This window comes from Oryza sativa, chromosome 7, assembly GCF_034140825.1.
Source record: "Oryza sativa Japonica Group chromosome 7, ASM3414082v1".
Lineage (NCBI taxonomy): Eukaryota > Viridiplantae > Streptophyta > Magnoliopsida > Poales > Poaceae > Oryza > Oryza sativa.
In genome coordinates, this window is record NC_089041.1 from 2,868,754 (window position 1) to 2,934,566 (window position 65,813).

Below are 65,813 nucleotides of genomic sequence, written 5' to 3' on the forward strand. Positions count from 1 at the left end.
CTTTATAAAGATGGCAGTAGAACTTGGAGTTGTAGCTGTTGCGGATGCTTCACTAGAAGGAAAGTAGAAACCGTTGTCCAACTCGTTGAATCTGAGTTAATTGGTTGATAACTCCAACCTCCCGAATATGTAGATTAAATTTCAAACTTGAGAATTGAGAGATTTGGAGTAGATTGTAGCGGCGTGGAGAAACCAAAATTGCCGGTGAAATAATAAGAGTTACTGAAGTGGAACGTCTGCTCTGAAGCGAAGACGAAACTGATGACTCCCGAAGTAGATTCCATAGAACTCATTGGCTGATTAGTTGATTGCTTCATCTTGACATAAAACTTGTCGAATTTTGAGCCCTGTATTTGTGTAGCCCCTGACTCTTTGATTAGTTAGGAAACAACTGAACATAGAGTCGAAAACTGTGGCTTCTTGTCGTCGTGTAGCCATCACTTGAGTGAAGATACGTGTTGAAGATGTCCGAGTTGAAATATTGAAGATTGGAACACCACTTGTTGTAGTAAAATAACACGGCATCATATTTGGTGACGTATACCGAGATGTCGAAACTCTTGTAGTCGTCGTGGTTGGTGAAGTAACAAAACTTGCGAAGTAGCGGCAATAGAGTTTGCCAATGCAGTAGCAAAGGCCGTAGTCATGAAGATAGAAACACCAGTCGGCGGCGGCATAACCAATCGGCGACGTAAGAAGTAGAATGATGACGAAAACGAAGACGTCCTTTAACAGTGGCAAAATAGGCCAGCCATAAAAGTGAAGACACCATGGGCGGCGGCAAAGGCAAACTAGCGATGACGATGACGCCAGTCAATGTTGACGAAGACACGTAGCCGTGGAGGCGAACAAGCCAGTCGGTGTCAGACAAGGCGACCAGCAATGAAGACGATGACGTCCATCAGTAGTGGTAGTGGCATAAACCAGCCGTAGAGGCGAGGACACCAGTCAACAGCAGACGAGACGACGGGCGGTGAAGACGATAAGGCCAATCAACAGTATCAGAATCATGCAGCCATGGAAGTGAAGAAACCAATCGGCAGCAGACGTAGACAGCTTACGTTGAAGATGACGATGCCTATTAGTGGCGGCGGCGACGTGGCCAGCCGTGAAAACGATAGCACCAGTTGGAGTCATACGAGGCAACCGGTCGATGATGATATAGACGTCCAACAACGATGGCATAATAGACCAGCCGTGTAGGCAGAGACACCAGTCCACGGTGGACGAGGTGGCCGGTCGGTGAAGACGTAGACGTCGAACAACGGCGGCATAATAGGCCAGCCGTGCAGGTGGAGACACCAGTCGGCGGCAGCGGAGGCACGCCGGTCGGTAAAGACGTAGATGCCCAACAATGGTGGCATAATAGGCCAGCCGTGCAGGCGGAGACACCAGTCGGCGACGGAGGAGGCAAACCGGTCGGTGAAGACGTAGACGCCCAACAACAGCGGCATAATAGGCTAGCCGTGCAGGCGGAGACACCAACCGGCGGCGGCGGAGGAAAGCCGGTGGTGAAGACGTAGACGCCCAACAACGGCAGCATAATAGGGCAGCCGTGTAGGCGGAGACACAAGCGGCGGCGGCGGAGGCAAGCCGGTGGTGAAGACATAGACGCCCAACAACGGCGGCATAATAGGGCAGCCGTGCAGGCGGAGACAGCAGCAGCGGCGGCGGAGGCAAGCCGGTGGTGAAGACGTAGACGCCCAACAACGACGGCATAATAGGGCAGCCGTGCAGGCGGAGACACCAGCGGCGGCGGCGGAGGCAAGCCGGTGGTGAAGACCTAGACGCCCAACAACGGCGGCATAATAGGGCAGCCGTGCAGGCGGAGACACCAGTCGGCGGCGGCGGAGGCAAGCCGGTGGTGAAGACGTAGACGCCCAACAACGGCGGCATAATAGGCCATCCGTGCAGGCGGAGACACCAGCGGCGGTGGCAGAGGCAATCCGGTTGGTGAAGACGTAGATGCCCAACAACGGTGGCATAATAGGCCAGCCGTGCAGGCGGAGACACCAGTCGACGGCGGACGAGGTGGCCGGTTGGTGAAGACGTAGACGCCCAAAAATGGCGGCATAATAGGCTAGCCATGCAGGCGGAGACACCAGTCGGCGGCGGCAGAGGCAAGCCTGTCGGTGAAGACGTAGACGCCCAACAACGGCGGCATAATAGGCCAGCCGTGCAGGCGGAGACACCAGTCGGCGGCGGCAGAGGCAAGCCTGTCGGTGAAGACGTAGACGCCCAACAACAGCGGCATAATAGGGCAGCCGTGCAGGCGGAGACACCAGTCGGCGGCGGCGGAGGCAAGCCAGTGGTGAAGACGTAGACGCCCAACAACGGCGGCATAATAGGCCAGCCGTGCAGGCGGAGACACCAGTCGACGGCGGACGAGGTGGCCGGTTGGTGAAGACGTAGACGCCTAACAACGGCGGCATAATAGGCTTGCCGTGCAGGCGGAAACACCAGTCGGCGGCAGCGGAGGCAAGCCGGTCGGTGAAGACGTAGATGCCCAACAACGGTGGCATAATAGGCCAGCCGTGCAGGCGGAGACACCAGTCGGCGGCGGAGGAGGCAAGCCGGTCGGTAAAGACGTAGACGCCCAACAATGGCGGCATAATAGGCCAGCCTTGTAGGCGGAGACACCAGTCGGCGGCGACGAAGGCAAGCCGGTCGGTGATGTTCTGACTGATCCATTCCTGAAGCCTAGGAGATAAGCTTTGAAAGCCATGAATCCCTATTATGCATATCTGGATCTGGATCCTGCAGAACAAACATATAGGATGAGTACTATCTGATGTAAATATAATACTCGAGAAAAAATCAAGTATTTTAAAATATTTATAAATATGTATTTCTCCTTTTTGTCAATTTTGATTTCCCCGAGCAGATGACTCCGTACGTTTAAACACTCAGTCCCCCAAGCATCGGGAGTCGGCCTAGGCACCTCCCAAACATGCATATGAGTGACATGAGTTCGTCATTAAGGGAACAAAGTTTCACGAATCAGAATTTACTACTCGGGTACTTTTGCAATTGTAAAGAGCAGAAAATAAATTTAACTTATCTCTATGCTTTTGATTTATTCCGAATAATACTTAGCACCTTGCATTACTCGGTCCATCCAACGAGCCCCCGAGTGCTAGGAATCTGCCCAAAGGCAACTATCCATCGACAAACCAAACGGAAAGCATAGGAACATAGAACTCCATAACTCGATAGGCACTTTTGTACTCAGATTATGTTGCGAGCAATCAAGACAAATATTACGAAAATTGTTGAAAAAATATGATATAACATCTGTAGCCCCCGACTCACTAGGCAATGGCGAACCAGTTGACGTAGTGAGGCAGAGGAAAAGGAAAATATCATATAAAGAAGAAAATTAATGATGACTTAGCTTTCTGGTCTTTCCCTTGGTGATGGCCGAGGCGGCCAATGTGGGAACAAAGTCGTCCATCAATGGCAATGAATACACCAGCCATAGAAGCAGCTTGAGATGACTGACAATGAAAGTGAAGACACCCATCAACGGCGGCATAATAGGCCAACCTTATAGGCAGAAAAACCAGTCGGCGGCAACGAAGGCTAGCCAGCGGTGAAGATATGGACGCCCCTCAACGGTGGCATAATAGGCCAGCTGTGTAGGCGGAAACACCAGCCGGCGGCGACGGAGGCAGGCCGGCGGTGAAGTCATAGACGCCCAACAGCGGCGGTGTAATAGGCCAGCCATGCAGGTAGAGACACCAGTCGGCGGCGGCGATGGCCAGCTGGTCGGTGAAGACGTGGACGCCCATGAACGGTGGCGTGACCAACCAACCGTATAGGCGAGGACACCAGTCGGCGGCGACGGAGGCAGGCCGGCGGTGAAGTCGTAGACGCCCAACAACGGCTTCATAATAGGCCAGTCGTGTAGGCGAAAACACCAGTCGGCGGCGGCGAAGGCTAGCCGGTCGGTGAAGATGTGGACGCCCATGAACGGTGGCGTGACCAACCAACCGTATAGGCGAGGACACCAGTCGGCAGCGACCTGCCTCCCATGAACGGTGGCATGACCAACCAACCGTATAGGCGAGGACACTAGTCGACGGCGACGGAGGCAGGCCGGTGGTGAAGTCATAGACGCCCAACAACAGCGGCATAATAGGCCAGCCGTGCAAGCGGAAACACCAGTCGACGGCGGCGAAGGCCAGCTGGTCGGTGAAGACGTGGATGCCCATGAACGGTGATGTGACCATCAAACCGTATAGGCGAGGACACTAGTCGGCGGCGACGGAGACAGGCCGGCGGTGAAGTCGTAGACGTCCAACAACGGCGGCATAATAGGCCAACCGTGCAGGCAGAAACACCAGTCGGCGGCGGCGAAGGCCAACCGGTCGGTGAAGACGTGGATGCCCATGAACGGTGATGTGACCATCAAACCGAATAGGCAAAAGCACCAGTCGGCGGCGGTGAGGCAGCCAGTCAGTGATGGAGTACAGGCGATGGTACATGCAAAGACAAGAAATTGTACATCAATATGGGGTTAGATATTTGTAAAAAGAAAATAATTGATATATAATTAACAGATCCAAACACATGTCTTGATTTGCAACTTGATGGAGAGGCTCGTATGACCGTAATAAGCACTAGCACATGCACGATTGCATGGAGCCTATTGGCTCCTCCTGATTGGCTGGCCAGTCGGACAGATTGCCATGCAAAACAAGAGTGATTAGGACAAATATGTGTATCTGGCCCTGTAGCCGATGGCTAGCTTGATGGTCCTTCAGCACGACGTCGTCATCGGAGGTAGCCGGCAGATCTCATTAATAGAAGATCACGCGGACACCGACATGAAGGTGAGCCGGCGACGACGGTTGATCTCAAAAGATACCCAGAGTTTAATCTGCGATTAATCAATCTAATAACAACAAATCAGATTAGAACAGACAAACCGGGATTGAAGAATCAAGCCATCGAACTCGATGAGATTGATCTCAGCATTTGTTCTGAAGTTGATTCCATTGCACTTATCGATGGGAAACTCGACGCTCCCCTACCTGGCACGCCAACTGTCGAAACATAAATTCGGCAATAATAAAAGGGGTAGCGCTTGAGACCTAAAAGTGGATGGATGCAGAGACAGGGATTTAGACAGGTTCAGGCCCTCTCAATGAGAGGTAATACCCTACTCCTGTTTAGGGATTTGAAGCCGCCGGGTGTAGTATAGATCTAACGATCAAGTTGTCTCATGCCCCCTAGAGGGCCTCCTGCCCACCTTATATAGGATGGGGGGCAGGATTACAAGATAGAAACCTTAACCAATATGGTATCGGCTTCCTAAATCTACTTTACAATCTTATCAAATCAGGACTTTAGGCCGTTCCATAATATACACGGAAACGTAATACCCAAGTCATGATCTATTACATATTTCATAGATAAAAGTTACCCCCTGCACTAGTCGGATAACCATGCCGTGTGGGTATGGGGTACCCATAATATACGGGTAAGAGAAAACGGGTGAAAATATTGGATTCATTAAACCCGTTAATGGTCATTACCATTACCAGGGCAAACGATTGAATCGAGGGTGGATAGGGAGGGGGGTAGCTGCTCCCGGTAGTAGCTTATAATTTTCATATATATATATATATATATATATATATATATATATATATATATATATATATATATATATATATATATATATATATATATATATATATATATATATATATATATATATATATATATATATATATACGTATATATGTACGTATATATATATATACGTATATATGTACGTATATATATATGTACGTATATATGTACGTATATATATATGTACGTATATATACGTATATATATATGTACGTATATATACGTATATATATATATACGTATATATATATATACGTATATATATATATATATGCTATCTCGAGGGTGAAGCCGCCTATATACTGGTTCTGTCCTTGGAAAAAGTTCTCTCTTTCTCCTCCTCTACTCTTAGCTTAGTTTGTCGAAACATGAATTCGGCAATAATAAAAGGGGTAGCGTACGAGACCTAAAAGTGGATGGATGCGGAGACAGGGATTTAGACAGGTTCAGGCCCTCTCAATGAGAGGTAATACCCTACTCCTGTTTGGGGATTTGAAGTCACCGGGTGTAGTATAGATCTGACGATCTAGTTGTCTCATGCCCCCTAGAGGGCCTCCTTCCCACCTTATATAGGATGGGGGGCAGGATTACAAGATAGAAACCTTAACCAATATGGTATCGGCTTCCTAAATCTACTTTACAATCTTATCAAACCAGGACTTTAGGCCGTTCCATAATATACACTGAAACGCAATACCTAAGTCATGATCTGTTACATATTTCATAGATAAAAGTTACCCCCTATACCAGTCAGATAACCGTGCCGTGTGAGTATGGGGTACCCCATAATCTCCACAGCAAGCTACCATCTACTATATGTCTGCGCGCGCGCGCGCGCACACACATATATATATATATAGAGAGAGGGTGAAGCCGCCTATATACTGGTTCTGTCCTTGGAAAAAGTTCTCTCTTTCTCCTCCTCTACTCTTAGGTTAGTTTGTCGGGCTCAACTCTAAAATTGACTAAAATATGTTTCTCTCAAATTGAACTTGCAATCGGAGCTCATCCCTCATTGGTTTGTGTGTGTGTGTGTGGAGATGTCCCTCATCGCATTTGATACGGTTGTTTTGACCTACATAGTGAAACACATGGGTGGGTGCGAGTTAGTGGTAGAGCTCACTTTCGATGAAGGGAGAGAGAATTAATAAGACATTGATGATAGCTTGTTTGATAAGTGGGTCCTAATTCACTTATGTCTATTACTATATGTAGATTATGTAGAGTATTTCAAAAGTTGAGAGTAAGGGTGATAATTTTTTCGATGGGTGCGAAGCTTGTTCCTATATATGGGCCAGGCAAATTATATATGCACCTACAGGTTGGGGAGGGTGGGGGCTGACATTAACGAATCTCACCAGTGGGCCCTGCAAGCATAAGGATAGCTCATCAAAACTCATGAACAAGCACATCAATATCTAATCCAGAATATCGCAACAAACGACCTGTGGAAGAGAGCGAGGATGACATATATATGGGCCTATTGATTTTTTTTTTCCAATTAAATTGAAATGGCACGTAAGTGCCATGTCACCTAAAAAGACCAGAACCAAGTGTCATGTGGGATGAAACCAACACCAGAACCGGTCAGGGAGGCAAATATAATCTGGTTTCAACAGTTGAGGTAGTCTCTGTACTGGTTTTGTGAGTGAAGTATGCAAATTAAAATCGGCCGATGGGTGAGGGACCAAAATTGAACATTTCCATGCTAGGCCGATTCGAGGTAGACTTACAATAAATGGGCCTTGAGTTCGGCTAATGTTAATCATGGGCTTAATTCGTGTGCTGTAACGATCAAGTTGGGCTTGGAGCCCTTTTTGAGTAAAAATAAGCTTTCTCCTCTTCTCATAAGGTTTATCATCTCCTAACGACTAATTTGGTCATATACTCGTATCTCCCTACTTGTTACATACACGTATTCGGTATTCTGCATGCTAGCTGCTACCCGGTATACGCTGTTACGCACATTGCACGACGCGTACGTATGCGTACTACCATCCACATACTATATCTGCAAATATTAATTATATGTTACTCCCATCTCCATAAATATAAGCATTTCTATGAGTTGCAATAAAAATTAAGATTGATAACTTTGAGGTGAATGATACATAAAGGTTACTCCCTCTAGTTTCATTTTAATTGGCGTTTTGAACAATGACAAGGTCTACAAAATATATTTTTGATCTTATTTTTTATTATAATATATATAATAAATAAATGTATTTTTAATTTTATTATAGTGCTTTAAAAGACAAATCTATATATGTTGTTCTAGTTCCTTTAAAATAAATATTTTTAAAATTATTGGTGGTTAAAGTTATAAAAGTTTGACCTAAATCTTGTCTAAAACTTCGATTAATATGAAACCGGAGGGAGTACTAGATAGTTTGGAAAATATTAGATAATGGAATATAATCTCGGTCTTTGCTCCTAGAGTTACAGCCAATTATTATAAAATATGATTCAGACACGCTATAAAGGTGCAGAGGGCGGAGCCGGCGGGCGGTGGTGCCCTCCCCTCTTGTTCTTTCTTTTTTTTTAAGAATTCGTGATACATTAGATCTGAGATTTTTTTTTTCAATTTGTGATTCATTGGATCTGTGATGTATTTATTTTAGAATTTGAGATGTATTTTTTTTGAGAATTTGTGATTCATTTGTGATGTATAATATGTGATGTATGTAATTTGTGATTTGGGAAGGAGCAACTTGATTTGGAAAATAAAAAAGAAACAATGGAAAAAAAAGAAAAAATTGGTGACCAACCGGGACTAGCGCTGGCAACACCAACCGAAACTAAAGAGGGGGCTATAAAGTAGGAGCAAAAACACTTTTTCTAGTAATGTTAGAGAAGAACATGATCGCTTAGGGTGTGTTTGGAATCCCCCTTTCCCAACTCCCTACTCTCATTTTTCGCGCGCACGCTTTTCAAACTATTAAACGGTGTTTTTTTTTCAAAAAATTTATATACGAAAGTTTCTTAAAAAAATTATATTGATCCATATTTGAAATAGAAAAGCAAATACTTAATTAATCACGTGCTAATGAACCGCTCGGTCCGCTCCGTTTTCCGTAAACAATGTGCGTGTTTGGATCCAGTAGTGGCGAACACAGCCTTAGTTGGCAATCTTAATCCGTTCATTCCATCCATCCGTCCATCCTTGTATCCTCTTATGACATGCGATGCTGACGTGGAGCCGTCTGACGGTACGTGTCACATCAAAACACATGGTTTCAATTATGCTAGTAAATCGAGCTAGTATCAACTTCAATTCAATCCCTATAATTGTGAGTATATGTAAAACTTGAGAGAGACTTTGTTCATTGTACATGTCACATCCTAAAAGGCATCTTAAAAGATATATTACTCAAAATAAATCAACTCCTGACTACGAATTTGGACATAATTTTATCTAGATTATTTTAAAAAATAAACAGAGAATATAGAATGTCACACCAACATGCCTAAAATGCAGAGAATGTAAGTTTATATTGTTCCATAGATATCTATAATGCGGTGGCAATATATCATACACCCATTGGATATGGTTATAGCTATCCTCCACGCAAAGGATTCATCACAAAAATTCTAAGATTAGTCACTCCATGACATGTGTGTGATCCATGTGCCAAACTAAGTAGTACACTCTAACTAGATATCTCTTGCTATAGGTCCATTTATGGATGATATATATATATATATATATATATATATATATATATATATATATATATATATATATATATATATATATATATATATATATATATATATATATATGCATGCATTAAGAGTGTATATCCAACTTGGTGCATGATAATGTGGGACCCAAAATTGCATTCATGAGACAATCATTGGTCCACATGGCACTTGGCACCAACACTGCTCTGCCACGTGTCACTAATCAGGTGTTGCACGGTTGGATCCTAGCGGTTACAGGGAACAGACAACTCCTGGATGTGTAGCTATCACCTACATTAATTCCTCTTGGTCCTATATATGTGTCCATTTGTCCTAGCTAGCTATGTTTAATTTAAACACGTGCATCAAGAAAACATCACACGCTACCGCTTGCCAGAATCGCTGGATATATATATAGCTTAGTCAGCCACTTTCAATTCGTCAACGAATGCTTTGATGAAAATTTGTCTATCCTAGATTCTTGGCGCTTTGATCAATAATCGTCCAAATGCATGCTCTTCATATGCATCTAATGATTTTCCTGTTTTGTCCTTGATTTGATATTGGTTACCGTTAAAATTGGGCTTGTGTTCTTGTGGGCAATTCTGTCAAAAACTTTTCCAGAGTTCAGGTATTATTAGTGATTAATCTATAATGCACAAACATTGCATACCAACCAGGATATGTATTACATCATGTCATATTGTCATCCTTATCTGAAAATTGCATACCAACAAATACGGTGTTTTTGTTTTCGAATTTGAAGGTAAGGCACACTTGCATTCAATCAAATAAAGATTGAAAAAGAAGTATATATGATGGTTATGCATTTTTTTTTTAATAAATGAGTAGGTATATGCGTCATATGATGCGTATATATAGTTATCAATAAAATGATAACTCCTGGCCTCTCCACCAATTATAAATACACATAGATATATTGCTTGTTAATTGTGAACATCATAATTAATTTAAACACTATTTGTTGCGTGGAGTCATATATCTTAATGATACAATCAGTACACGAACGATGCTTCCCGGACTATTATGCACTAATATAGAACACCTAATATGTACTGCCTAGAACTAGCACATATAAAGCATTTCCCATCCATCCAAACCCCTTGGTGCGGTTCAAAGTAAGAACCAGCATATGACCCCACGTATGTTCTACTTCTTAATGAGAACCGAAACAAAAAAAAAATCCCGCTAAATCTTACGTGATAGGACATATATAAGGAACTCCTCAACAACATTGGGAGTTATATGTGTGCTGGTGTTAGCTATGAGCTAGGCTGCCTACCCATGGCGAGCCTCATATCTGGCGGCTCTAAATTAGAACCGACACATATATTTACTTATATATATCGGTTCTTAAACAGCACTAATAAATTAGTGCCATTTTAGTGGTGTCGACACCATAACCAGCAGGTTTGGACCTAACAACAATGTATGTGTCCGTTCTGTACCACTGATATGACGAGTAGCTAAGAGAAATTAACCATGCTGACAATTATACGGACTAAAGAACATACATGACCACACGGTACAATCTTTTTCTCTGCCAGTAGGCTAGATGAATCCCTCACACATCTCTATCAAGATCCTAACGATGACCAGATTTCCATGACGACTAATACAATGCAAGGTCAATCAATTAATCGATTTATTATTCGATCGACCGACCGTCCACACTACTAACTCTGCCTAACAAATTAAGCGAGCTGTTCGGGACAGAATGTCGTGTGGCTAGATCTTGTCTTTGACGATGAATGTACTATATAAACATCATGCAATAGTATTCTTCAATGCAAATCCGTCAGTGCTGGATATCTAACTTGACCATGTCTTCATCTCCGTTTCAATACATTCCTAGCTAGCTACGGATCCCTCCGTCCCAAAATATAAACATTTTTAGAATGGTGCCAAGTTAAACATTTTTAACTTTGGTTATTAATCGCAAAAAAATGAAAAGGATCAATCATATAAAATTGATGTTACTAGATTTATCATTAAACAAACTATCATAATATACAACTCCTTTTATTTAAAACATTTTACTTTTATAGGTTTTGTTGGTTAAAGTAGCATTTGGAAGATTATGTCGAAGTGGAAAAATGGTTATATTTGGGATGAGGCAGTTAAAAAGATATCCATCAGTTACTTGCCTCTGGGTGAAGCTACCTAGAGTAGATAGCAAACTAAATGAAGTGAACTACTTTATAACTTCCAACATATAGTCATATAGATACTTTACTACGACTATGGCTGAGCCAACCTGCAGGTTGAGATTAAGGGAGGAAAACTCTAGCTAGTTTTTCAAGCGTGTGTGTCATGCATGCATGCTCATATTCTCATGACCACACATACAACATACTCCCTCTGTCACATAATATAAAGAATTTTGATATTTTATTTGCACTGTTTGACCATTCGTCTTATTTAAAAAATTTGTGTAAATATAAAAAAAAGTTATGCTTAAAGTACTTTGGATAATAATAAAGTAAGTAAAAATAATAATTCTAAAATTTCTTGAATAAGACGAATGGTCAAACAATGTAAGCAAAATATCAAAATCCCATATACTAAAATCCCATATACTAAAGAACGGAGGGAGTACTTTATATATACATACATAAAAGGAGGAAAGAGATAGAGCTTCAAGGCAAACCTTTAGAAACCCCTTTGATTCGCAGATAGAAAAAACACAGGCAGGGATGGATCCAGGCCTCGGGCACCTTGGTCTATGGCTCAGGGCCTAGCGTCCAAAGCCCATCAGCCACAATGAATTTTTACCATATAGGAATTTAAATTCTATATAAATCTTTTACCAATCCTGTGAAAGAGGTCTAAAAGTACAAAGAATGATGCATAAGTATCTACATACATAAAATTATTTACACGATTATATGAAAGATACATGCATCCGCACGGCCGCACCTATCACCCACATAATCATAAGTTTGCCCTTAGTTGTTGCGGACATAAGTCCAAGTCAAAAGTATAACAATTGCAATATGTAAAGAGTATGGAGTTATATATTTTTGAGATAGATTTGAATTTTCTAATTTTAGATATTTGACATGTTAATTTTAGTCTTATTATTCTCATGTTGGCTTATCCGCCATGTACGGAATTTAAATTTCAATGATTTTGGAACATTTTTTAAATGTAACATATTTCCCAGCACGTTGACTTCTAAACCGCGAATAATATAAATTTAAAGCTTTTAACATGATTTATTTTTAGTTGTTTCGTTTATATTTCTAAGTCTTCCCAACTGTAGCATAATCGATCGGAGCCATACGCACTACTAAACTAAAAAAAAAAAGAAGAAGAAGAAGCAGAAAAACTAACTCGGCCTTACCATGCATGTGTTGAGTAAACTAATTGTTTGATCTGTAATTAATCATCTAAGGAAAAAATAAAAGGAGAAAATGCAATTAAAAGGGGTAGCTAGCTACCATCATCCATGCAGCTTCACAGAGAAGCCGGCCGGTGACCTAAAAAATGGAAGTGTCAAGTAAAGGGAAAAAAGAAATGAAAATGTGCCGCTATCTAAGCTTCCTTCTGGGAAGCTGCTGCTGTCCTCTACTACTACTGCTGCTTGTGTCACCGCCGTCGCCACCACCAGCAGCAGCAGCAGCTGGATCCCTGGATGCTGCAGCTAAGCACTGATAGCTCCACTTCATCACAATATATACCTAGATCGATCGATGTCCAGCTCAATTAATTAACTGGGGTTAATTAATTAATCAGAGTAGTTAATCTACGCGTGCATGGTTATATAAGCTGTGTTTAGATCCAAAGTTTAGTACTTTTCCATCACATCAACCTGTCATACACATAATTTTTCAGTCACATCATCTCCAATTTCAACTAAAATCCAAACTTTACGCTGAACTAAACACAGCCGTAGCTAGTCAGCGCCTAATTAATTAAACCGGCAGGCATGCATGCACGTACGTTTGTCGTCAAGATATATAGATTCTCTGTGATCCAGGCACACGTACGCTCAATTAACTGTTGTCTGGGGAATAATTGATTAATTAGCTGGTTGTGACCTAACTTTTTTCTTTTCTAAGAAACACAAATTGTTTAATTGATAAATTAACTTTTTTTACGCTTATGTTTGTAGGCGTTGTGTTACACAATACAACATAAACGTCCACACAACGCATAAACACCAACCTTTAGTTATGTTATATATGCATACATACATATCACATATATATGCATGTATAAATGTATTTTACCGGGTATTTTTTTTCGAGCGCCTGCAAAATAGCTGATTTTTATAGATCAAACAAAATTTACTACGTAGATTAGAGATTAAGGAGTGAGTTTTGTAGAGAAACAAATAAATTAAGAGTAAATTTCATAAAACTACATATACTTTGCACGATCTATCATAAAACTATAGATTTAAAAACTTGTTTCACAAAACTACAGATTCAGTGTCTTCGTTTATCACAAAACTACAGATTTAAGAATTTGTTTCACAAAACTATATATTCAGTGTCTTCGTTTATCACAAAATTACATGTATTTTGTATAATATATCACAAAACTATATATTTAAGAACTTGTTTTACAAAACTGCATATTTAATATCTCTTCATTTATCACAAAACTACAGGTTTAGTGTCTCCATTATCACAAAACTACAGGTTTTAGCATTAACCTGTAGTTTTGTGATAATGGAGACACTAAACCTGTAGTTTTATGATAAATGAAGGTACTAAATGTGTAGTTCTGTGATGAACTAATACACTAAATCTATAGTTTTGTGAAACAAGTTCTTAAATCTGTAGTTTTGTGATAGATTGTACAAAGTATCTATAGTTTTGTGATAAACGGAGACACTAAAACTATAGTTTTGTGAAACAAGCTCATAAATACGTAGTTTTATGATAAATTATATAAAATACCTCTAGTTTTGTGAAATTTACTCCTAAATTAATTAGTACTAGTACGTACGCACGCACTTGCGTATATGTGGTGCTCCGACATAATACAAGCTAGCGGAGTACCCTTTTGGGCAGACAGCTAGCAAAAAGAGGATTCACCAATTAATCAACTGAATAAACAATAGTATTACTCCTAATATCAAAATTAAGTAATACAGTACTAACCTAGTGCAACATCAGTATGAGGAAATAGGTGATTAATTATATACTAAGCTAGTGCAACTTAACATCAGTATGGGAGAGGTGTCGATTAGATAGCTCATGAGATCACTGAAAACGCCCTAATTCCGCGTTGAAGCGTTCAAAGGTAGCGTCCATCGAAATTAAACAAAAACAAAAATCAAAATACTACTAATAAAGCATATATAGCTTAATTAATCAAAACCTTTTTGTCTTCGATTTGGTTTCGTCATTAGTGTGAGTGTGTGTGGTCGGTGCAGTAGTAGTGCATGGAGGACGGAGGGCGTGACACGTGTCCCGGTTACGTGGAGTGGCTCCATTCGCTGGAGCAACCATGGCCACCCAATATGGCTTTCGATGGTAACGTACGTCATCGTGTGGTTTAGAATATCCAGCTAGTTCCAGCTAAGCAACACACACCCCCCAACCCTACACATACACAAACACAAGAGTGAGAGAGAGATTAAAATCTAAGCACTTTTTGATGCAGTCAACACGGCTTAAGTGTGGGGTAACTTGTAAGCAGGGCCTTTCGAGGGAGAGGGACACGTGTACAGGCAGCTGATACCACTACACATGTACTACTTCATTTGCTCTAAAATAAATTTATTTTCCACTCATCCCTGCACATGTTTATATATGTTTATATAGAACTAAAAATACTATATATAATACCCGTACTTCATAAACTCCGAGAAAAATATAAGGAACTGAAAGTAAATTTATTCTAGAATGGTGAATTATCTTTCTGGAACAAAATAGTGTACAAAACGCATCTTGAGAATGCATCGTAAGCTATTTGATAAGGATAGATGTGACGTTAGTGTCACGTTGGGATAGTGGTAAAAACCAAACCTCGAATACCCAGATTTCCATACATTTTCGTCTATGATGAAAAAAATTTATGAGTGGTGTACTTTATATTTCTGACGGTTTCTTGTTTCCATAAAAACAAGCAACCAAGTCTCCCCAATTGGTTGGTTAAAACAATAAATGAACCTCACAAAATTTTGTAGTGGCCGGAATTTGATTTGAAGCATAACTAACTAAAAAGCTACTAGGAGTATTGGTTTAATTTTTTATGCTAAGCTACTGGTTTAATTTGATAGGACGGTGTGCCGAGTAAAAATTAATTAGGCAGAAAGGTCTATACATTGCTCTGCGCTCTCTCTCTCCTCATGGCAGACACTAACTCCACTGGAGAAAAATGTTAACTGGAATTATTTGGTATTCCCTCCCTTCGTTTCACAATATATTTTCCTTTTTATTTATCCTAAAACAAATTTACTTTTAAGTAATCACTACATCAAATTAAAGTTAATGAAAATAGAGGATAAATCTCTACTATTATATATAAAAATTAAAGATGTTTTTGCCGGTATTTTGGTACGTTATCCGTGTATGAGTATGTTTTTAAGTTCATTTGGTTTTGGAAATACATATCCATATTTGAATCGGTTCTTAAGTTCGTTTGCTTTTGGTAATACAGAAGGAATTGTATAAAAAATCTGTCTAAAAAAACTCGCATATTAACTTGAGACTATTGGATTCCTAACTGCAGCTCATGACTTTCTAAAAGTATATATATCCAAACGAATTCCACAGTCATCTTAACTAAACCATATATAATAATAATTAGATTAAAATAGATTTTACCCGTTGCAATGCACGGGTATTTTCTTATAGTACATTAAAAATTTTTAAAAAAACAAGGAATAATTGTATTAAGATTTAATAAATTATGATATTTTAAACTTTTTAAAAAAAACGAGATTTGAAGGGAGATATCCCTCCAAACATTTTTTATAAGAAATTATGAGCGTGTTACGGATTAAACACAGGACCATATAAGTGAAATCATATAACCCTTTACTATCAAATGCATCTCTAATTTAGTTTTTTTTATTCGGGAGTACTGATTATATCCCCTAATAAAAGAAACATGAAGCAATTTAGTCATGCGTTAATCACACAACAAGGACAACTTATTAAAAAGTGTGATCCATCCACGTGGTGTTTTGAGCCACTGCAGCAGTGGTATTGTGACAGACAAAGGAGGATTCCATGCGTCTACAACCAAAAACCATCAGCCTCTCCTCCCGCCACGTGTCCCCCCCACCCGCTCCCGCCACTTTCAAACCCCACTTCCCCTTTGACCGCCTCTCCCGCCACCTCCTATAAATCTCCCCATGATTCCTCCCTCCCATTCCCCACCTCACCTCACCTCCTCCTCCACCTCCTCGAAATTATTCGAATCCATCTCCTTCTCCCTCCTCCCAACCCGCGCCAAATCGATCGATCGCGAGCGATCTTGGCCGCGTCTCACCAATGGCGTCCTCCGCGCCTTCCGCCCCCGGCCTCGCGCCGGTCGCCAAGCCGCCGCCGCCGCCGTCCAAGGTGAAGGTGGCGACAGCAACCGTGCCAACCAATGGCAAGATCAAGCAGGGTGCGAGGCCAATGCGTGTCTCGGCGCCGCCGGTGGAGCCGCGGCGGCGGATGAACCCGCTCCAGCGGCTGGCGGCGGCGGCGATTGACGCCGTGGAGGAAGGCCTCGTCGCCGGGTTGCTCGAGCGGGGGCACGCGCTGCCGCGCACCGCTGATCCGGCCGTGCAGATCGCCGGGAACTACGCGCCCGTCGGGGAGCGCCCGCCGGTGAGGGGGCTGCCGGTGTCCGGCCGCCTCCCGGCGTGCCTCGACGGGGTGTACGTCCGCAACGGCGCCAACCCGCTCCACGCGCCGCGCGCCGGGCACCACCTGTTCGACGGCGACGGGATGCTGCACGCCGTGCGGCTCGCCGGGGGGCGCGCCGAGTCGTACGCGTGCCGGTTCACGGAGACGGCGCGGCTGCGGCAGGAGCGGGAGATGGGACGCCCCGTGTTCCCCAAGGCCATCGGCGAGCTCCACGGCCACTCCGGCGTCGCGCGGCTTCTGCTGTTCGGCTCGCGCGCGCTCTGCGGCGTGCTCGACGCGTCCCGGGGCATCGGCGTCGCCAACGCCGGCCTCGTCTACCACGACGGCCGCCTCCTCGCCATGTCCGAGGACGACCTCCCCTACCACGTCCGTGTCACCCACGACGGCGACCTCGAGACCGTCGGGAGGTACGACTTCCATGGGCAGCTCGACGCCGACGGCACCATGATCGCGCACCCCAAGCTCGACCCGGTCACCGGCGAGCTCTTCGCGCTCAGCTACAATGTCGTGTCCAAGCCGTACCTCAAGTACTTCTACTTCACCGCCGACGGCCGCAAGTCCCGAGACGTCGACATCCCCGTCGGCGCGCCGACGATGATCCACGACTTCGCCGTCACCGAGAACTATGCCGTCGTCCCCGACCAGCAGATCGTGTTCAAGCTCCAGGAGATGGTGCGCGGCGGCTCGCCGGTGGTATACGACAGGGAGAAGGCGTCGCGGTTCGGCGTGCTCCCGAAGCGCGCCGCCGACGCGTCGGAGCTCCGGTGGGTGGAGGTCCCCGGCTGCTTCTGCTTCCACCTCTGGAACGCGTGGGAGGACGACGCCACCGGCGAGATCGTGGTCATCGGCTCCTGCATGACGCCGCCGGACGCCGTGTTCAACGAGCCGTCGCAGTCGCCGGAGGAGGAGAGCTTCCGCAGCGTGCTCTCCGAGATCCGCCTCGACCCGCGCACCGGCGTGTCGCGGCGGCGCGACGTGCTGCGCGACGCCGCCGAGCAGGTGAACCTCGAGGCCGGCATGGTGAACCGGCAGCTGCTCGGCCGGAAGACGCGGTACGCCTACCTCGCCATCGCCGAGCCATGGCCGAGGGTGTCGGGCTTCGCCAAGGTGGACCTCGAGAGCGGCACGGCGGAGAAGTTCATCTACGGCGAGGGGAGGTACGGCGGCGAGCCATGCTTCGTTCCGCGCGCCGGCGCCGCGGCGGAGGACGACGGCCACGTGCTGTGCTTCGTCCACGACGAGGAGCGCGGCACGTCGGAGCTGGTGGTGGTGGACGCCGGCAGCGAGGCGATGGAGGAGGTCGCGGCCGTGAAGCTGCCGGGGCGCGTGCCGTACGGATTGCACGGCACCTTCATTGGCGCCAACGAGCTGCAGCGACAAGCTTAGCTCAAATTAATTAGCCAGTGAAAAATCAAATTACAGAGTTGCTTAATTTTTTTACTAGTAGAACGCAACAGTAAAAAGAATTAACAGCAGTGAATTATTAGTTAATTAGCTAGGGAGTTGAAATAGTTTAGCGGTCATGCACTACTGATTTTTAATTAGTGCAGACAACGACCGCGTGTGTGTATATGCATGTATACCTTTTACTGTATCTTCAGATTGTGTATATATATCATATATGTACAGGAAAAGATTTATATATCATACATATTTTGTTGTATATATATACGTATATTTCTGTACAAGTATATGTAGACAGTATTTTGTCATCTTAATAATTTTTTTATCATATTTTAGGCTGACTTTGCTGGTTGTCGGATTGTTGCAAACATGTACAATTAATGTTAAGAAAATTAAGGTAGCTAATGTGTCAACATGTTGTGTGTGTTTGTGCTGACAGAGTGACAGTGTGGTCTGTCCTACTCCAAGTACTATCAAAGTGGTGGTCGTGACTCGTGAGAGCGACTTCAAGCCTAGAGGTTCATGTTTTTCTTTTAAGATAATGAGGAGGTTGATTGTTATTTCCTCCTACCTCCACATATATAAGTACTTCTAAGGGTTTGAGGCTCCGTTCTTTTTTAATTAAGATGTAAATTTTATCACAATTTTTATTAGCATGTTTTTTCAAACTACGAAATGGTGTGTTTCGTACGGAAACTATGTATGTAGATGTTGCTTTAAAATATCAGATAAATTTATTTTTTAAGTTTATAATAATTAGTACTTGACTTATCATACATTAATGGTTTATCTCGTTTTATGTGTGTTGAAAAATATTGTCATCTTCATCTTTGGTGAACCTGGCCTTATAAGGTTAATGTGAAATTACTTTAACATCCTTAAAAGTTTGCTTTGAAAGAGATTAACGTTAAATAATAGTAAAACGATAAATATGAATGACGATAAAATGGTTGGATTGTGGCAGTAGTGCTCTAGAAGCTTTTTTCAATAAATTTTAAATGCTAGAAAATCTTTTATTTGTAGGAGGGAGTATTCATCAACATCATCGTCATTATTATTATCCTCACAAAACAAATATCATTATAATTAAGAAGTACTCTTCCTGTTTAGTACTTATTTAGATAATACTCAATTAGACAATGCAATTACTTATTAATTACTAGTTAGTACATTGTCTAGGCTACACATATTTAAACTACAAACATTTGCTTAATTTCATATAATATCTGACCAAAATGTCCTTCACAAGTCAAAACTGACCAAAATCAAATTGGTTAGGAGGTCTGTTAAAATCGTCTAGTACATTAATTGTAAGAATTGGAACCGGATATGTAGTACTGTGGTCAATTGAATTCGCTTTTCGTAATCAAGTAAACAACCATATGTTAATTAGCGACATGCATGATGCACGCGTAAAAATTGATGTTTCTTTCTTCTTCTTTTTTATAACACACCCACGCGACTCATATGGATGATAATCGGTCTTAACGATTTATACACGCTTTATTATATATATCTAATAGAAAGCCAATGTAGTAGATTAATTAGCAATAGTACTAGTGCTGACTTTTTAAGTAGTATCTGACATTTATTTTCTGGTCCTTTTCTTTTTGGGAAAATTAATGGTGGTTAATTGTTATCACAAATAAGAAAGTGTAATATGTATATGACACTAGATTAATTATTAACTACTAGTATACAGCTCATGCAAAATTTATGAAAAAAGTATAATATAGTTTCAAACTATTTTCTAAGACAAACTTGTGTTATGCGTTTTCGAAGGCTCAATCAAAATATTTAAAGAAATAATTTCTAATCAAAGTTAATTTTAAGTGCATTTGACATACCTCTTCCGTTTCAAAATATATGTATTTCTATAGATTTTTAGCAAAAATTAAATTGAGTAGAAAAGACTATATGTATGATGCCGTATACCTCTCATTAAATAAGAAACTATTAGAGATAATGTGAAAAGAAAATTGAACGAATGGTGTTTAACGAGCCAGACAAGCAGGTATAGTGCTCTAAAATTGCTTATATTCGATACACATTTTAAATTTTATATGGTCGAAGTGCTTATATTTTTATATTTTGAGAACAAAAAGAGTAGTAAGTCGCATACTTATTTATGTGACCAAATTTTGAAATAAGTATTTTATTAAGCAATATAAAACATATGTCGATGGTTATCGATAACACGCATATATAGTCGGTGGATAGAATGAGATATATATGATCTAGTCGACCAAAATTTAGCTACGCCAACCAATTCAACAACGGGATCGTGTATGCTTTAGCTAATTAAATGTCTTTACCGACAAATGCGACTTGATGTGGGTGTGCAGCTGAGCTAGCCCACACTAAACCTAGCTCGACATTGATATATCGACTTAACTAATTGAGCAAATTAAGAAAAGAGATAGAGTACATGCTTTTAATTAATTAGCTAATGTTATTGTACTTTTGCCGGTTGTTAGTTCCATGCATTAGTTATGAGTTTACTACCTAAGATAAATTTATTTTTTATCAACACCCACGTATATTAAATATAGAAAAACAAAAATACTTTCATGTTATTAAATTTTAAATTAATTGTCTCTCATTTAATCTAGTCTTAGGTATCTTCCATGCTTCACAAACTTTGATGCAACGGTACAAGAATAAATTTATTTTGAGATAAATAAAAGAAGACAAAGATAAATTTATTTTGAGACAGAGTGAGTAGTTACCTAGCTATTTACTCCCATTACGAAACATAGTTACTTATTTACCTATTTATCGATAAATGGTGGTAAATTATGGCTGATAACCTGACAATCAAACAGAGTTGATAACTGTGTCGTAATGTTCGGTATATAACTGGTAACTAAAATAACATGGTATAATATGTTCGGTGTTATAATTCACGAACCGGTAGGGATTTCCGGTTGTTTTATTATTGTTCGTGAGCACACCCAAATGTCAAAGCAAATCAGTTGGGTACTTCGGTGTGTGTTTTTTGGATTGATCTGCCGACTGCACATAATATATATATATATATATATATATATATATATATATATATATATATATATATATATATATATATATATATATATATATATATATATATATATATATATATATATATATATATATATATATATATATATGGTGTACCATGCACCTGCGCTACATGCCGGAGCCACATGAGAAACATATGTTGACATCTTTTTCTTGACTAAATCTGACAGAACATGCACTATTAGAATAGTAAAAATAAGGAGCATATTTATTCTTCAAGAAAAAGAGAAACATATATATTCTTTTCTACAATACATGCCATTTGTGACCGTCGAAAAATGACACCGCTACTCTTCCGTCCCAAAAAAAATGACTTCTTCCTACGAATCTATACATAGACTATGTTCATATTTATAGTCCGAAGTTGACTTTAATAGGACAAAGAAAATATATATGTGAGGGAACAAACAATGTGAGTTGGTCCGTAGTTAGTAACTAGGAGTTATCTCAAACGTTGTTCAACACCTTTCACTGACATTGGCATCAGTAACGGCTTAGTAGTTTTTAACCATCAATGATGAAAAGGAAACATTGGACGTCATGCTTAAAGCCTCAAACTCGGGGTTACATCCTCCAATGGCCCCTAAGCTTGAGGACAACACAATAGAGGGAGATGTTGCTAGCGAGCCGATTGAATGGCACAACGAGATAGCGGAAGAAAATGAGAGTTCGAAAGGGTTGAGTTCTACAACAACAACAACAACAACAACAACAACAACAACAACAACAACAACAACAACAACAACAACAACAACAACAACAACAACAACAACAACATAGGAGGTGGAGTTAATTTGCACGAATCTTAAAGCGATTCAATGGTCTAAAGTTTGTAAGAAAATAGAGGGATTTAATATGTAGTTACATAGAAATTATAATATACCTTCAATGTAACTACATTGTAGTTGTTATACTATATTTTCTCCGTTTCACAATGTAAGTCATTTTAGCATTTTCTATATTCATATTGATGTTAATAAATCTAGATAGATATATATGTCTAGATTCATTAATATCATATATGTCTATATTTGAGAAAAATATAAAGAAAACTGTCGACAAATCCCATAGATAATTAGCCACCGCCCGGGTTTGGACTAAACGGGTCTTCATTGTCACCTTTAACTAGAACAGTCGAACAATCGGGTGCCAAAGGTGTGATACATGCATAGGTCTTGTGATAGTCACACGTGTAAACACTTACTCCATATAATTAATATATGTATTTTGTCTTGCTGTGACTGTGAGTGCATGCATGCATACAAGCAGTTTAATTAATTTTGGCTAGCTACTGATCTATTCCATGATTCCATCATGCTTGCATGCACCGGGGACTTTGGAGAGTATTGGTCTGTTAACTTTCATGACATTTTTAACCATATCAATTTTTAAGTAAAGTTGTTAAAATTTTAGCTACATTTAGTTTGTTGCCAATTTTAGTAAGTACATATGAAATCTTGCTAAAATTTGGTAACCTTGCCAAAATTTTGGTTGTCAAAATTTGACAACCTTATCAAAATTTGACAATGCTAAAACTTGATAAGGTTAAAAATGGTAGCAAAATGAATAAGTCCTATAAATTTGCATATATTGCTATTAGTATACTGTATATATGTTGTGTTGTCATTGCTGACGACGATGGGATAGCATGGAAAACCAGGTGCTGCACCTCTTCTGAACCCATGGTTTAATTTAGACTTTTAGACCTACCTGCATATGTGATCTTCATGCCTGCATGTTCTGCTACTCTCTAGAAACTAGAAAGATGCATGCATGCATTGCTAGCTACATATATGTTTGTGGTTACACATATTTTAGCTAGAGCTAGATCCTTTTTTAAAAAAAAATATTTTTAGAACTAGATCATCAAAACATGCATGCAGACAAACTCACATGATTGATCAGAGGCTCGGAGCCACATGAACTGTCGACCTAGTTAGGCTACTTAGGTGTATATTCATGTGCGAATTGTATGGAGATAATATACTTTCATGCCAGAAAGGTTGATCACATATCTAATTAAGGAGCTACTATATATCCATGAATGTTTTAAGTTGTGTTCGGGAGGAGTTGGGAACTTTTTCTTCTCGCACGAAAACAAGATAACTCAGCGTATGTTAATTAAGTGTTACATAAAAACTAAAAATAAATTAATTTGATTCTTTTCAAGTAACTTTCTTTTCTAAAAATTATAAAAAGACACACCATTTAACAATTTAAAAAACGTGCGCATGAAATACGAGAGAAGCCTGGATCCCTTAGTTTTGAACACAACCTAAGAGCATCTCCAAGAGCCTAGCCAAATGGCTCTCCAAGTTAAAATTTGGCTAACTTGCACAAAAAATCTACTCCAACAGACTAGCCAAATGCCTCTCCAAATCATCCGGCTGGCTAAATTCCCCACCAGACTAGCCAAAGTTGGCCAACCAAAGCCGGCTAGCCATATGTGGGACCCACGCCTGTTTCCCCCTCTCTCTCTCCACGTGGCAGTGCGGCACGCACCTGTGACAAGGGCGTCGTCGCCCCGTCGTCGTCGCAGCCGGCCACCGCCACCGCCACCGCCGAGTTCCGCCCCGAGCTCCGCTGCCGCCCCCCTCTAGATCCGCCGTCGAGGTCGTCGCGAGTCGCCGCCGCCGAGCTCCACCCCGAGCGGCGTCGAGGTCGTCGTTGCCTCGGGTCGTCGTCGCGAGCCGCCGGCGTCTCGCCTCCCGCCTCCCCACGTCGCCGCACCACCGCGTGCGGCCGCCCGCCTCCTCGCGTCGCCGCACCACCGCCGGCGAAGAGAGCGGCACCGGCGGGCGGAGCCAGAGCGGCGGCAGCAGCTGCGGTGGATGGGGATGCAGCCAGAGCGGCGGTGGGGGTGGGGATGGAGCGGCGGCGGCGGATGGGAGAGGGAAGGGGGTTTGGAGAGAAGGTGAGAAAGATGAGGGAGAAGAAGAAGGTGTAGAGGCTGATATGTGGGTCCAATTGTCATACACTCAGAATAGAGAGGACGAATGGACAGGCTGTTGGAGTAAAAAACAGTTTGACTTGCTAAATTAAATGGAGAGTTGACCAAATAGACATTTGGAAAGTCAAATTTGGAGAGACTGTTGGAGATGCTCTAAGTCACCTAGCTATAGTTGTACTACGTACTTTGGATTTTTCTTTTATATATACTAGCAAAAGACTAGTGGTTGCAATAGATATTATAAGAGATAAAAGCAAAAGAAAAAAGTATAGATTTATAGCATAGTTGATTAGACATATGTCATATCAAAGTAAAAAAAATTTATATGTGAGCACCTTAATTATGATTCCACATGTCAGCTTGTGACGTTGGAGGCAGACTCGAACACCACCACTAGCATCATTCAAAGTAATATTGATTATCTCAAAATGTTTAATGATCAAATAATTAATTAGGCCCTGAAGATTAATGATCTGTACAGTAATATATAATTATCTTTCTTATCCATGGCATGCATTACAAGCAATGCATGCAGGACCTGACGTCCTGATGGAGTTGGAAGGGTAGTTCAGAGATCTAATTCAGTACGAACTTGCGTACGCTGATCCTATCTGAGTACTATCTATCTATAAATTAAGCAGAGACAGTTTTGATCGGATTATACGATGAGATAAAACTAATCAATAATTAATTAAGCTGGACATATACTTTCTTGATATACTATTTCTTTTTGTTTGGGGAAAGAGAGAATTGATCAATGTAACATTTCAAAGAGGGATATTTTGAGTGTGGTTCATTGTGCGTAATGTTAGGTACTGCTACTCCGTCCCATAATATTAGGGATTTTGAGTTTTTGTTCGTATTGTTTGACCACCCATCTTATTCAAAAAAAATTTGTGCAAATATTATAAAAAACAAAAAGTTGTGTTTAAAGTACTTTGGATAATAAAGTAAGTCAAAAAAATAAATAATAATTCTAAATTTTTTTTAATAAGACGAGTGATCAAACAGTGCAAACAAAAACTCAAAATCCCTTATATTATGGGACGAGGGATTACTGTACTAACTCTTCTGTGCACATATATATATATATATATATATATATATATATATATATATATATATATATATATATATATATATATATATATATATATATATATATATATATATGCATCGTCAGCGTATCGATCACTTTTGCAGATAAGATCAATGCATATATATGCAGAGCGTGTATAGGTGTGCAACACATTTATCATCAGCTGGACCAATGTGATGGAGTGATGGTGGCAGTTTTATGTCGTACTAATCAAATCTAGTACCATTAATTATTGCCCTAATTAATTAATTAGTTAGCATGTGTATGTACATGTTCACGTGTGGCACGCACGAATAAATGATGCAAAATGGAATATATATACTATAATATATCGGAGAAGAAATTAAGCAAAGAAAGAAATATCTTCTTCCTTTTGCATCCATATGCTTATCGATTGATCGATCCATTCAGCAAATTAAAAGGCAATGCAAGCGTGAGCAAATTAATCAAATGTCCATGGAGTACTCGATCGATGCATGCGTCGCGTCAGCTGAGCTGACCACGGGTCGAAGTTAATTAATTAGCCACGTCATTGCTGGCATCACGGCGCATGCAGACAGAGATATTCGGAGAGTCAGAGATCAAACATGCAGCAGATCAACTGGTTTAAGTTTGAAGTTCGGATGGACACTATTTATGACGTACGGATAAATACTTCCTCTGCCCTTAAATATTACGGAGGTAAATGAACGAGCTCATTATCTATATAAAAACTTGTTTATCCCGCTTATCTGCCCTGCTAGCTTATATCCCTATTGAATATAAGGGATTATACCATCTTGAGAATAACTTAAAAAAGTAGAAGAGGGCCAAATCATAGTACAAAAGATGATGGTTGAGGAAATAAACAAGTATAGAAAGTAAAGGTTAGAGAAATAAACTAGTACCAAACTTGTTAGGTAGGGATCAAACTATTGCATGAGTTGATGGATAAAAGATAAAATATTATCTCGAGATTATAAAATCTTTTATATATTTGGATAAAGGATTAAGCCAATATTTGTTATATATATATATATATATATATATATATATATATATATATATATATATATATATATATATATATATATATATATATATATATATATATATATATATATATATATATATATATATATATATATATATATATATATATATATATATATATATATATATATATATATATATATATGTGTGGACAGAGAGAGTACCTCGTCACGAATGATCTTATCTCTAAAGGGCTAAATTAAAACTATGTAGATGAGACTCAGCAGGTAGCCTCGAGAGCTACTACAATGGTTACGTAGTACTCCCTCCATCTACTTTTGATAGTTATATTTTCAAATCTGAAATTTTTATTTTAATAGGCATAACCTATCATCTTAATGACTTTCTCGGATTTATTGCATGACTCTCTATTTTTCCAAACAAGATTGGCTACATGAGCATCGAGAAACAAAAATATTAATGAATCGCTTATTTACGAGAAATAACTAGTATCATGTTTAAATGGATGATAAGTAGAATTACTTATCCTTGGTCTGTGTGACAAGATGAAATATGACTATCAAAAGTAGATGGAGGGAGTAGATAACAGTGCTATTAGCTAATTCATTCAATCAAGCCGGAGATGAGTATAAATCAACATTCCTATAAGAGCAAATACAATAGCAGACTAGCTATAAGCCAGCTATAAACACATTTCGAGAAGATAAGAGAGCTATAAACATATTTCGAGGAGATAAAGAGAGAAGATAGAAGAGCAACGGGCTACAGATCTGTAGCCAGCTGCTGCACGGATTATAAGATACATGTGTGTATGATATGTGGGATTATGTCTTAATTGTGTAGTTTGTATTTATAGATAACTATAGTATGAATTAACTATTAAATTAATTATAGATAATTTAGAGCTAGTGGTTGACTATACTAGTATTAAACTTGCTCTAATGCAGCAGAGCTATCTGCTTTGCAATTTGGATATATAGCGCATGAAAAAAAAACTTGCTACCGATGAATAATACACGCGCGCGTGGTGGAGAGCTTTTAACTGAAGGTTAATAAGGTTAACGATTTCCTGCTGTCCTTCGTCGTTTCGTTTAGCATATGTTGTCACGGTACATGTATGTACGTGCATATGCATCCTCTCCATCTAGTTTTTTTTTTTTAAAAAAAAGAGGTAAAAAAATTCAATGCAGACATATAAATATAGTGGTATATGTGCGTATGATTGTTTCGTGTTTAAGAAAAAAAATACCTATAAGATCCACAATTGCACGGTTAGGATAATACATGGCATAACATTTTAGCCTATAAAATTTAAGGTCTAGATTTAAAATAGAGTGAATTTGACTTTTATTTATTTTTAGCCTAAAAATATTTAAAGACTATGCAGAAAAATCCATGGACATGATCTATTACCACCCTAGATCACGGTCAGTTCATCTCATCTGATACTAACGAAAACAAAAGGACTAGATATGGACACCAGATTTGATGAAGATGGTGGCCACTGCTTCCTCAATGCAAACCGATGAAGTATTGCTAGAGAATCATGAATATGGATCACATTAGAGGGGAATTAATTCAGCTGGGATCAGCTAAGGAGGTCAAAAAAAAAAGAAGAAAAAACAAAAGGACTTATTTTTCATGCGCTGAGAACTGAAATTGGTAATGGGCCATAAGTCTGGCTTAGGCCCATCCCATCCCAGCCCAACTAGCTCCCTACATTCTTCTGAAGTTTTGCTACCCTGACTGATAGTGGGCCACCCACTGCCAGGTCGGCCCCACACCAACGTCCCCCGACACCTGGAGCACTCGACTCGAGCAACCCAACCAACGAAAAATTGCCGCGACCATCAGCTTGTCCATTACTTGGGCCGGCAACCACCTCCAGATCCGCCCACGCTTTCCCCTCGCCGGAGACGGAGAAGAAGCCAGCTGTCGCCGGCGGCGAGGAGATCGGATGGGGGCGGTGGTGACGGCGGTGATAGCCATCGCGGCGGTGGTGCTGGGCTGGATCACCATCGAGATGGCCTGCAAGCCCTGCCTCGACTCCGGCCGCCGCGCCATGGACCGCGCCCTCGACCCCAACTACGACCCCGACGAGCCCACCGCCGCCGGCGCCGCCGCCAACGAGCCTCTCCTCGCGGACCTCTCCGCCGCCTCCGCCGCCGCGCTGGCCAAGACCATCTGATCCCCCCGCCGCCGCTGCCTTCAGTCGTCTTCCGTGTGTGTGCCTTCTTGTCTGTTCATGTGGTTCTTGGCTAAGAAATATGACAGATTCCTTGCTTTCTATGTGAGCTAATTTCTGTGAGATGAGATGTTATCTTGGCAATCTATAATACAGTTATGATTCAGAGTTTCAGACACATGTTGATGTTTCTCTGCAACGAGTGAGACTGTGACCTTCATTTCCACAATCTGAGATATTTCTGTTCTGTAATCTGTACAATTTGAGACTGATCCATCTCAATTTCCTATGGGAGGGGAGGCTACGCATTTCATTGCATTGGCACATGCTAAACAGAGTGATTTTGGGGCAAAATTGTGTCAGGTTAGGAGAAGAGAGATATTCACAGATTTTGATTGATTGGTTGGTTATGTATGTATGCTGATGCTGCTATGCTATTCTATTCCTCCAATGGTGCCTCGTTGCTGTCTTCTGCCGCATCTTCGTCCATGGCGTTGGCGTTTTCGTCAGCTGGGGTTTCAGGATCAGTCTCCATCTGTTCTTGCTCATCGTTCGGGCTGTCATCGACGCTGCCGTAGACCTGGGAGCTCACCAATTGACCCTGTAAGTCCTTATGCCTCAGATTGCCTGTCATACAACGGTTTAGCAAATTAGAGCAACAATGGCGACCATCTATGTATATCTCTCGACGTTGCCAGGAACAGAAATTGGGGGTGCAGAGTATGTATGTACCCATCCAGAAAGTCTCCTCGGTAGAGCAGTTGTGTAGGAGCGCCTTCACTTGGAATACGAAACGCTCCAGGGATCTCTTCGCAACAGGTATCTTGCTTGTGATCATTGTTCGCTTGTGGCCCTATACAAGATTGACATGCCATTCTTAAGCATGGAAGACAAAGAAAATAAGTCTCTGTGATGAACATCGTTTACGAGAGAGGTGGTTCCACCTTAGCCTCTGCACATATGGTTTGGATTGTTTTTGTAGCTTTCTGAAGTGATTTTATCTGTATCAATGAAAGTAATCAGGATTCAGGGAACATAAAAAAGCCATTCCAGTTTGGTGGGATAAGCAGCAGCCACAGAAGAACGAAATAAGGAAAATAATCGACAGAAATTACCATCTGAAGTATAATATCATTATGTTGACCGAAATGTGTCTCCAAGAAGTTGAAGGCTGCAACGAATGAAACAGTGATCAAATCAAAAATTTAATAATCAAAAGGCAGCACCACAGGTAAGCTAAGCATTAATGGCTTGTTATATATTGGCCCACATAGCAAAGTTATCAATCCACAGCTCCTCACCTTTCAGAAATGTATCGACAAATCTTCCCCCATGTTTAACTGCCATTGCATGCATAACAACCTACAGTTTGTGATCGATGTAAGGTTCAACCAGCTACATCATGCATGAACAATATGTACATGTGTAAATGCATCAGGTGATTATATTATAATTCAGGTGTTCAGCATTAGTGATTTCAACAAAACTAACCTTTTCGTGAGTCTTGCACATGTTTATTAGAGAAACAAACACAAGTACTGATTTCTGAATTTCTTCCAGTGAAGTTTCCACTGCTCTTTCTGATTGTGCTTTAGTCTTCAAGGCTTGCTTGATCTAGAAAAGAGGAAAATAATTAGAACAACCATTAAGAGCCTAAGGTTCAGGACCTCATAAAGATCATGGCACAGTGCTATCTTTTGATTTAAAAAAACAGCATTAGTATTCAGTGCATATGCTAAACTCAAAAACCCACCATCTTGTTTAAATTTCCAGTATTCTCTTCGTGCTGCATTGGTAAACCAAAATGTTAAGAAAAAACAGAAGAGTGGGACTGTTCATAAATTCACTGAATGCCAGATACTTACTACCACACGATACCAGGAGAGGATAGTGGAAGCGCACAATGTTGGAAAACCATGTGACATATCTTGGGTGCTTCCAGTCTTGAATGAAGGAACCTTCAAATATGAAAAGGCATGCTCATAAGGAGCCTCATAATATGAATAGAAGAATCTTTTAATTGCATTTTTTTTTCTGTGAACTCATATTTCTGTGATTGTTTCACTCAAGAAGTCAAGATGAGACACCTTAGGCAACACTGAGCAAGCCAGCTCATCAAGCAGATCTGAAGTGGAGTCACTATTCTTGAGGTATATTTGTAATATCTTCTGTATGAGATCACCCTGGCAGACAATATCCAGCAGAAATTTTAGGAACAAATCAACATCTACATGCGTATAAGCACCAATGAGGTACTATGTGTTTTAGCTTACTTTACTCTGCCATCCATTTTCAGCATCTTCACTAGGGAGATCAGAGGTTAGCAGCTTACGAGCTGATAGCCCCAGGTGTTTTCGTAAAAAAGGAATTATCTCTTTTGAGCATCCCATGTGCAAGTTCTTCCCATTTTGTTCCCCAGATTTTTCAAACAGCATGATAACGGAATTTAAAACTGATTGCATGGTAATCAACACATCGTAAGCCAAAAGGTATGAGAATGAGCACACTGCAGTAAGGTTAGAACAGTGGAAATGAGGTGAAAAGTAACACAATCTTCTAAAACATAGGGAACACATTGTAACTGCTAATTACCAATATCCAAAATAGCCGCAAACATTGTGTATGCCCCACAGTAAAGGTAATCAAGATTGCTAGGGACAAGAGATGGACGAAACTCAGCAAGGACTTCATCGAAATTTTCACTTGGCTGGAAGGTCTGCAGTAGTTCCTTCAGAACTGATATATTTGCTTGATTCAATAGATCTGGAATGCCAAGTAACTGCAGGAGATATCACACATGTTAACATTAGCAATTTCATGGTTCAAGAAATCTGAAGCAATCTGTTTTTGATTGGTTACAAACTTTATAGATTCCAGGGTTCTTGTTGTAATTAAACTCTTGTAAATATTTCTCTTTTAATGAAATCACACTGCTGGGCAAAGCCCTGGCAGTATTCAAGGTCAAAAAAAAAATTTCATGGTTTAAGGTGTTAGATGCTAGAGGGTCAGCACTCAGCAAGACTGGTGCCTAGCACCTAGGGGGCAGCGGCGCCTAGGCCAAACCAACTAGCTAAACCCAAGAAATTAGTAAGCATATTACTTAAAAGTGGGACAATATAACACTAAAAACAGCAACAAAACACCACCCAAGGTAGGTTAGCCACTTAATGCACCATCTAATGCCTAATAGGAACCTAGGCGGTGTCTAGCGCCGACTTTTTAGAACACTGAGCAGAAAGCAATTTGAGTCTCTAGCTTTTAACCTTTGGAAGTAAGAGACATAATATTCATATTACTACCTTCCTATAGCAGCCGAGAACCTCCTTAAATACTGAGGTTGCTACTGAAGACTTCAAGACCACCACATAAGGTATGTCTGGGTTTCCTGCTGAAGCTGAATGTGAATTCCAATTGTCTGGGCAGCTGTCAGATCCTTCAAGGTAGTAATTGCAGCCCATTATGCTCATGATCAAAAGAGTAGAAAGGAGATGCTGCGGTATACTAATACGCTCCACATTGTAGAAGAACTAGGAGCAGAAAATTGTTTATAAAACCTTACCATCTTTGATCATGGAAACTGCTCCATCTAGATGCTTTCTTACACTTGAGAATAGTGGCTGGATTTTGTTGAGAAATTCTTCCATGCTCTTTTGGCAATAAGCTTGGGTAGATTTCCCTTGAGAAGAACTGAAAAATGGCTTGCTTGAAGGATATAGATTGTCTAGTTTGTTCTGAAGTTCACGGAGCAAATAAACATATAGAGGCATCTGGGTGACAAAAAGAGTCAGTCTTAACAATTTCACCATATTCAAATAGCTGATTTATGTAGTTGAAATCAAGTCGTACCTCAGATTCATTGTATGAAACTGTTGTATCCTGAGGCTGCCAAATGAAACAAAAATCACCATTTGATGCAATGAAACAGCTTATAAGTTTTTATTCTTTGTAAGCAACTTGTAATGATATAATAATAAACTATGAAAGAACAGATTTCTGATCTACAAAATCAAAGTCAATCTGAACAATGGCATACCTCTGAGTAGTTTAGCAAGGATAGACAAGTTGCATGTAGAGTTCTGAATTTGAATCTTTGCATATCCAGCTGAGCTGGTGCAGCCATTAGATCTACAATCCCAAATTTGCAAGGATTATTTGTCTCATGTTCCGTAACCCTTGACATCATTCCACTTGGCGATGGTTGAGAATCTCTGTTTGTTTCTTGACTAATAGTTACGCCTGCTCTTTTGAAAGCATCCAGTATCGTAGGTTGCTTAAATTTCTCGTCAGAATTTGATTTCTCTGATGATGCTTTGTCCTTATGGCCTTTTTGTCTTTTGTTGGAAACATTACCCTCCATGTTTTGGTCTCCCATGTTTTTTGGGAGGTTGAACTTGCTGGTGCTAGTTGACCCATGATCTCCAACATAGCGCAGATCAGGCAGAGATAAAGGATGAATTTTGAGATAAGCATTCAACAAGCCCTCAAGTAATCTGCATTTGGCAAATTTATATAGTCAGGTAAACTCTACAATTACAAAAGCAAAGTACAACCTTTTCCTTTTGCTGTAATACCAGCAACATCCACATTTCCCATGCAAACAGGTGGTAACCAAATCAATAAAAGGGAAGTTAAAATCAATTGTGGGTTCTCGGGGTTAGCAGTATTTACTAACTGAACAAAGAACCGTGATGGAAATTCACTGTCATGTATTCGTTGAGTCGTAAATCACAAGTCTATAAGGAATAGGGCAAAATTTTCTGCGCATGGATGGTGGTTGGTCACAAGTAACATGCAAAGAATTAGGACTTGGTCATTCTATCCCAGGTATAGATGTGTTCTGTATTCATCAATCAACCATAATAATACTGATTATACACTCACATTAGATTTCTCAGACGCATCAGAAGTTTGACAGCTGTCTCATTCCTTGCCCTTTGTGAAACATTATCAACCCTAGTTGCAACTTGTGTGCTGAAAGCATTGAGCTGTCATGGGTGCCACCAATTTTAGACATAGATATATTGTGCAATCTGAAAATTGCTATGAATAAAATAAAAATATAAGACATACCAGCTCCCTGATCCAATTTATTGCATAGTACAGTGAATGGCACACTGTTTTTTTCTGCATTGCTGACAAGCTTCCCCATCTAGCTCCATCGAGGTACTGTTGGTTGCCCAAACCAGGATTAATTCCTTTACACAATCATTGATGGACATCTTTGGAATAGCGTCACAAATAAATTTGAAGTTTCATAATGTTAAATAAATGGCATTAACAAAGTGGTAAAAGCACTGCTACTTTTGTAAGAAACTAATGAGAAATGTGTATGATAGTATATTTGATAAGAGAAACAATGCGTAGAGATCTGCTGCCAATCATTTGGTAAACATTAAATACCTACAACAGAAATCCTATAAATGAAAGATTGCCAGTAGAAACTGAAATCATGTGACTTCATAATTTTCACACTGATATTTCTTAAATTTGAGACTGATTATATCACCCTTTAAATTGTAAATTACAATAGAAACACTTGCATAATATATTAAGAGTAGATTTATAAAACCCAGGTATTTACTGGCATCACCTTGCTTGTTTATGGCATGCGAAAGGCAGATCACAAAATAATATTCAATACGTCTATCATGATGTTTGAGTGAAAGACAGGTAAGATTAAAAAGTAGTTTAACTAGATGGTGATATCACTTTAAGTTTCTAGAACTATTTTTATAACCTTTGTAGAGGGAAGATGCAAAGGACAGCCAAGTACAGCATTTATTCCACCAAGTGAGCCTTGATTTCCAAGACGTTCAATCTATGATGCAAAACAAGACAACCATTAGTTTGTCCATTAAGAAGAAATGCCAGATTGACAAGGCTATGGCACTCACAATAGTTAGAAGTGAAAATTGGGAAGGGAGAATCTGCAAACAGGTCTGAAACCTGCAATGAACGCACATAGCATTTGTAAAGCAAACAAGTACAGATGACATTCAGACTATAAGCAACCAAATAATGATTATTAACAGAAAAACTATACATTTGTGGCGAGGTGGAGACTAGAGGAATAATGTTTACACACACTGGGGAGATATTTCCATCCAGGTTCATCCATAATTCCCCTGAGAACAAGATGTCATCAATTACACTCAAGCGTCTACTCTTAGAATTTAAATTCTGTGTCTAAAAGATATCATATCCATGATGCAATAACAACTACTAAAGTGCTAACTTACCTTCTATGCCATCACATACATATTTTTTTGACAGCTCGCCATCGTCAAGATCAGCAAGAAAAACGGTGTCAAATTCTGCGACATGTTCCCCGACCCTGAAATTATCAGTTCATTTTTTAAGAATAAAAACTATTTATGTTCAATGAACAACCAAGACATGAACAAATATTTTTTTTGACTTGACATATGAACAAATATTGAAGACATGTTTATCTTTATTGACATATACCAGCAATCATTTTGTACCTACCATTCAACAATTGCGGAGTGAAGACTACTGTTCTCCAATAAAACAGCTAATTCGTCATAAAGAAGAATCAATGGCAACATCACAAACTTGCAGGAGTTAACAGCCATTTTCAGAAGTTCCAGGGCTTCATCATAATTTGGTTGCTGCCAAACAAAACAACATTAGAGGTAGCATGGTAAAACTAGGAATTACAGTTCAACATCAAAAGCAAAACCTGTAAATAATCGAGATATATGCAAGTGTGCTATTTTTATGCTTTAGATTCAGCATGTGTAAAATATATGGTATTACTTGCATAACAGAATTGTTTTGTTTACTGTTCCTGGTGATTGTTACACACATTAACCTAGATTAATAAGGCAATAACCAATATATTGGTGTTTTAAGGAAATCTTTATTGTCCAACAAGATGCGTCATGATGTACAATGTATCGCTTTTTAATCTTCGGAAAAAAATCACTTTTCAGTCTTCAGATGTATCAGCAAAAGACAGTCAGGTTATTGGAAGTAACTTTGAAAACAATCTGTTCTGTTAGTGCTGCTGTCATAAATGCTGGTGTTCACATATATAGGTATTGCAAGATGCTCAGAAAGTCAGATCACAGTAAAAGCACTTGGCTGTTATATTTCCCCTAACTTTCATCATACTCAAACAAACCTGAGATGATGAGCAGTTCATAGAAGCATTCACATCTGCAATAGTCGAAACTATCCTTAAAGCCCCAATTATTCCCATTCTCCTATACTTCATATCTGGATTACTAACCTACAAGGTGACATGCAGATGTAATCATGTCAAAAATAACAAAAGATAAGAAATTTGAATCAAGGCCTTCTTGCCAACAAATCAAAATGAAAATGACAGAGTTGTTATCAAACCTGCTTTCTCACAACCATTAGAAGTTCATTAGCAACAGAAGAGCCCCCTGAACCAGTATTGAAACCCGCAGCCAGTGCCAAATGACAGAAGATCTCGTAAACCTGGTTCATTTCATGAATTATAGGCTATCTCATTGTGATGAGACAATTTGGAAGAATGAAATCAACAATCTATCACAAACCTTTCGGAGATTATCTTCATGAAAACTCTCCAGGTAATCCAATATGCCTATGTTGAACAGTTAATACAATTTACATAAATCAGCAAAAAGAAGCACCTAACAAAATAGAACTGTGTACACTACCAGTAATATGTGAAGATAGAGGGATCAATTCCTCAGGCTTATCTGAGGTCAGAGAAATCATAATATCCAGAGCAGACGAAACTTCGAGGCTAACCCCAGAACCTATATGAGCGATCAACGAACCTATGAGCTGCAAAAGGTGGTAAGAATGTTAGAAAATAAGGGGCTCTGCCCTTTTGGTTATCTGATCTAAAGAATAATACTAGCAACTGATTAACAGTTCAACTGCTAAAGGTACTGCAAAAATATCAAAGTAAAATTCACAAAAAAAAATATGCTACCGGTGGTAAATTTTTCACAAAACCGCAACTTTGAAAGCAATTTCGGAGTACAACACTTTCGTTTGCATACATTCACAAAAGCACATATAGTTTGGACAAAGAGTGATTCCTGGTATTTACTCCAATTGTCATCCTTGTGCAAGATAATTGCACACTTGGACAGTGCAAGTTGCATTCACTCAAGCTCCTATTAGTATCTACACAACCATTGGCCACTGAATGCCATAGCATTAACCAAATAAATATTTGTTTGTTCTCTTTTCTTCCACTTCTTTCTTTTGCCAAATGAATGGCAGACAATGCTCTATAGACTTTATAGAACAGACAGTTTTAGATACAACACGAGCTAGTGATAGTGGACCCATCTACCACCTATAATTCAACTAGATCAACTAGCATGGAATCACAAGGTAAACATGATTTCTTGCCTACATTAGAAGCATTAAGTGTAGGCAACCAAAGGATACCTCTTGCCTGGAAAATGTATCACTGAATTCTTCAAACAATGCTGTGAACAAATAGGCTGCAAATTCTCTTGCTTTCTCTTCCTTGCAAGCCAATAGGAAATCACTCACTGAGAGGTATGACACGAAATGGTCCTGGGTCAAGTTCAATCATGTCATATTCAGCATGGATAATCAAACTCGGAAAAAATATATAACTACTCTGCAATCATCACAAGATACTGAAGAACTGACCTTTACCAATTCAGTATTCCCACGAATGCATTGATCAAACAGTGTCTCTCGTATACACAATTGTAAGATTTTGGATTTCAATATTTTCTCAGCACTTTTCTGTAGAGCACCACCATTACCATAGATGAGCATGATGAGCCACACATCAATCACCTTGTGATCCCTCGGGTTATCTACTGATTTTAGCTCTTTCAAGAAAGCTTCACAAAGCATCTGCATCCACAACAAACCCAGCATTGAAGGAACTTGCATAAACAGTGTGCACTACTGTGCTGAAAGATAAATTGAAGAGTCAAATCACCTACATTCTTAAAACGGAGGCCCGATCTCAAGGCATCAAGGATTGCCCCATCAGTACCGTTGGCCGATGCCTTCCCTTTCAGCTTCTTACCCCGAGCAGCCCGTGGATCCACCGTACTGACAAACTTCAGCTGCTTGCGGATCTGCGATATAATTCTCCCCGCATTGAACGGCGTGGCCGACAACAATAAGAACCTGAGCAGGTGCGGCATTTGGTCCGCATGAACTGTCCGGATGCAAGAGATTGCAACCGTCACAGCCTTCAAGCATATTCACATGAGAAATTAGCATTATTCACTCCATATCAACAACACAAATCAGAATGAAATGAAATCCATGTGATTATCACCTGCTCCTGTAACTGCTCGCTCAAATTAAGGTCAGACAAAGCGTCAAGCGCAGAAACCACGACCTCCGAATCCTCCTGCAGCAGCTTCTCCAGCGCCGCAACCACGGTGGCATGGCACTGGTCGCCTATGATCTCCGGTAGCGACCCAATGATCTCCTTCTTCAGCCGCGGTGGCGCCACCGACAAAACCTCCATAAGCTTGGCAACAAAGGCGTCAGCGTCGACGAGGAAATCGAGCCACCGGAACTGCGCGACGATGAGCCTCCCAACGTCATCGTGCAGGGGCATTCCGTCGAGCACGTTGTCGAAGTGCTCGGGCAGCTTGTCGAGGAGGAGACCGAGGAGACCCGGCTGCAGCGCGGGGACGGAGAGGAGCGCCCGCGCGAGGCTGGGGGAGTGCGCCGCGGAGGTCGGGAGGAGCAGCTGGCGGAGCCGCGCGGGGGACTCGGCGAAGGCCGCGAGCCCAGCAAGCAAACGGTCCCGGAGCGCGGCGTCCGCGGCAGCGAGCGCCCGCGCGAGGCGCGGCGCGAAGGAGAGCGGGGACGGGAGCGCCGGGGGCTGGTGCAGCGGGACGAGGAGCGTGCACCCGGCCTCCGCGAGCAGCGCCGCCGCGTCGTCGACGGCGGAGGAGGAGGAGGCGTCGTCGGGGGTGGCGGTGCGCGTGGCCCGCGGAGCACGCGGCGGCGGGTTCGGAGGGGAGGGTGGCGGCGGAGGCTGAGGCGGGCGCTTGCGCTGCAGGAACACCATCGCCGTCGCCGGCGGAGGCGATCGCCGATCGCCGGCGGCGAGGAGGGAGGTGGCTTCCTCGCGAAGATTGGAGAAGGGTTTTTGGAGATTTTGGGGGGGATTTTTTGGAAAGTGAAATGGAAATTTTTCGCGCCATTGAATTGAAGAGGGAGAAGCGCATCGCTTTCGCCTAACACGCAATGACAGGTGGGTCCCACGGTCGGTCCTACGCGTGGGGAGTTCTTTTTCCCTACTGAAATTTTTGGAAGCATCTACAAATCAGGCGCTATATTTTTTAAAGAGTAAAATATATGGAGGGTCATTAAACTTGTTTAAATGTATCATATGGGTCACTCTACTTTTAAAATACACATTTGGGTCACTAATGTGAGGTAAGTGAGTCACTTACCCATCTAACAATCCACGCGAGCATACTTTGCACACATGGCATGCCATATAGGATTGAAAAAATTGCATTTGGGATTTGTTTATTGCGTATGGTATGAGTCAGTTTTTTTTAGGTATTAGTATATATGAATCAGATTTAATCACAATGCATAGGGGGATTTCCTACATATATCCAAATGCATTTTTTTTAATCCTACATGGCATGCCATGTGCACAAAGTATGCTCGCGTGGATAGCTCACTTACCTCACATTAGTGACTCTAAATATGTATTTTAAAAGTAGAGTGACCTATATAACACACTTAAACAAGTTTAATGACCCTTCATGAATTTTACTCTTTTTGAAAAAAATCAGATGTTGTTTCACCGCTACCAAAAAAATGTTTCACCCTATTAAAATGCTAAAACACATTCAAATTACGACTAAAACATTTTATTTACACTAATGAAACATTGAATTTCAATTGGTGAAACATCAATAGATCCGTTTCATCAAGGAGCAAGTTATGAAACACCTCTAATAAGGGCATGTTTAGTTCGTGAAAAGAAAATTTTTGGGTGTCACATCGGATGTTTCATTGGATGTGGGGAGGGTTTTTCGGACACGAATGAAAAAACTAATTTCATAACTTGCCTGCAAACCGCAAGATAAATCTTTTGAGCCTAATAAATCTGTCATTAGCACATGTGGGTTACTGTAGCACTTACGGCTAATCATAGACTAATTAGTCTCAAAAGATTGTGAAAGTGCATCTAGGCCCCTAATGATTTTGGTGATTAATTACAATGCGATTAGAGAGGACTAACATTTTTCTTTAAGCAAATGTGAAGGTTGTTAGGTCCTAAATGAGTTAGCGTAATGCATTTCCTGCCTAATACGTTGATGAGATGTGATGCGGCAAATGAGCAAATGGTATATTGTACCTTTTCTTTTTGTTTGAGTCAATAGGAATGCCGCACTATTAAGAGGGATGATGCATTGACATATGAGGAGTGATCACAGTGCTCAAAATCAATTTTTAAAAGTGTTTCTCCTCAGTTTGATGTGTTCTGGAAATTTTTGGAGTTTTCCGAAAGTCATTTTCGGACTTTCCGAAAGTGCACAGAAACAATTTTCGCTTCTTGAAATTTTTGGATATGTCCAAAAGACATTTTCGGACTTTCCAAAACTAACTGTGAAGGCAAATATGGTTCTGTTTATTTTTGGACTTTTCCGAAATTGATTTTCGGAGTTTCCGAAAATCTTCAGCAAAGTCAAAATCGTTTCTGTGTATTTTCGGACTTGTCCGAAAACATCCAGAATGATGTTTTTGTTTCTGGAAATTTTCAGACTTATCCGAAAAGTTTTCGGAATGTCCGAAAAATCTTTAGTTGACTTTGCTGTTGGAGCTGAGCTGGAATTTTCGGACATGTCCGAAAATCTTTCGGAATATCCGAAAACCTCAATTATTGTGCATAACGGGCAAAAATTGGGCTGTGGCTATAAATAGCCCCCTCCCCTCACTTGTGAGGGTTGCTGGTTCCATTCCAATCTTTTGTGCCCTTGGCTTGCTCTCTCTCTAGCACTTTTGAGCCTTACTTTCTTGTTTCTCCTCTCACCCGTGTTCGATTTGGATTTGGTCTGTGTGTGAGAGTTGTGGATTCGAGTTTGTGTGAGTGCTTGTTGTTGACTTCGTGAAGATTTGTGAGCACTTGCATCATCTCCGGGAGTTCTTTACTTCATTTGTTACTCTTGGAGGTTGAGGACTCCTAGGCGGCTAGGTGTCACTCCCGAGCTACCGATCTACTTGTGGTTGGCCGGAAGAAGTTTGTGAAGGTCGGATCTCACCTCCAAAAGGGAAAAGATACCCTGTAACACCCTGAAAATTCGACCGACAAAATCAAAACTCTAAAAATACGGATTTTCAAAAACTTTTTAAACTAATTGCATCATGCCGATCTTATTCGTCTATTTTATCTGGATTTGATCTCGAAGATTATTAATCGTGAGTAAAGAATAGTTAATTAGAAATAAACCTTAAAAACAAATTGGTAAAATAAATATAAATTAAAAATAAAGATTAGGTGTGGATAGTAATAAATAAAATATTATCGCGACCATATTTGGATCAATTAAATTTCATAGCGATGGAATAAGAATTAACCCTAATTAAAACTCAAATACATTATATAAAAATAAAATATGAGTAATATTAATCTAGGGTGAATTCATTAGTTAAGATAACACGAATATTGAGTAAAATGCATATATGTAAAATTAGGAATTGTGGAATCAAATTTATATGGAAAATACACTAAAATCAGGATAAATAGGAAAAGTCACTGTTCATTGCGCCTAAGGTGTTCGATGTGGTCCCTAGCCTTCCCCCTCCTCTCCCACCTCTGCCCTAGCCGCCCCGAGCCCGTCCCGCGCGCCGCCATCACGTCGCCACCGTCACCGCGCGTAGCCGCCTCGCGCCGCTCGCCCGCCGCGCCGCCGTCGCCATCGTCGCCGTCGGCCTCGCGCCCCGTGCCGCCGCCTCGCGCCCCGTGCCGCCGCCTCGAGCCCCGTGCCTGCCGCCACGCGCCCGTCCCATCGCCGCGCCGCGCGCCCGTCCAGTCGCCGCGCCACCATCCTGTCACCGTCGCATCGCCGTCCCGCGCCGCGCCGCCCGCCCATCGCCATCGCCGCCTCGCGCCCCGCGCTCGCACGTCGCGTCGCCGCGTCGAGCCCCGCGCCACCTGTCACACCGCCGCTCCGAGCCCCACGCCGCTATCGCGTCGCCGCCCGCGCGTCGCCGTCATTCCGCCCCGTGCGCCGCTGTCGCATCGCCATTACGCCGCCGCCCCTCCCCTTCTCCTCCTCCCTTCTCTACAAATACCCCCCCTCTCTCCATTCTCCCCCATCCCATCTCACCTTTCCTCCCCTCTCCCCTCTCCACTGCGCCGCCGTTCCCGTGCCGCTGCGCCGCCGTTCCCGTGCCGCCGCGCCGCCGTTCCCGCGCCGCCGTGCCGCCGCTTCTGTGCCGCCGTACGCCACCATCGCCACCGCCATCGTCGCCGCTGCTGCCGTCGGTGAGCCGCCCTCCTTCCCCCTCGCGTCCACCGCCGCCATCGCTCGGGTAGGAGGGAGAGCCGAGAGAGAGAGAGCCGAGAGAAAGAGAGGAAGAAGAAAAGAAACCGAGGGAGGGAGAAGCCGAGGAAGAGAGAAAGGAGCCGGGAGGGAGAGAAGAAAGGGAAAAATAAAGAGAGGAGAGAAAGAAAAGAAAAGGAAAAGAGAGAAGAAAGGGAAAAAGAAAGAGAGGAGAGAAAGAAAAGAAAAGGAAAAGAGAGAAAAAGAGAAAAAGAAAAGGGAAAAGAGAAAGGAAAAGAAAAAGGAAACGGAGAAAAAGGAAAAGGAAATAAATAGGAAATTAGAGGGAGTTTGGGGAAGTTAGAAAATTTAAAATAATTAGAATTTAACTATAGATTAATTATAGTCGTAGAATTGCAAAATTTAATATAAATTATGGATTATTCTTGGTAATTTCTATAAGAAATCAATTCGCGGTAGTAATTTAGATGTAATTAATAACTAGACAAATAGATGAATTTTTATAGATTATTATAGATTATTTTTGGGTAATCCCTATAAGTAATCGATTCACGGTAGAAATTCGGATTTAATCGCTAGGAATTTTAGGCGTATATTATATTTAATCGTTTAGTCATAGACTAAATTAAATTGTATAATATTTCTAGGATTTCGTCCAATATTTGGCTCGTAATAGAAATTTCTAACCTATTATATACAATGCTCAGGGAGAGTAAATTATTGACAACGAAATAATTATACCCGCAAAATAGTTTAAATCGAAATTGGGTTTGCCGTAGTTCGTAGATAGTAAAGTTAATAAAAAGGAATCGACTTTCGCATTCGACTTTCATTTGGATTTATTTGGATTTTTATTTGAATTCTAACCGAATTCAAATCAATTTTTGCACGTAACTATAGAGCCCGAGGGAGTTGCGGATCCAAGCGAAGGCCAAGACCCGCAAGACTTTGAGCAAGGCAAGTCATCACTATTCCTTGAACATGTTGATCCCAATTGCGAAATTGTTTTGTTTACAAATAAAATTGCATACAATGATGAACATCCTACTTGTAATTATGCCATGCCTTGATTATTGTTTGCCCCTTAATCCTTCGTAACCATGTTTACGTATAAGTCCCTAGTCAATTATGACAATTGCTTAGAAATGCTATTCTAGAATCATGCATACTCATATTTATCAAATGATGCTTGGGCAATTACTTTTGGGAAGGTAATTGAGATGCGGCATGTGGAGACATGAGCGCCACATTGCCATGATGTTGATGACATGATTTGTGAAAGGAGAAATAAAATTAAACAACTGTTTTCGACTGGGGCGGACGGAGGATTTGGGTGGTATCTGGAAAAGGCTAGTACCGTCCCCAGTCAATTAAGGACCGAGCCATGAAGTTAAGCATGAAACGACCCCCGTACAACCGTACTTCTCGAATGGGTATAGACCTAGCGGATTAGATAGCCGAGTGGAGGCAGTATCCCTGCATAGATGGTTCACCCCTGAGTGAGGCATGTGCGCTACGATGGGACAGCCGTTGAGGTAGGGCCGAGAGGCGTGCCCTACATCGGTGTCGCCATTGGTAGGACTGCCATGAGTGTGTGAGAGAGAGAACTTAACTTGAACCATAATTTAATATGCGTGTGAGACTTCTCTTTCCCGGGAGCGCCAGAACTCCTCTCACTGCTAGAAACATGGACGCCTAGAGTGCATGAGGATTTAAGTTCATGGAGCGGGTACTGCCAATGCGAGGTTATCGAAAAGCTTTGCCGTGACGCGTCTCATGTGTTGGGACGAGGCTCATGTGTTGGGCAGTCGCGGAGTGCGGGTAAAGTGTACATCCACTGCAGTGTGAGTAAACCAAATCTATTCGAATAGCCGTGCTCGCGGTTATTGAGCACCGAGACATGTATTACACTTGGCTAGACTCTAAATTCTTTAACTTGTGTGGGATGGGATATTGCATGACAATTTTTATGCTGATGGAGCCACTTCCTGAGAGGCGGGAATGTGGACGTCCTCAGAAAACCATAACGACTCAATGGCGGGAAGCTATCCTTGGGATCACAATGGATGGTGGACAGAACTGTCATTGTTTAATATGAACACTGGTATTAAAACTTGAACAGTCTATGCTAGGTCTTAGGCTTGTGAAAAGAATTACAAAACTTGCTTTGCGCAAAAGAACCATAGCCATCCTTTGAATTTCTCAGTTATGTGCATCATTGCTGTGGTGGCTTGCTGAGTACGGTTGGTACTCACCCTTGCAAATATAAAATTAATCAGAAACGGGAGATGAAGCCTCGGAGGATCCCTATGCCTACAACCAGGAGGGAGATGAAGACGATGGCGCTTAGTAGGTCTTAGTACGGTCGTTGCCTGTGGCAATGGCATGCCGCTGCCTGAATTCCGCTGCCTTATCTATTTCTGCTTTTGGATGTATTTCGGACCGCTCGGTCCGATGATTTAAGACTACGCCTGCGGGCTTATGATGTAATAATTCATATTAGACACTCGTGTATGTGCACTTGGTATTTCAGCTATGAATTCGTGTGTACCAGACTACTTGATCCAGGGAAATGGTACTGTTTACACGATTGATTCCTGTTATAAAAATGGGGGTCGACAGAGCTGGTATCAGAGCCATACGACTGTAGGAAAAGACCAAAAGGCGCCCCACCCCTTTTCTAAGTTGGCCAAGGGAGAAATTCCCATTTAGTAATACTTTCAAAAATAAAAACGCTATGTTTACAAAACTCGGTACAATTTTCATCTTACTCTTAACTATTTTCTTTACAAAAACAAGTTTACCCTCAACTGACTTTGTGTTTTTCTTAAAATTAGATGGCAGATTCGGATTCACCCGCTACCTGGGAGTTGAGCTTACCTCAATCAGAGGGGTATGTCATTGAGCTGCATCGGATGTTGAGGCGTCTGCAATACTCTGGGTTCCCGTCATACTGAGTGAGACAGTGTGGCTCAGTTTGGGAGGCTCGGGTCGAGGTTCACCCCCGAGTCCCTTCCGAGTTGGACTACAGCTTTCAGACACGTCACCACCGAGACCTGCCAGAGACCGCGATGCAGGATGCCGCCTGGGAGGCCTTCCTCCGACTCAGCTCTATCCACCGAGCTGAGTTAGTGAGTACCGAGTTTGCTCATCACCCGTTCCGGGAGGAGGGCAACTCAGTTTGCACAGTTCAGGACACACCCTGCTGCTACAACCCGATGGTGACTCGGTTGTCACGATGGGCTGAGGCAGTAGATGACTACTACGAGGAGGCTCTGTTGGAGATTGACGACCACCAGAGACGTGTGGGGGAGTTAGAGACTGAGGTGACCGACCTCACAGCGCAGCAGCTTCAGTTGGAGGAGGAGCACCAGGCTTGGGGCAGTGAGATAGACTCACTGAAGGCACAGCTCCAGGTCCACGGCGATCAGTTCCAGCAGTTATCTGACCAGTACAACGATCGTCGCGGGATGATGGATACTCTTGAGGAGCAGCTGAGAGAGAGTCAGGAGCACGTCAGCCAGCTGGAGGAGCAGCTTCGAGCAGCCAAGATCAGCACCACAGGGGCTTCTACTTCCACAGCAGTAGGCCGTGACCGCTACTTCTTCCTCACCCCGCCGTACCCACCGGCGTTCCACGCTCTTCTGGGGGAGGCTAGTATGCTAGCTACCGAGTCAGCACCCTACCTAGTGGACCCGACAGCGGCACAGCCACCTGTCCCGGAGTTGGTGCACACTCCACTGGGTTCCAGTTTGGAGACTCCGATCCAGGTCGACTCCGAGACAGAGGGGACCGACACCGAGCCAGAGATCGAGCCAGACATCACTGATCCTTTAGAGGATGAGACCCCTGTTCCCCGCATCACCTTCCTTGGAGGCCCTCCCACCCTCAGCACTGCTCGCAAGAGCACACGACCTCCGGGCAAGAGGCCCAAGCCAGATCCAGAGGCCACTACCTCTGAGCCGTGGGGACTCAGGTTTGCGCGTGCCAGCGACCACCCTCTACCTGCCCCAGGATCCTACGGATGGCTGGAGGACTAGACTGACGGACTCCTTGCAGCTTCGATCTCGTATCAGATGGTTTTTGGATAGTATGCGAGACACCCCCCCTTTACCTAGATTGACGAGTAGTTTGATGATTAGTTTGATGTATCTTTTGGATGAACCTTATTTGGACTGCGTATGTATGCAGTCGATTGCATCATGATTTATGTACCATTTGTGAAACTCTGTGATGTTATTTATGATATCTATTGTTGTTGTGTTATAAATGAGTTTATTCCACCATGCTTGCAAAACAAAGTTCATATCAACACAACTCCCTTAATGGGATAAAGCCATAGGAGCTAGTTAGAAAATTAGGATACTTACTCCATCAACCTACACAGATGGCAAGCCAACGTCGGGCAACAACCAGCAATGACGAAACTCAGACACCCGACTTGACCACTCTGGCCGGAGTTATGGCCACCCAAACTCAACTTCTGCAAGCTATCGCGAACAACCAAGGCAACCGTGGAGGGTCAAGCTTTGGAGAGTTTATGAGGACCAAGCCACCCACATTCGCCATAGCTGAAGAACCTATGGATGCTGAAGATTGGTTAAGGATCATTGAGAAGAAGCTAACTCTTGTTCGAGTACGTGAGGCCGATAAAGTGATCTTTGCGGCAAACCAATTGGAAGGACCAGCTGGAGACTGGTGGGACACGTACAAAGAAGCCCGAGAAGAAGATGCTGGAGAACCAAACTGGGAGGAATTTACCACAGCCTTCCGTGACAACTTCATGCCTGCCGCGGTGATGCGGATGAAGAAGAATGAGTTCAGGAGACTACGGCAAGGGAATACCACAGTACAAGAGTACCTGAACCGTTTCACTCAGCTGGCGCGCTACGCGACTAGAGATCTTGCCAACGAGGAGGAAAAGATCGACAAATTCATTGAAGGCTTGAATGACGAGTTACGCGGGCCCATGATTGGACAAGACCACGATAGTTTCCAGAGTTTAATCAATAAGGTCGTTAGGCTGGAGAACGACCGGAAGGTCGTGGAGCACAATCGTAAAAGGAGGCTTGCCATGAACCGCCCGCCTTAGACCGTACCCCAGCGTCCTAAAGGGACAACCCCCTCGGCATGGAGACCAACAGTGGTGACAACCAGTCGACCTGCCGCCTCCAGCAATTTCCACAGGCCGGTTACCATTCAGAACCGCTCTCCTGCGCCGAATCAGGCCGCCACTGGATCAGTAAGGCCAGGAAGCAGTTTCAACTGTGGAGAGTATGGGCATTTCGCCAATAAACGTCCTCATCCAAACAAGACACCCATTCGCACCGGAGCTAATGCAACGGCTATTCACGGGACTGCCACCCCTGCTGCTGGACGAGGTCTATTCAGGACTCCGCAGACTAACAGGACCGCTACGGATTTGGACGCGGGCAAGTGAACCACGTTCGAGCTGAAGAGGCCCAGGAAGATCAAGGCGTACTGATGGGTATGTTTTCACTCAACTCCACTCCAGTTAAAGTTCTCTTCGATTCAGGAGCATCGCATTCATTTATATCTTTGAAAGCAAGTCAACAACACAATTTAACCAGAGTTAAACTAAGACAACCAATGTTAGTACATTCACCTGGGGGTGAGATAGCAGTGGATACAGCTTGCATTAACGTACCCATCCGCCTTAGGGATGTGGTATTTCCCTCCAATCTTATGGTGCTAATACCCCAAACTCTTGATGTCATTTTGGGTATGGATTGGTTAGCAAAGCATAGAGGAGTAATTGACTGTAGACGTAGAGAAGTTACCCTGACCACACCCTGGGGATCGGATATGAGAGCAACCATGGATCAAGATCCTAGGCTAACCGAACGTGCCGGAGGTATATTTACCATGCTACCCCTAAAGGGAATGCCCGTAGTGCAGCGATTTCCTGATGTGTTCCCAGAAGATTTACCTGGAATGCCACCAGATCGTAACATAGAGTTCATTATTGACCTGATACCCGGAACTGCCCCCATATCCAAGAGACCATATCGGATGCCGGTCAATGAGTTAGAAGAACTTAAAAAGCAAATCAGGGAGTTGCAAGAGAAGGGATTTGTAGGCCCAGTTCGTCACCTTGGAGAGCCCCAGTGTTATTTGTTAAGAAAAAAGACGGTAGCATGAGAATGTGTGTAGACAACCGATCACTGAACGAAGTAACTATCAAAAACAAGTATCCACTACCACGGATTGATGACCTCTTCGACCAACTTAAGGGAGCTAAGGTGTTTTCAAAGATAGACCTTCGATCAGGATACCACCAACTGAAGATTAGGACCGAGGATATCCCCAAAACCGCGTTTTCAACACGCTATGGGTTGTATGAATTCACAGTAATGTCGTTTGGTCTAACCAATGCCCCAGCATACTTCATGAATCTTATGAACAAAGTATTCATGGATTACTTGGATAAGTTTGTGGTGGTATTCATCGATGACATTCTGATCTACTCCAAAGATGAGGAAGAACATGCGGAACACTTACGATTGGTTCTCCAGAAACTCCGAAAGCACAAGTTATACGCAAAATTCAGCAAGTGCGAATTTTGGTTGAAGGAAGTCGCTTTTCTGGGTCATGTAATCTCAGCCGGTGGAGTAGCAGTGGACCCTGCTAAAGTGGAGGCTGTCACGGAATGGAAAGCAACCAAATCTGTGACTGAAATTCAGAGTTTTCTAGGCTTGGCTGGATACTACTGAAGGTTCATCGAAGGGTTCTCTAAGATAGCCCGACCAATGACACAACTACTCAAGAAGGAAAAGAAGTTTGTATGGTCAGAACAGTGTCAGGAAAGCTTTGAGCAGCTCAAAGAAAAGCTGACCTCGGCACCTATTTTAGTTCTTCCCGACATCAGGAAAGACTTTGTTATATATTGTGATGCGTCAAGGCAAGGACTAGGAGGAGTACTGATGCAGGACGGGAAAGTTGTGGCCTATGCATCGCGACAATTGCGACCACATGAGGAAAACTACCCTACCCATGACTTAGAACTCGCAGCTGTGGTTCATGCGCTAAAGATTTGAAGACATTATCTGATTGGAAACCATTGCGATATCTACACTGACCACAAGAGTCTAAAGTATATCTTCACCCAGTCAGATCTCAACTTGAGGCAAAGGCGATGGTTAGAATTAATCAAGGACTATGATTTAGAGGTTCACTATCACCCAGGCAAAGCAAACGTCGTGGCCGACGCTCTGAGTCGTAAGAGCCATTGCAATCATCTGAGAATGGAAGGGATGGTCCCTGAGCATAGGGAAGAAATAGCTCAGCTGAACTTACATATAGTACCCCGTGGACAGATAAACACCCTGGACATTCAACCTCTTTTGAGAACCCAAATAGAAGAAGCCCAGAAGGACAACGAGGAAATCCGAGAGGTGAAGGAACGCTTAGCTGCAGGACGTGCAAAGGAATTTTCAACCGACGAAAAAGATGTTCTATGGTATAAAAAGAGAATTTACGTACCCGAACAGGGTGGACTGAGGGGATTAATTTTAAAGGAAGCTCACGAATCGGCATATTCATTACACCCCGGAAGTACCAAAATGTACCAGGATTTGAAGGAGGGCTACTGGTGGCCCAACATGAAGAGAGATGTGGCCGAATACGTAGCACTCTGCGACGTATGCCAGAAGGTAAAGGCTGAACACCAAAGGCCGGCAGGTTTGTTGCAACCTCTCAGGATTCCCGAATGGAAATGGGATGAGATAGGTATGGATTTTATTGTTGGATTGCCCAAGACCGCAACAGGATATGATTCCATTTGGGTGATCGTGGATCGACTCACCAAGACGGCAAGATTCATCCCCGTCAAGACAAACTATAGCAGTGCAAAACTCGCCGAGTTGTACATGACCAGGATAGTGTGTCTTCATGGTATATCTAAGAGGATTATATCTGATCGAGACACACAGTTTACCTCACATTTCTGGGAGAAAGTCCATGAAGCCCTAGGAAGTTACCTCGCATTTAGCACCGCTTATCATCCATAGACAGATGGCCAGACGGAGAGAACCAACCAGGTCCTGGAGGACATGCTGAGGGCTTGTGCTCTGGATTTTAGCAAGGACTGGGAGAGATGTTTGCCCTACGACGAATTCTCCTACAACAACAGCTTTCAAGCAAGCCTAAAGATGTCACCCAATGAGGCATTGTTTGGTCGATGATGTTGTACCCCGCTAATGTGGTCCGAGACTGGAGAACGGGCGGTATTTGGACTTGACATTATTCAAGAAGCCGAAGAAAAGGTTCGCTTAATCCGTGACCGTCTAAAAGTAGCACAATCACGACAAAAGAGTTACGCCGACACCCGAAGAAGAAACCTGGAATTTAAGGAGGGAGATTACGTTTATCTAAAGGTTTCTCCGATGAGGGGAACAAAAAGGTTTAAGGTCAAAGGAAAACTGGCACCAAGATATGTGGGACCATTCCAGATCATCGCCAGGCGAGGAGAAGTTGCATATCAGTTACAGTTACCAGAGAATATCGCGGATGTACACCCAGTCTTCCATGTGTCTCAGCTAAAGAAATGTTTACGAGTGCCGGAAGAGCAAGCTCCGCTGGAAGAGATTCACATTAGCAATGATCTCACATATCCAGAACACCCGATCCGGATATTGGATGAAGCCGAAAAGAGGACTAGGAGCAAAGTGTGGCGTATGTACAAGGTACAATGGAGCAATCACACTGAGGATGAAGCCACCTGGGAAAGTGAAGAATTTTTGAGGACGGAATACCCGCACCTATTCGAAGACTGGTAAGAAATCTCGGGACGAGATTTATTTAAGGGGGGTAGGTTTGTAACACCCTGAAAATTCGACCGACAAAATCAAAACTCTAAAAATACGGATTTTCAAAAACTTTTTAAACTAATTGCATCATGCCGATCTTATTCGTCTATTTTATCTGGATTTGATCTCGAAGATTATTAATCGTGAGTAAAGAATAGTTAATTAGAAATAAACCTTAAAAACAAATTGGTAAAATAAATATAAATTAAAAATAAAGATTAGGTGTGGATAGTAATAAATAAAATATTATCGCGACCATATTTGGATCAATTAAATTTCATAGCGATGGAATAAGAATTAACCCTAATTAAAACTCAAATACATTATATAAAAATAAAATATGAGTAATATTAATCTAGGGTGAATTCATTAGTTAAGATAACACGAATATTGAGTAAAATGCATATATGTAAAATTAGGAATTGTGGAATCAAATTTATATGGAAAATACACTAAAATCGGGATAAATAGGAAAATACACTAAAACCTTTCCTCCCCTCTCCCGTCTCCACTGCGCCGCCGTTCCCGTGCCGCTGCGCCGCCGTTCCCGTGCCGCCGCGCCGCCGTTCCCGCGCCGCCGTGCCATCGCTCCTGTGCCACCGTGCCGACGCTTCTGTGCCACCGTACGCCACCATCGCCACCGCCGTCGTCGCCGCTGCTGCCGTCGGTGAGCCGCCCTCCTACCCCCTCGCGTCCACCGCCGCCACCGCTCGGATAGGAGGGAGAGCCGAGAGAGAGAGAGCCGAGAGAAAGAGAGGAAGAAGAAAAGAAACCGAGGGAGGGAGAAGCCGAGGAAGAAAGAAAGGAGCCGGGAGGGAGAGAAGAAAGGGAAAAAGAAAGAGAGGAGAGAAAGAAAAGAAAAGGAAAAGAGAGAAAGAAGAAAAAGAAAAGGGAAAAGAGAAAAGAAAAGAAAAAGGAAAGGGAGAAAAAGGAAAAGGAAATAAATAGGAAATTAGAGGGAGTTTGGGGAAGTTTAGAAAATTTAAAATAATTAGAATTTAATTATAGATTAATTATAGTCGTAGAATTGCAAAATTTAATATAATTTATGGATTATTCTTGGTAATTTCTATAAGAAATCAATTCGCGGTAGTACTTTAGATGTAATTAATAACTAGACAAATAAATGAATTCTTATAGATTATTATAGATTATTTTTGGGTAATCCCTATAAGTAATCGATTCACGGTAGAAATTCGGATTTAATCGCTAGGAATTTTAGACGTATATTATATTTAATCGTTTAGTCATAGACTAAATTAAATTGTATAATATTTCTAGGATTTCGTCCAATATTTAGCTCGTGGTAGAAATTTCTAACCTATTATATACAATGCTCGGGGAGAGTAAATTATTGACAACGAAATAATTATACCCGCAAAATAGTTTAAATCGAAATTGGGTTTGCCGTAGTTCGCAGATAGTAAAGTTAATAAAAAGGAATCGACTTTCGCATTCGACTTTCATTTGGATTTATTTGGATTTTTATTTGAATTCTAACCGAATTCAAATCAATTTTTGCACGTAACTATAGAGCCCGAGGGAGTTGCGGATCCAAGCGAAGGCCAAGACCCACAAGACTTTGAGCAAGGCAAGTCATCACTATTCCTTGAACATGTTGATCCCAATTGCGAAATCGTTTTGTTTACAAATAAAATTGCATGCAATGATGAACATCCTACTTGTGATTATGCCATGCCTTGATTATTGTTTACCCTTAAATCTTTGTAACCATGTTTACGTATGAGTCCCTAGTCAACTATGACAATTGCTTAGAAATGCTATTATAGAATCATGCATACTCATATTTATCAAATGCTATATGTTTGGGCAATTACCTTTGGGAAGGTAATTGAGATGCGGCATGTGGAGACATGAGCGCCACATTGTCATGATGTTGATGACATGATTTGTGAAAGTAGAAATAAAATTAAACAACTGTTTTTGACTGGGGCGGACGGAGGATTTGGGTGGTATCTGGGAAAGGCTAGTACCGTCCCCGGTCAATTAAGGACCGAGCCATGAAGTTAAGCATGAAACGACCCCCGTACAACCGTACTTCTCGAATGGGTATAGACCTAGCGGATTAGATAGCCGAGCGGAGGCAGTATCCCTGCATAGATAGTTCACCCCTGAGTGAGGCAGGTGCGCTACGGTGGGACAGCCGTTGAGGTAGGGCCGAGAGGCGTGCCCTACATCGGTGTCGCCATTGATAGGACTGCCATGAGTGTGTGAGAGAGAGAGAACTTAACTTGAACCATAATTTAATATGTGTGTGAGACTTCTCTTTCCCGGGAGCGCCAGAACTCCTCTCAATGCTAGAAACATGGACGCCTAGAGTGCATGAGGATTTAAGTTCATGGAGCGGGTACTGCCAATGCGAGGTTATCGAAAAGCTTTGCCGTGACGCGTCTCATGTGTTGGGACGAGGCTCATGTGTTGGGCAGTCGCGGAGTGCGGGTAAAGTGTACATCCACTGCAGTGTGAGTAAACCAAATCTATTCGAATAGCCGTGCTCGCGGTTATTGAGCAGCGGGACATGTATTACACTTGGCTAGACTCTAAATCCTTTAACTTGTGTGGGATGGGATATTGCATGATGATTTTTATGCTGATGGAGCCACTTCCTGAGAGGCGGGAACGTGTACGTCCTCAGAAAACCATAACGACTCAATGGCGGGAAGCTATCCTTGGGATCACAATGGATGGTGGACAGAACCGTCATTGTTTATTATGAACACTGGTAATAAAACTTGATCAGTCTATTGTCACGACCGGAAATAACCCAACGGGCATTCCTTACGTGCGTGCATTAATCCTTGTCCCAGGAGGCAAGGTACACCAAAAGTTGATACAATTCAGAGTTTAACAAGCGGAAGCATAATTAGATAACTTAATACATGGGCTACGAAGGCCCAGCACACACAGAGACAAACGAGAAACAGCGGAAGACTAGGGCGATGACCACAGGCGCTTGACGGCAGGCACGAGCTAGACACCGAAGCCTTCATCCTCCTGGAACTCCTCTTCTGGGGTTGGGAAAAATTGAGCAAGACTGAGTACAACCACCGTACTCAACAAGACACACCCACAAGTGCAGAATAAATGCAAGGGAGTACAAAGGAGTTACACTATAAAGGGGTTAGGGTTGCAGTAAACAGCATTTAAAGATATTTAGTTGCTCAGGGCTATTTTGTAAACACGATTCTAGAACTAAACAATATTATTTATCAAGGCCGTGAACCCACACGAACCTGCCTTAACCCAAGGCCTACGATGATTCAGACCGAACTGGCAACCCGACCCTGGGTCCCAGCTCGTCCCAAGCCAACCCAGGCCAACCATTCCACATTTTAGTTGTTAACCAGGTTTTAAGAATTAAAACACTAACTTGGGTACATTGCTCAGCTTGCCCATAACCGAGGGCGCGGCTATTCGAATAGATTTTACTCTGATCAGAGGTGTACATCTTTACCCACAAGACACATCTTCCTCACGTGTAACCACGTGCCACATACCACCACGGTATACAGACGGAAGACGTGACATAGTTTCCATCCCATCCTAGCCATAGACAAGAGTACCGACCCAATCCCACCTACGGCCGGAACCCCCGGGACAGGCAGGCAGGACTGAGCCCCTAGCAGCAGGACACCGGCCCTGTGCCATGACATCTCGACTACCGGGCCGCAGCTCGTGTAGCCTTCATTTGCCCTGGAGAATGTCCATTGACCCCCGACTTCATCCACCTCCATCCGTGTACTTTTGTTTATAACTAGACTGAGCCGCAAACTAAGCCTTACCCACTAGACATGTGGAAGTACGGTAGTGCTTTGCAACAGAGGCCCGAAGACCGGTCCTTATATGGCCGAGGTGCTACTATCAAAACCATGCACCCCGAGCCCAGCCTAAAACCATTTTTGGGGATTTTGAATAGAGGGGGCGGTGTGAATCCAATTCCACAATACTCCAACAACTCCACAGTGTCCAGGTGATATGAACATTCCCAAAGTCTAGAGTTGTAAAACCGCCTAATGTTACCTAATTAAAAGCGAAGCATCTACCTATAATCGTACTAGTGGTACTATGAGTAGAGTGTCCACTAGTTGGGGTTTTGTTTATTCTAGGGTGAACAAGGTAATAATAACAATAACAATAATAAGGTCATAACAAAGGTAAATAGGCATGGCTAAATAAAACAGTGATAACGCGGGAATTTAAATAAAGCGATAATGCAATAATTTAAATCAACATAATTTTACAAACGGGGAATCAATATGTTCAAAGATGATGTGACTTGCCTTGCTCGCTTTCCCAAACGCCGGCTTCAACTTCCACGAAGAGCGGATCTTCCGAAGCTGCAGCGTCTACACGACCAACGGAAAAGAAAAGGCTTTTACTCTACTAAACTCCATATAACAAGCAGAAACAAAGCACAAAAATGGGTTCTTGACTTCTTAAGGAAAAATTAGAGACTTGAACGGTCCAATTCCGAGTTCAAATGGCCAAGATATGGCCATTTGAAGTTTATATGCTCTTTAAATGGATATTTGCGAATTTCTTCATTTAAATTTTAATTTAAAATCGGATTTATTGCGTCAGCCGAGGGGAGGGGCGCGCGGACCGGGTCCACGGGAGTGGGGCCCACGCGGCAGCCTCACGGTCCACGGTGGACCGGGTGCACGCGGCTTGCGCCGGCCGGCGCCGTGGGTCCCACGCGTCAACCGCACCCGAGGGCGCGGGCGGCTGACGGCCGGGCCCCACATGGCAGCCGCGGGGCGCGCCCGAAGGCGGCCTCGCCGGCACGGCCGACGGGAGGCGGCGCGCCCGCGCCCCGATGGTCGCCGGCGGCGACCTCCGGCGCGACGGAGCGGCGCCCGAGAGAGGGGAGGGAAGGGGGAAGCGAAATGGCGGTCCTCGGCTCACCCCGGGTCGACGGCGACGACGGGAACGGCGACCGAAGCGGAGAGAGGCGGCGGCGCGGCTCGGGTCGACGAGGACGGCGGCGTTCCGGCGGTCGGCGGGCGAAACGAAGGGGTGGACGAGGTCGACGAGGACGCGGCGAAGCCGAAGGAGGCGATGCCGAAGCGGGAGGAGGTCCGGGGCAACGACGGCGGCGAACCGAAGCTCGGCGACGACGGCGGAGAGAAAGGACGACGGCGCGAGCTCGATTCCGACAGGGAGAGAAAGCGGCAAGGGTCGGAAACGGAGGAGGGAGGCACGGGGAGTGCTTAAATAGTGTTGGGAGTGAGAGAGGGCGGCCGGAGAGGAAGGAAACCGGCGCGGCGATCTCGGCTCCATCAATGACGCCGGCGAAGTTTGCGGGAGGATTTCCAAACGAATCCGAGAGAGAGAGAGAGGGAAAAGTGGGGGGAAAGAGGGAGGGAATCACGGGGAGTGATTTCCCCCTCTTTATTGCGCGCGGGGGCGGCGGGATGCGGCGGAATCCGCGGCGGCGGCGGCGCTAGGGCACGGGCGAGGCGGCGGGCGCGGCGCGAGGTAGGGGATGACGGGTGGGCCCCACCCGTCAGCGAGGGTGGCGGGCGGGCCCGCCCGTCAGCGACGCGCGCGCGGGGGAAGGCCGATGGGCCGCGGGGGAGAGGAGAGAGAGGGAGGGAGCTGGGCCGAGCCGGCCCAGGAGAGGAAGGGGGGAAAAGGACTTTTAGGGATTTTTTCTTTTTTTAAAACCACTTTAACTTTGTTTATTTCTTCTTAATTATTATTTGTGCTCTGAAAATTCCACTAAAATTTATTTACGCATTTTAGGCTTTTAGGAAATATACAAAAATCCTCCAAGCCTTATTTGACTTTTAGCTTTGCACATTTTAATTGTTGGAGGCTTTCACATGGATTTTACTTATTCTATGCACAATTTCGAGGATGTATTTTAGAGCCGTTTTGGGACGCGACAAACCTACCCCCCTTAAACGGAATCTCGACCCCGAGATTCGGAAGAACTGGCGAAGAGATCTGGATGGGCTGCCTTCAGCTCGTCTTCGCGCTCCCAGGTAGCTTCTTCTTCGGCGTGGTTGCTCCACTGGACCTTGCAAAAACGGATTACCCGGTTCCTGGTCCTGCGCTCCATGGTGTCCAGGATCTTCATTGGCCTCTCCACGTAGGTCAAGTCTTCGCGAACTTCAATTTGCTCTGAGTCGGCCTGCTCGGATGGCACTCGAAGGCATTTCTTGAGTTGCGACACATGGAACACATCATGCACGTTGCCCAAGGAGGCGGGCAGCTCCAATTGGTAAGCGACTTCTCCGCGTCGAGCAACGATACGGAAAGGACCCACATACCGAGGTGCGAGCTTCCCTTTTGTCCGAAACCTGTGTACACCTCGCAATGGCGTGACCCGAAGATATACAAAATCGTCCACTGCGAATTCCAGGTCACGGCGACGGTTATCTGCATAACTTTTCTGCCGAGACTGTGCCACCTTTAGATTATCCCGAATGGTTCTGACTTTAGCTTCAGCTTCTCTCAGGATATCAGTCTCGAACACTTGGCTTTCCCCAACTTGATCCCACATTAGCGGTGTCCGGCATTTGCGCCCATACAACGCTTCATAAGGTGCCATTTGTATGCTGGCTTGATAGCTGTTGTTGTAGGAGAACTCGGCATAGGGGAGACTCTTATCCCAGGTCTTCCCGAAATCTAGGACACATGCGCGAAGCATATCTTCTAGGATCTGATTTAGACGCTCGGTCTGCCCATCTGTCTGCGGGTGATACGCGGTGCTAAAGTTTAATCGGGTACCCAGCTCTTTTTGGAGCTTCTTCCAAAAGTGAGAGGTGAATTGGCTTCCCCTATCAGATACGATTTTCTTAGGAACGCCATGGAGACTTACGATCCTAGCGAAGTAGAGTTCGGCTAGTTTGTTCCCTCCATAGGTGGTCTTCACAGGAATGAATCGAGCTACCTTGGTTAATCGATCCACAACTACCCATATAGAATCATATCCACCTTGGGTTTTTGGAAGTCCGGTGATGAAATCCATCCCAATTTCATCCCATTTCCATTCAGGTACTTGGAGAGGTTGGAGAAGTCCGGCCGGTCGTTGGTGCTCTGCCTTGACACGCTGGCACACATCACAAAGGGCCACGAACTCTGCAATTTCCCGCTTCATACTAACCCACCAGTATTTCTCCCTCAAGTCTAAGTACATCTTCGTGCTGCCAGGGTGGATGGAATAAGGACTTTCGTGAGCTTCCTGAAGTATCAACTGTTTAAGTTCTCTGTTATCTGGAACGCATACTCGATTTCCGTTCCATAGGGTCCCGTGTTCATCCTCTGTGAAACCAGCGGCTTTACCCTGTTTCATATTCTTGAGGAGTCCATGCATGTCTGGATCATTCTTCTGAGCCTCACGGATTTGATCGAGCAAGGTGGGCTTGGCTTCCAGCGCAGCCAAGAATCCGCGACTAACTATGCTTAGGTTCAGGGCTTCCATCTGTTGATTAAGTTCGGGTGGAATGCCACGGACGTTAAGAGTGTTGCAATGGCTTTTTTGACTTAGAGCGTCGGCAACCACGTTGGCCTTACCAGGATGATAGTGAATTCCCACATCATAATCCTTGATGAGTTCTAACCATCTCCTTTGTCGAAGATTCAGGTCCGACTGAGTGAAGATGTATTTCAAACTCTTATGATCAGTATATATTTCACAGCGATTCTCAATGAGATAGTGCCGCCAGATTTTTAGAGCATGAACCACCGCGGCTAACTCCAAATCATGGGTAGGGTAGTTGCCTTCATGAGGCCGTAGCTGGCGTGAGGCATAGGCCACCACATGACCATCCTGCATGAGCACGCACCCCAATCCTTGGCGCGAAGCGTCACAATACACCATGAAGTCCTTGTGAGTATCCGGCAAGATTAACACCGGCGAGGAAACCAGCTTTTCTTTGAGAGTTTGGAACGCCTTCTCGCATTGCGGGCTCCACACAAATTTCTCTTCTTTCTTCAACAATTGTGTCATGGGTCGAGCGATTTTGGAGAAGTTCTCGATGAATCTCCTGTAGTATCCTGCCAAACCTAAGAAACTGCGAACTTGAGTGACTGTCTTGGGTTGCTTCCAATCGGTGACGGCGGTCACTGTTTCGGGGTCCACAGCAACTCCTTTAGCAGATATCACGTGCCCTAAGAATTTGACTTCGGACAACCAGAACTCACACTTGCTAAGTTTGGCATACAATTGATGTTCCCGCAGCTTTCCCAATACCAGATGGAGATGGTGCTGATGGTCTTCCTCTGATTGTGAGTATATCAGAATGTCATCAATGAAAACCACCACAAACTTATCCAAGTATTCCATGAACACTTTGTTCATTAAATTCATGAAGAAGGCAGGAGCATTGGTTAAACCGAACGACATCACCGTGAATTCATACAGTCCGTATCACGTGGTGAATGCGGTCTTCGGAATATCTTCTTCGCGAATATGTAATTGGTGATATCCGGAACGAAGATCAATCTTGGAGAATACAGTGGCACCTTTAAGCTGATCGAACAGATCATCGATCCGGGGAAGAGGGTACTTGTTTTTGATGGTGACTTCATTGAGAGCTCTGTAGTCAACGCACATCCTTTTCATCTTGTCTTTCTTCTCCACAAAAATCACAGGAGCACCCCAGGGGGAAGTACTCGGACGTATATACCCCTTTTCTTTCAACTCTTCCAACTGTTTCTTAACTTCGGCCAGTTCATTTGCTGCCATACGGTAGGGTCGCTTGTACAGAGGAGCGGTTCCTGAAGCAAGATCTATCCGGAACTCAATCTCTCGCTTAGGCGGCATACCAGGTAGTTCTTCCGGAAACACGTCTCCGAACTCTCTGACGATGGGAATTTCTGACAGTTCTATCTGATGAAGTTCTGAACTTCTGACTGAGGTTGGGGGTGCAAAGAAAACAACCGGTTGTTCCGGCCCTCGGTACAGAGTGACAGTGCGTCTCGCGCAATCCACTACTCCTTGGAATTGAGCCAACCAATTCATCCCAAGGATCACATCCAAGTTCTTGGTGTCTAGCAGAATCAGATCCGAGGGAAAAGGAATCCCCTGAATTTCTATAGGGACGGCAGGGCTATAATACTTTGCTGTCATAACCCCTCCAGGGGTGGTGATGAGCAGAGGGTTTCTAAGCCTTTCTACCCCCAACTGATTTCTCCCCACGAATGGCACAGATATAAACGAGTGGGAAGCCCCAGAGTCGAACAAAATGGTAGCAGGGATGGAATGAATGAGGAACGTACCAACGATGACGTCTGGAGTTGTCAGCACGTCCTCGGCCGTCACATGATTCACACGACCCCGAATGACGTCCTTACCACCATTGTTGGGGCGGGGAGGCGCTTGGCCTTTCTGACGCCTTGGCTTCGGGCATTTATCCGCAAAGTGCCCGGGCTCGAAGCAGTTGAAGCACAGACGCTGCGGACCTTGAGCGTCCCTGCGGCCTTGACCAGGCTGCACAATCGGTGGAGGAGGACGGGGCGCACGAGTCCCTTGTTGATTCTGCTGCTGCTGCGGCTGTGGGACGCGCACCACGAATTGAGGTCGAGGCGCGGAGCGAGGTTGCTGCTGCTGCTGTTGCTGCTGCGAGGAGGATCCCCCTGGATAGGGATTGGTGTAGCGGACCCTTTGGTTAGCACCCTGTTGGTTGCGGAAATTCGCCAAGCGGCGCTTGTGCGACTCCAGTTCCTTGTGCTTGGCTTCCAAGCGGATGCTCTTGTCCACCAGATGTTGGAAATCCGGATAATCCCTGGAGACTAGACGGACGGACAGCTCAGGGTCCATTCCTGCCAGGAACTTCTCTTGCTTCTCCTCATCTTCCCGCACATCCTCCGGAGCGTAACGGGCCAGGTTGTTGAACTCGTGCAAATACTCCATCACGGAGCGGTTGCCTTGCTTCAACTCTCGGAATTCCCTTTTCTTAAGAGCCACGACTCCGGCGGGCACATGGGTTCTTCGGAAAGCGGCGGTGAAGCGAGCCCATGTAATAGGCTGTCCCTCTGGCTGCGTAGCCTGGAAATGGTCCCACCATAGAGATGCGGGTCCCTGCAGCTGGTGGGCGGCGAAGATGACTTTCTCCTCATCGCTGCACTGCACAGTGTCTAGCTTTTTTCCCACGGCATGCAACCAATCCAACGCATCCACGGGGTTGTTGGAGCTAGAGAAGGTAGGTGGGCGGATGCGGAGAAACTCGGCGAGTTTAGAGTGTTGTGGGGGTGGTGGTGGAGCATTAAGTTGTGGCGGATTTTGGAGGTGGTGGAGGAAAGCAGTCATCATGTTGGCCTGCTGGGCGAGGATTTGGGTGAGAATGGCGTTGGTGTCTGGTGGTGGTGGTGGAGGCGGAGGAGGAGGTGGAGGTGGGTTGCCCTGATGGTTGTGGTTGCTGCCTTCAGGTTGGTTGCCATCACCGGTGTTAGCACTTCTCCTGGTCATCACCATCTGAAAACCCCACACAGAACCAGCAAACAGAGAGAGCTGACAATTAAAGCTAACCACCCACGACTACCATAATTCTTAAATTTATTACTGCTATTAAATGGGTTCATTAAAGTTCAAGTTGCTTAGGCGAATAAAATAAAGACAGGCTCCGACACAGTTACACCACACACCGGCATAACCGTGCCCCACACAACCCAACAAGAAGACAAACGAGAAAGAACACACGCGCAAGCCTACTAACTGCTCGTCTACTGCTGCGACGGGCCAGGACGGAAGGTGAGCAACAGCACATCCTCCGTGCTACCAACGCCGGAGGCTTCCCCCTCCTGGGGAACCACGGGCGCAGGCTCGGCACGAGGGGTCTCGACGAAGCAAGTCCACGCCAGGGACTGACGAACAAGCTCGGGCCTGGAGGTGCTCTTGCGGGCGGTGATCTTCTGGCTGCGGCAGACGCGGCGGCGCTTGGGGCGGCAGATCTCTCCCTGGGCGATCTTGAGCTGATGCAGCTGCGCCTCCACTGCGTCCAGGTCCTTCTTGAGCTGCAGGTTCTCTTGACGCAGCTCCAGGATCTTCAGGTTGTTCTCGACCATCCCACGGCGCACCATCTGATGGAAGTCGATACGAGCCTTGTCGTACGCCTCCACCATGCGCGCCAAGTGCATGATGGTAGCGTCATCCTCCGAGCTAGCATCCCGGAAGGTGGCGTGGTCGCGGGCTCCTCCGCGACGAGGGTGGTAGCGGTAGGGCGAGTGCTGCAACTCGTCCGGGTAGCGCTGGTGAAGAGTGCCGATGGCGAGGAGAGCGGCGCTCTGGCAAGCGGCGGGGAAGGAGTCTCCACCCGCGGTGACTGTCAGCGAAGTCCGCTCGGGAGAGCCAGCGAGGATCACTGCAGTGACCTCCCAAGCAGCGTGGGGCTCTGCATCGTCACCCTCCTGCTCTGGAAGCGGCCTGGCCTGGTAGTCCACTCCGTGTGGATACCCCAGGGCCACGCACATGCCCCGCAGCTCCAAGACGAAACCAGTCATGTCCAAACCACGACGGGTGACGCTGCCGGCCATCTACAAACAAAAACAAAAAGAAAAGCAACATTTTAAAGGTCAGATTTTGGCGATAAATGAAGCAGCAAGACAGAGAGAGACTAGAGGATTTTCACAAATACAAAGGATTTTTATTTCGAAAATATTGCTAAGGCTTGGGATCTACGGCTCGTCCTAGGGTCAAGGGGGCTCTGATACCAACTTGTCACGACCGGAAATAACCCAACGGGCATTCCTTACGTGCGTGCATTAATCCTTGTCCCAGGAGGCAAGGTACACCAAAAGTTGGTACAATTCAGAGTTTAACAAGCGGAAGCGTAATTAGATAACTTAATACATGGGCTACGAAGGCCCAGCACACACAGAGACAAACGAGAAACAGCGGAAGACTAGGGCGACGACCACAGGCGCTTGACGGCAGGCACGAGCTAGACACCGAAGCCTTCATCCTCCTGGAACTCCTCTTCTGGGGTTGGGAAAAATTGAGCAAGACTGAGTACAACCACCGTACTCAACAAGACACACCCACAAGTGCAGAATAAATGCAAGGGAGTACAAAGGAGTTACACTATAAAGGGGTTAGGGTTGCAGTAAATAGCATTTAAAGATATTTAGATGCTCAGGGCTATTTTGTAAACACGATTCTAGAACTAAACAATATTATTTATCAAGGCCGTGAACCCACACGAACCTGCCTTAACCCAAGGCCTACGATGATTCAGACCGAACTGGCAACCCGACCCTGGGTCCCAGCTCGTCCCAAGCCAACCCAGGCCAACCATTCCACATTTTAGTTGTTAAGCAGGTTTTAAGAATTAAAACACTAACTTGGGTACATTGCTCGGCTTGCCCATAACCGAGGGCGCGGCTATTCGAATAGATTTTACTCTGATCAGAGGTGTACATCTTTACCCACAAGACACATCTTCCTCACGTGTAACCACGTGCCACATACCACCACGATATACAGACGGAAGACGTGACATAGTTTCCAACCCATCCTAGCCATAGACAAGAGTACCGACCCAATCCCACCTACGGCCGGAACCCCCGGGACAGGCAGGCAGGACTGAGCCCCTAGCAGCAGGACACCGGCCCTGTGCCATGACATCTCGACTACCGGGCCGCAGCTCGTGTAGCCTTCATTTGCCCTGGAGAATGTCCATCGACCCCCGACTTCATCCACCTCCATCCGTGTACTTTTGTTTATAACTAGACTGAGCCGCAAACTAAGCCTTACCCACTAGACATGTGGAAGTACGGTAGTGCTTTGCAACAGAGGCCCGAAGACCGGTCCTTATATGGCCGAGGTGCTACTATCAAAACCATGCACCCCGAGCCCAGCCTAAAACCATTTTTGGGGATTTTGAATAGAGGGGGCGGTGTGAATCCAATTCCACAATACTCCAACAACTCCACAGTGTCCAGGTGATATGAACATTCCCAAAGTCTAGAGTTGTAAAACCGCCTAATGTTACCTAATTAAAAGCGAAGCATCTACCTATAATCGTACTAGTGGTACCATGAGTAGAGTGTCCACTAGTTGGGGTTTTGTTTATTCTAGGGTGAACAAGGTAATAATAACAATAACAATAATAAGGTCATAACAAAGGTAAATAGGCATGGCTAAATAAAACAGTGATAACGCGGGAATTTAAATAAAGCGATAATGCAATAATTTAAATCAACATAATTTTACAAACGGGGAATCAATATGTTCAAAGATGATGTGACTTGCCTTGCTCGCTTTCCCAAACGCCGGCTTCAACTTCCACGAAGAGCGGATCTTCCGAAGCTGCAGCGTCTACACGACCAACGGAAAAGAAAAGGCTTTTACTCTACTAAACTCCATATAACAAGCAGAAACAAAGCACAAAAATGGGTTCTTGACTTCTTAAGGAAAAATTAGAGACTTGAACGGTCCAATTCCGAGTTCAAATGGCCAAGATATGGCCATTTGAAGTTTATATGCTCTTTAAATGGATATTTGCGAATTTCTTCATTTAAATTTTAATTTAAAATCGGATTTATTGCGTCAGCCGAGGGGAGGGGCGCGCGGACCGGGTCCACGGGAGTGGGGCCCACGCGGCAGCCTCACGGTCCACGGTGGACCGGGTGCACGCGGCTTGCGCCGGCCGGCGCCGTGGGTCCCACGCGTCAGCCGCACCCGAGGGCGCGGGCGGCTGACGGCCGGGCCCCACATGGCAGCCGCGGGGCGCGCCCGAAGGCGGCCTCGCCGGCACGGCCGACGGGAGGCGGCGCGCCCGCGCCCCGATGGTCGCCGGCGGCGACCTCCGGCGCGACGGAGCGGCGCCCGAGAGAGGGGAGGGAAGGGGGAAGCGAAATGGCGGTCCTCGGCTCACCCCGGGTCGACGGCGACGACGGGAACGGCGACTGAAGCGGAGAGAGGCGGCGGCGCGGCTCGGGTCGACGAGGACGGCGGCGTTCCGGCGGTCGGCGGGCGAAACGAAGGGGTGGACGAGGTCGACGAGGACGCGGCGAAGCCGAAGGCGGCGATGCCGAAGCGGGAGGAGGTCCGGGGCAACGACGGCGGCGAACCGAAGCTCGGCGACGACGGCGGAGAGAGAGGACGACGGCGCGAGCTCGATTCCGACAGGGAGAGAAAGCGGCAAGGGTCGGAAACGGAGGAGGGAGGCACGGGGAGTGCTTAAATAGTGTTGGGAGTGAGAGAGGGCGGCCGGAGGGGAAGGAAACCGGCGCGGCGATCTCGGCTCCATCAATGACGCCGGCGAAGTTTGCGGGAGGATTTCCAAACGAATCCGAGAGAGAGAGAAAGGGAAAAGTGGGGGGAAAGAGGGAGGGAATCACGGGGAGTGATTTCCCCCTCTTTATTGCGCGCGGGGGCGGCGAGATGCGGCGGAATCCGCGGCGGCGGCGGCGCTAGGGCACGGGCAAGGCGGCGGGCGCGGCGCGAGGTAGGGGATGACGGGTGGGCCGCACCCGTCAGCGAGGGTGGCGGGCGGGCCCGCCCGTCAGCGACGCGCGCGCGGGGGAAGGCCGATGGGCCGCGGGGGAGAGGAGAGAGAGGGAGGGAGCTGGGACGAGCCGGCCCAAGAGAGGAAGGGGGGAAAAGGACTTTTAGGGATTTTTTCTTTTTTTAAAACCACTTTAACTTT

At 44.1% G+C, this 65,813-nt stretch overlaps 3 protein-coding genes across 3 annotated transcripts; 2 read left to right on the forward strand and 1 right to left on the reverse strand.

The window, feature by feature from the left end:
- The first annotated feature begins 16,662 nt into the window (after positions 1-16,662).
- On the forward strand, positions 16,663-18,830 carry LOC4342424 (9-cis-epoxycarotenoid dioxygenase NCED4, chloroplastic). Its single transcript, XM_015790372.3, has one exon. It carries the CDS (start codon positions 16,803-16,805, stop codon positions 18,549-18,551), a length of 1,749 nt encoding a protein of 582 aa, XP_015645858.2. The 5' UTR covers positions 16,663-16,802; the 3' UTR covers positions 18,552-18,830.
- A 9,684-nt stretch (positions 18,831-28,514) lies between these two features.
- On the forward strand, positions 28,515-29,037 carry LOC4342425 (outer envelope membrane protein 7). The gene has a single exon (XM_015789127.3). The coding sequence runs from the start codon at positions 28,632-28,634 to the stop codon at positions 28,860-28,862; it is 231 nt and encodes a 76-aa protein (XP_015644613.1). The 5' UTR covers positions 28,515-28,631; the 3' UTR covers positions 28,863-29,037.
- Positions 28,970-39,020, reverse strand: LOC4342426 (uncharacterized). Its single transcript, XM_015789126.3, has 30 exons — positions 38,161-39,020; positions 37,817-38,071; positions 37,512-37,724; positions 37,281-37,412; positions 36,533-36,662; positions 36,410-36,456; positions 36,228-36,329; positions 36,007-36,114; positions 35,349-35,491; positions 35,099-35,193; positions 34,903-34,984; positions 34,754-34,805; positions 34,597-34,677; positions 33,930-34,025; positions 33,741-33,844; positions 32,893-33,349; positions 32,706-32,741; positions 32,419-32,626; positions 32,159-32,292; positions 31,452-31,638; positions 31,133-31,365; positions 30,947-31,042; positions 30,725-30,817; positions 30,613-30,645; positions 30,351-30,473; positions 30,161-30,221; positions 29,975-30,030; positions 29,804-29,860; positions 29,592-29,712; positions 28,970-29,486 (listed from the first exon to the last, which is right to left on the reverse strand). Exons 1-30 carry the CDS (start codon positions 38,905-38,907, stop codon positions 29,299-29,301), a joined length of 4,470 nt encoding a protein of 1,489 aa, XP_015644612.1. The 5' UTR covers positions 38,908-39,020; the 3' UTR covers positions 28,970-29,298.
- Between the last annotated feature and the right edge of the window lie 26,793 nt (positions 39,021-65,813).

Bases quoted from the DNA above. Each gene is read 5' to 3' on its own strand.
- LOC4342424 (XM_015790372.3), top strand. From the start codon at position 16,803: ATGGCGTCCTCCGCGCCTTCCGCCCCCGGCCTCGCGCCGGTCGCCAAG.
- LOC4342425 (XM_015789127.3), top strand. From the start codon at position 28,632: ATGGGGGCGGTGGTGACGGCGGTGATAGCCATCGCGGCGGTGGTGCTG.
- LOC4342426 (XM_015789126.3), bottom strand. From the start codon at position 38,907: ATGGTGTTCCTGCAGCGCAAGCGCCCGCCTCAGCCTCCGCCGCCACCC. The intron at 34,026-34,596 runs GTTATAAAAATA...GGCAACCAACAG, and splicing joins TGCATCTTCCCTCTACAAAG to TACCTCGATGGAGCTAGATG. The intron at 31,366-31,451 runs GTAATTAGCAGT...ACCTTACTGCAG, and splicing joins TGCGGCTATTTTGGATATTG to TGTGCTCATTCTCATACCTT.